This window comes from Podarcis raffonei, chromosome 13 (assembly GCF_027172205.1).
Source record: "Podarcis raffonei isolate rPodRaf1 chromosome 13, rPodRaf1.pri, whole genome shotgun sequence".
Classification (NCBI taxonomy): domain Eukaryota; kingdom Metazoa; phylum Chordata; class Lepidosauria; order Squamata; family Lacertidae; genus Podarcis; species Podarcis raffonei.
In genome coordinates, this window is record NC_070614.1 from 20,536,384 (window position 1) to 20,608,472 (window position 72,089).

The 72,089-nt window shown below is 46.2% G+C and overlaps 1 protein-coding gene across 1 annotated transcript; it reads right to left on the reverse strand.

The window, feature by feature from the left end:
* Positions 1-422: 422 nt before the first annotated feature.
* DLX4 (distal-less homeobox 4) lies at positions 423-32,879 on the reverse strand. Its single transcript, XM_053361655.1, has 3 exons — positions 32,045-32,879; positions 10,906-11,099; positions 423-2,568 (listed from the first exon to the last, which is right to left on the reverse strand). Exons 1-3 carry the CDS (start codon positions 32,433-32,435, stop codon positions 2,317-2,319), a joined length of 837 nt encoding a protein of 278 aa, XP_053217630.1. The 5' UTR covers positions 32,436-32,879; the 3' UTR covers positions 423-2,316.
* Positions 32,880-72,089: the final 39,210 nt, after the last annotated feature.

Genomic DNA, 72,089 nt, shown 5'->3' on the forward strand with positions numbered 1-72,089 from the left:
TGTTCCTGAACTACAACTCCCACTATTCCTGATAATTGGCCATACTGGAGGGGCTGATGGGAATTGTAGTCCGTCAACATACAGAAGGCACTAGACCGGCTTTGCCTGCCCTATGGGGTTCCTCATTATGCAGTTGTGGGGTGCTGCTGAGGCACAGCATGGCATTGTGTCTCTGGAGGTCCAGTTCCATACAATAACTGAGTCTGCAGGAACTGTTGTCTTCATGTATTTGCTAGATTCAAACTTTACAACAGGCATGGCCAAACTTGGCCCTCCAGCTGTTTTGCGACTACAACTCCCATCATCCCTAGCTAACAAGACCAGTGGTCAGGGATGAGGGGAATTGTAGTCCCAAAACAGCTGGAGGGCCAAGTTTGGCCATGCCTGCTTAACAAGAACTATAAAGGAGGAGCTTGACAGCGTTTGTTTGTACAAAAAAAAATATTTATAGTTTTACATTCTGTTTATAAATTGAAAACAATACAATATACCAAAAGCTGTATTTCAATAAATAAAAATGTCATTATGCTTGGCAAAGTGGGGGGGGAGGGGGAGAGAGAGAAAAGTTAAATTAGTTTTTTCTTTTTTCTTTTAATGGTTTAGTTAAATAGCCTCCAGTTATTTGCTGGAGGTGGGGGGGGGGGGAGACTTCATGTTGTAGCTGAAGCAAATATGAAAGATCCCTTTTTCTTTAAAAAAAGAAAAGGGGGAGTGGGGAGAGGATATGGAGATTACATTCCACAAACGTTTCGTTGACTGTAAACATAATCCTGGCTTTAGCACAATTTTTAATGAAAAAATATTTTAGTACAGACAGACATGGAAGCAAATTTGGCTTTGAAGAAAGCGGTTGGATATTTTAAAAAATATATATATATCCCCCCTGCTTTTAGCAAATTGCGGCTCTATGGGGATTGGCTACCTAGAACTATCACCAATTTCTTTTGAAGGTAGAAGGTGAATTGAACCAATTTTGATAGGTAAGTTCTTGCCAGTTTTAACCCCATGAGAATATCCAGCCTAACTTGTATCCTTGCCCCCCTCCCCATTATGAAATTATGCCAATATTTAGGCTCTCTTTCCTACAGTGCTTGGAGTGAATTGTTTTGATTTTATAATGTTCACTAAATTGGTTCCAAAATCTCTGAACCTGAAAGCCATTCCTATAACTAACAGGTGAACTAAAATCAAGTTTGTTTTGGGGTAGAGCTTTGAATGATTTCTAGTTCATTCTCTTTTTTTATTTTAATTTTTTTTATTTTAGACTCTTTGGGCCTTTAAGTTTGTAGAACATAATATTTGGGGGAAAAGAAATGAAACAAATCTCATTCCACTCTCTGTGTATGCATGTGCATTGACATTTTCTTAGTCTTAAGTATATTCTATACTCCAGCACCGCAGCTTGTAACATTCTGAATCGGTTTATTTTGGTGTGTTGTTGTTGTTGTTGTTGTTGAGGATTTGGACGGACTTGAATTGAACTGTCAACTGAACTAGTTTGTCTTGTAAAGGGAAGAACCCAAACTTTAATTACTTCCTTTTTAGACATACAGAACTAGAACTAGTCCCTTAAATAAAAAGAACTCTCCAAGCGCTGCTTTCTTGCCTGTTTGACCAGTTAATCATTCCTTCTCTCAGGTCCTTGCCTGGAGTAGATCTTTGTGCAGCTCAAAACCTTGCTACACTAACTAGGATTGTCCCAAAAAAAAAAGAAACATAAAGATGGCAATGCTCCTGTGCCTTGAGCCTCTGCAGGACAAGGCAGAAATACAACAGATAAAGTCCTCCCGTCACTGAACCTCCAAACCAGCAACACCACTACCTGTTTATTTGCTGTCTTCCATCAATACTGCTTAAGGCACAGAAGCCTTGCTGGATGAGAGGGGCAAGTATGGCAAAACCTGATCTTTTACTAACACAACTAGATCTGACGTAAGGTCCATGTCACCCATGAGCCTATCTTTGGAACGAAAAACACACAAGCACCTCTCTTGTAAAATCCCTGATGAAGAGACGCCGATTCAAATGGGACCCTGACCTTCCATTCGTGTTTCAGAGCTGGGGGTTCTTTCCCTAACTTTGCCTCACACAACCTGCCATTGTTGTTAAGATTTGGTCCCTGGACATGTCCGTTCGAAGTCCATCTCCTGCCAGGGATGTTCTCACCAAGAGGAAAGTGCTGGTGATTCCTTCAAAGAAGCCAACTTCTCCCTCCAAACTCCACGCCCTCCATTCGCCTGTTCCGGGGACCCTGATCAGCACTTTGGAGGAAGAGATACATCGAGGATGGGCTGATGCTACCAGCGCCCCCCTTTGTCACATCACCGGAGGCCTCCCCATGGCGTCTTGGTGCTGCGGTTGATGGTACCAAGGTCCAAAACTGTTGATGTAGCTGCTGGGAGGAAGGGGAGGGCCTTTGCAGGCCATGGGTATGTCCCAGAGTGGGGGGATGTTGGGGGAGCAAGGGGACAAGGATGAGGAACTGTGGAGGTGGTCATCTTGGATGCTGGAACCCTGCTTCATAATCTTTTTGAACTTGGAACGCTTGTTCTGGAACCAGATCTTCACCTGCGATAACAGAGAGGGGAAAGGTGTAAACAGAGCATGCAGAGAAGTAGCCTAGATTTATTTCAGTCAATAACCAGTTGAGAGAAGCGAAACAAGGCTAGGAGAAAGGGGAAAAGTCATCAAGCAAGTTCTTCCTTCTTGAACGCCCTTGCTAAAAATTTATATATTTTTCTCATCTTAAAGGTCTTCCCCCACTTTGCATTTATGAATAGTGCTAGGTTCAAGAACTGTAGTGCGGTCGAATATTGAATATGCGAGTCAACACTTGCTCTGATTGCGTTAAACTTCTCCAGCAACACTCAAGTTGAAACTCAAATGTGAAATCATTGGAAAAATTCTAAAGAGTCAAAATTTGGATGTAGAACTTCTGCCAGGTATTGAATTGTCTTGGCATTCCTTTCCCTTTCCAGTCTGTGCTGAAGTTGCCATATATGGACTCAGCCAAACACTCAGACTTGGAGTAACATTCATGCAGGAAGGAAGCCCTTTACTGGTCCTACCTGTGGCCTGACTCTACTTAAGACATCTGATCCTATGCACCTACGCAGTGTGGGGACGCCTATGTCAAACCACTTGTGTATAATGTTCTTGAACGGCACTGTCCTGGTGCTATTTCCACCAAGGGCAAAATCGTGGTGGTATTGCTGGTAAGATTCAACTAGCCCATCACATCAGGGCAAAGACTTCTACTTGTGGGCTGGGACTTTCTCTCACACATGCCCTTAACCCTCCAAAAGAGTGATTCTGTTTTAAAATGAAGGTAAAGGGACCCTGATAGTTAAGTCCAGTCATGAACGACTCTGGGGTTGCGGTGCTCATCTCGCTTTACTGGCCGAGGGAGCCGGCATTTGTCTGCAGGCAGTTTTCCTGGGTCATGTGGCCAGCATGACTAAGCCACTTCTGACGAAGTTAGAGCAGCACACGGAAACACAGTTTACCTTCCCGCTGCAGCATTACCTATTTATCTACTTGCGCTGGTGTGCTTTCGAACTGCTAGGTTGGCAGGAGCAGGGACCGAGCAATGGGAGTTCACCCCATCACGGGGATTTGAACTGCCGACCTTCCAATCGGCAAGCCCTAGGCTCAGTGGTTGAGACCACAGCGCCACCCGCGCCCCTTTAAAATAAAAAACAGTCTCAAGGCTGTATCTGAAAACAGATGAACAAGGTAAGGAGGCGATTAGCTGTTTGATTTTCTGCCAGCTGTCCACTCAGAATCCCCACCCCCCAGCCCACCCCACCCAGATGCTTTTTTCTCCCATGGAGGAAAAGATACCGGGTCCCCAAATCTTTTTCTCTCTTGGGAGAAAAACAGGGGGTCAGGGGTCCCTTTACCTATATGTTGGAAGCTGCCCAGAGTGGCTGGGGCAACCCAGCCAGATGGGCAGGGTATAAATAACAAGATTATTATTATTATGGAATAGAACATGCCTATTTTCATTGGAGAGTTGGAGGGTATGCATGGACACTCAAAGCAGCAGTACAGTAGTGTGTGGCGGGGATTGTGCCAATAAAGGAACTGCATCTAGAGAAGGATATCCTAGAATTCATTGCAGCCTGGTACCTATTGGATCATGTGGCATGGCCTCTGAGGCCAGAAATTTCCAAACGCTTTAAGTCAACCTGTGATGAGCCGGTGAGTGGATAATCCTGCCTCAAGGCAAGGGGCTGGGGTTGCCTTGCCTCTTGGTGCCTTCCAATGCCATAATCCTCTTTCCATCTGCCTTAATTTCCTAGTCTGTAAAATGGGAATAATCGTGCCCTATCTCCTAGGGCTATTGAAAGGATTAAAGATCAGGGCTTGTGAAGCATGCTGCATATTTTGGCAACCTCCAGCAGCTACTTGCCCCTACTTGCCTTTTTAATACGCTCTGTTGCTGCCTGACCCCAGCTAACTTTTTCAAGAAGTTTTCCTCCCCCACTTTTTCTTCCTTCTTCTCCCCCCCCCCAAAAAAAGCTGGTTGCACAATGGCATTTGTGGAAAGATCAGAGAGGGCAAAGTGTAAACATTGGTCTTCAGGGCATTTTGAGGAGGTGGAAAACTACTGGAGGGAGAAGCAGTAGAAAAATATGTGATTTATCCCTCCAGAGTCTTCCCTTCTTATGTGCTACATTATCCCCATCTCATCATGTTGAAAATTTAGGAGTGTAGTGTAGCAGGGGGAGCAGATGGAGTGTCATATATTACTGGGTAATAGTTTAAAATACAAAAGGAGAGAAACAATGGGGGGGGGGGAGAATCTAGTGTCAAGCACCTGTAACTTTGGGGAAAAATTTTTTGCATGCAAAAGAAGATTCACTGGAGGCTAATCTTCCTAGTAACTGGTTCCTCATAAGTGAAAAGTAGCCAGAAGGATTGGGAATGTGATTCCACTATTATTAATATGTATTTTTAATTTATTACCTGCCCTCAATGCCAAGGTCCCAGGGCAGCTTACAACAATTTAAAATGCAGTGATAATACCCTGCCAGCAACGTACACCTCCCTTTTGCCCCAGCTGGGGCCACAAGGTGGTAGAAAATATGTAGACTTATTGTACACCTTCCATGTGCTGAGCCTTTAAAAGAGGTGCCAGGGCTAAAGGCCAGGTTGAAGCTAATGGGTCATAGCTCAATGGTTGAGCATGTATGTTGCGCGCTGGAGGTCTGAAATCCAGGTCACGCTCACATCTTAAATTTAAAGCACTCTTATACCACTTTAGCAGTCATAGCTTCTCCCTGGGAACCGTAGTTTGCTAAGAGTTCTGGGAACTGTAGTTCTGTGACCAGTGGCGTAGGAAGGGGGGGTGCGGCCGGCCCGGGTGTCATCACTGAGGGGGTGACAAAATGGCAAAAAATGTGTGTTTTGGAAAAAATAACTCCCACTCCCACTGCACCCCCCTTCCTAGCCAATGCAGGAACACTCTCCCCTCGAGCAATTTCCAGAAACCAGAAGCATTGTGTCTCCAATTTTGCAGTAGGAACACAGCCTTTATGGCTAGTAGCCTTCAACAGCCCTTTCCTCCATAAACCTGCCTAATGCAGAGACGTAGCTAGGTGAGGCGGGGGGCACTGGCCATCATACCGCGGGGCCTGCAGCGTGCCAGAGCCACGCGACTCTCCGGAGACCCCAGGAGACCCCAGGCACCCGAGTGGCTAGCTACGCCGCTGTCTGTAACAAGTCTCTTAACTACTATCTGCAACCTTTGCAAATTATGGCCTCCCAAGATTCCTTAGGGACGCAGGTGGCGCTGTGGGTTAAACCACAGAGCCTAGGACTTGCCAATCAGAAGGTCGGCGGTTCGAATCCACGCAACGGGGTGAGCTCCCGTTGCTTGGTCCCTGCTCCTGCCAACCTAGCAGTTCGAAAGCACTCAAAGTGCAAGTAGATAAATAGGTACCGCTCCGGCAGGAAGGTAAACAGCGTTTCCATGCCAGAAGCGGCTTAGTCATGCTGGCCACAGGACCCGGAAGTTGTACGCCGGCTCCCTCGGCCAATAAAGCGAGATGAGCGCCACAACCGCAGAGTCGGCCATGACTGGACCTAATGGTCAGGGGTCCCTTTACCTTTAGGATTCTTTGGGAGAAGCCAGTGTGGTATAAAATATGGTATGGATGCAACCTAGATCTCAGGGATCTCCAGATCAAAGAATCTCAGGTAGCAGTGGATGTGAAAACCCCCTTTTCGCTTGAGACTCTGGAGAGCTTTTGCCAACAAAGGTAGACAATGCTGGCATAAGGAAGCTTTGTTTGCTCCAGCTGCACCATCAGCCTTTATTATTGAACATACAAACAGAGAAAACCTGGGACAGATTATTTTCTCCTGAGAAAGGGTGGCTCAGCAGAGGGATCCTTGCTCATGGTGTGAAGAACTCATCCCACTTTCATCCCCGGAAAAACAGGTCCTGCAGGTTGTTGCTTTGTCTCCAAAACCTGCCAAACCTGTTTGTCCAGAAGGGAGGTTGGGAGAAAATAAATGTGCGCCCCACAAGAAGCGAAGACTCCCTGAAACCACCTCGAGCTCTCTTTTAAAAGAAATATATATATATATTGTCCACCATGGACTTCCCCTTAGCAAGTGGATTTAGGCGACAAGGCTTAATTTTAAAAAACAACATTATATTCATACTAGGTTCTCTCTCTTTCTCTTTCTCTTAAAGTATGGGGGGGGGACTAAATTTGCCCCATTGCTGTGAAAAATATTGGAAACCATAATTTACAGAAAGTCACATACTTTAAATGCATGGTGTGTATGAAGACTGTAGCATAAATGCATCACAGTGGCTGAACCCCACAGACTTGTTCAAGGCCTAAAACTAAACCTCTTTGGTTCTGATGAAGTTTCAGAGAAGAGTATAGGCTCATATTTGGTGCACCTGGGAAGACAATTTATTTGTATAATAAGTTTATAACCCAGCATTTTTGAGAGGGGGAGGAACCCTTTCCAAAGAAGCTCACAAGAATGTAAAACAAAACTCAACTGATCATTAAAACGTTTTTAAAAAGTGGGTAAAACAGGTAATGAATAATTAATAATAATAATAATAATAATAATAATAATAATGGGAACCACACTTTACGACCAGCACATGCAACACAAAAATAAAACACTGAACAGAACAAAATGAGTTTTTAAAGCCTGCTCAGATACAAGCCGATACAGACAATATCCTAGTTAATTTTTGGCTGAACTTCACGCCACACAGTGTCTAAGTGTGCAAGCTGAGGGTGCTTGTGGTGTCCAAAGTATAGAGGAACTTTTTGCACAGCCAGAGGAGCAGAACAATCTAAGATCCTTGTTTCCACAAGTGCCTCACACTGAGGCAAGAGTCCTGACTTTTGCTGTTACTCTTTCATTCCACTGCAGAACCAGAATTTGTTGCAGAATACCAACTCCTCCCCTGCCCGAAAGCCAAAAAATTCATGGGCTAATCTATTCTAATTTTAATCAGTTTTAGCATGTTAACTTTTGTACGTTTTAAAGCGCTGTTGTAATTTCCCCCCCTTGATTTCATTGCTTTTATCTTTTCGTAAACTGCTTTGAGGTTTCTACAAGCAAGCGGTGTGTCAATTTTATGACATAATACGAGTCCTCTTAACCTCAAGATCGTGGGTTTGAGCCCCATGTTGGGCGAAAAGATTCCTGCATTGCAGGGGGCTGGACTAAATGACCCTTATGGCCCCTTCTAGCTCTTATGATTCTGTGAAATACACATATAGCACCTTTATCTGCCAAGCAGCCAATTGGGGGAGCTATTCAGTTTGGAATATTCCATGTGCTCCAGCCCATAGCTCCTCGGAAAGAGACCAAAACAAACTGCTGCCATTTTTTTCCTATTCACGTTTGGTTTACCTGCTAATTCTGATATCGCACAGAGGAAGAACCCCATTTTATAACGCTTCACAGCCCTACAACACAATTCCCTGCCCTCACCCACCCCACAAAGTTCTCAGCGTGCAGATTTGGCAGGTTCTTACTTGACTCTCTCCTTCTCTGCCTAAATAAAAATAAATCTTTTTTATGCCTCTGGCTCTGGGCTCACCCCTGACATCTGTCTGTCTCGAGCAATCTCCTTAAGCTGCTCAACCACCTGTGAGGAAGGGCTTCTGGGTGAGTGGAACAAACTTTCGACGGTGCCAGTTCCCCTAAAATCCCCCAAACCGTGGGCAAAACACAGGGGGTGAGACTCCAGCGCAAGTCACGTGGAAACAGACATCACCGGACCGTCCCTTTGGATTTGGCACACCAAAAGGGGAGTTCATAAGCTTTACCAGTTGAACATACATGGTTGCTGTCATCCTGGCAGGGATCCCGTGCTTCTTAAATACTGGGGGTGCAGCCAGAAATTCAACAGGTGAAGCATTTCTAGCCACAGGGGGACACCTTGTACTTCATTTCCACTCAACCCCATTCCCACAATCCTCCTGTATGTTCCTGAGCTTTCTCCATTAGTGTCTTGCCTAAGGAAGAGCGCAACACCTTCCGGGCAGAGAACACCTCACTCTGCTCGGCACCTGCCACAGTCACTCACACCTGCACAATAAAATGTCACCACTGGCGCAAAGTGTTGCTGCCCAGGATTCCAGCCTCTCCCTTCCCTTCCCTTCCCTTCCCTCGCTCCCTCGCTTTCCACCACCTCCCTGAAACCGTCCATCAGCATTCCACAGCCACTGAGCATGCTCAGTGCGCGCTCGGCTGCTATTGGGTCCCACGCTACGCAATGCACCCTCCCCTAAATGTATTTCTTGTACTTCCGCAAACCTCTCAAGCCTGCTGTCACCTCTTTCTTGTCCGTAGGCTGCGCAGTTGTGGCTACGAAAGGAATGACACACACAGCCATAAGCTCAGAAATGGAGGGAATAGGAAACGACGGTAACATTTCAATCCAATTTCAATTATCAGGAAAATTATTGCATTTTCTACTAGAACGTCAAAGTGCAAGTAGATAAATAGGTACCACTCTGGCGGGAAGGTAAACGACGTTTCTGTGTGCTGCTCTGGTTCGCCAGAAGCGGCTTAGTCATGCTGGCCACATGAACCGGAAGCTGTACGGCGGCTCCCTCGGCCAATAAAGCGAGATGAGCGCCGCAACCCCAGAGTCGGCCACGACTGGACCTAATGGTCAGGGGTCCCTTTACCTTTACCTTACTACTGTTACTACATAGCTACTAAAGAGAGACTGGACTATCACAACTAGTGTGATGTAGTCAATGCCAGATTTACGGATAAGCTAAATAAGCTATAGCTTAGGGCCCCACTCTCTTGAGGGGCCCAGAAAATTTAAAGGGAAGAAAACCTGGATGTACATTTCCCAAATATAAGATAAAAAACAAATCAAAAAACCTACATACAGCAACAATGTTTTGTGTTGTGTAGGCTCCTGTGATGTAAGTAGTGGGCCCCGCCTGGTAGCCTGCTCCCTAAAATATCACTGGTTTGCTCATTTCTATATACAATGGTACCTTGTTTCTCAAACTTGGGCTTCTTAATTGTATTTCCCTATTAATATATTTCTTTTTAATTGAATTTCAGTTCAACAATTACTTTGATAAAATACATATTTTGTTATGTGCCAATGGCTTTAGATACCTATTAGGTCCATAAATTACCATATAGCATATATTCTACACAAAAAACAGCGACAATTTGTTGTTGACAAAGGACAGCTGGACAAAGGGCCCCATTGCCTTCAGTAGCTTAGGGCCTCATCAAACCTAAATCTGGCCCTGGATGTAGTTGTTAAGAGCAGGAGTTGTGGGGGTATCTTACTTCTCTACGATCTCTAATTCTTGTTTTCTTTCTGTTAATTCTATCCAGTGCTATTTTTCTAGAAAAAGAGGTGCCAGAACTCACCATGAACGCCTCCCTTGTTCTCTTATAATGGCAATGGCATCCATCTGAGGGGTGCTGGAACTGAGTTCTGGTGAGTTCTGGTTGAAAAAAATGCCCTGGTTCTGTTTATATTTATGCTCTGCTTTTTGAGGTTCCCCATCTTGGATTAATGAAGATGCAGGAAGGTGATGGGCGGAAAGTGAAGGGCCCTGTGTGAGGAGCAGGGCAGAGAGGATCTTCCAGGGGAAGAGGCTAGGGAAAGTGGGAGGGGGGAAGCTCCCAAGCGAGAGCTGGGAGATTTCACTCTTCTGTGCATGGAATAAGGGTTAAGATATAATTGTGATAGAGGGCCTTGCATTCCTTTCCTTTCCTCTTTATTTTCTTACTTTTCTTTGGAAAAAGGAGGAAAGCTGTCTGTAGACAAACGCCAGCTCCCTTGGCCTGAAAGCAAGATGAGCGCCACAACCCCATAGCCGCCTTTGACTGGACTTGACCGTCCAGGGGTCTTTTACCTTTACCTTCTTTTTTTTAACACAAGTATTAAAGTCCTCTTTCTCACCAGGCCACCCTACATGTAAGGTAAAGGGACCCCTGACCATTAGGTCCAGTCGTGACCGACTCTGGGGTTGCGGCGCTCATCTCGCTTTATTGGCCGAGGGAGCCGGCGTACAGCTTCCGGGTCATGTGGCCAGCATGACTAAGCCGCTTCTGGCGAACCAGAGCAGCACACGGAAATGCCGTTTACCTTCCCGCCGGAGCGGTAACTATTTATCTACTTGCACTTTGACGTGCTTTTGAACTGCTAGGTTGGCAGGAGCAGGGACCGAGCAACGGGAGCTCACTCCGTCGCGGGGATTCGAACCGCCGACCTTCTGATCAGCAAGTCCTAGGCTCTGTGGTTTAACCCACAGCACCACCCGCGTCCCTTACCCTACATGTAGATCACACCTAAAACTCCTAGAAACCTGGGGGTGGGGGAAGTTATGTTACAGATAAATGAACCAAAGGACATTTGCAACATCTCACCTGGGTTTGGGTCAAGCCCAGCTGCGCTGCTAGTTCTGCTCGCTCGGGTAACGCCAGGTACTGGGTTTGCTGGAAGCGCTGGTTGAGGGCCTGGAGCTGGAGACTCGAGTAGATTGTGCGCGGCTTGCGGATCTTCTTGCCTTTGCCGTTGATGCGGATTTCGCCGTTCTCAATGATGGTCGATTTCTCAAGGTCTTCGAAAGCAAACAGAAAGGTGAAAGGGAAAAGGAAGTAAGTAACTGGACCCAATTCCAGCGACTGTTAACATATAACCAGACAAGGATTTATCCAGGATTTGGATAAATGCATGCAACCACCAGGATGGGGGGTGTGGTGGGATCCTGTTAAATCTGTGCTTACATCTTTATAAAAACAAAGTCCAAATATCATTACATTTGTCCATGGCAAGTCTACGTTTGTGCACAACTTGTTCATTTGTAGCAAGCTTATCCTTATTCTCCATCCAATCATTAAAGAGAGATACATTTTTATTTTTCCAGTTCATAAATACCGTATTAGATTAAGGTCTGGTTAACTACCATAACAAGCCCCTACCCCCTTTTTTTAATGTACACAACATCTTTTTTCTGCTTTGGTTTCTGCATGGGTACTATTTCTTGTTTCTTCTTCTTTTTTGTGTCTTATCTTACTCTGTGAACTTGTAATTTTGTACTTTTTAAATTTTTCAATATTTTTTTTTAAAAATGAAATCTGTGTTTGTATCATCTTCTTCAACCCTTGCTTGAAATGGCACCAGGAAAGTTTTTTTCCCTTCCCAGTGAGGATTGTACAATCATAAGATTGCAAGATGTGTATACAATGATGAAGGGCGTATTTGGAAACCAGTGCCTTGTAGTAGCTACTCCATCTGTTGTTGTTTTTGTTGTTGTTGTTGTTTTGCTCATTAGCATTTGATGCTGAAAACACTGCTATTCACACAAACTGAATTTTCAAACCAGCCAATTTGTGCATTTTTAATTGTATGTATGTATGTATGTATGTATGTATGTATGTGCTTGAAATCTGGTGAATGCATCAGCACAGGAGCTGGAATCGATTTCCAAGAGGGTGGTATAGGAATCTTAATCTACCTCAGAGCCCCTGATGCCCTCAAAGACCTTGATAATGCCATCAAGCAGGATTTTGGGGCGGACACCCAGGGCTCCAGACAGCAGAATGACCAGGAGAGCCAGTTTTGAAGTGAACAAAGATATCCCCTCTAACTTCTAAAGAGAGTCTCTGCCCCCCCATCCCATAATAGCATTGTTTGTTTGTTTTTGTTTTTGGTGGGTTTTTTGGGTTTTCAAAAGTTTACAAACATACAAATACCAGACACATAACTCACAAATAATCCAAAACAGCTATGAATTTGCCCCCTCCCCTCCTTTTGTGGTTTTTTTCTGTAGTTTTAGTTTTTTTATACTGCATTTTCCACATAACCCCATCTTAAAGTTATTCTTTTCTTTCTCTTAATCATTTTTTTATTAAACTGCTGGTTTTAGGTTAACCCTGCTGATGCCATAACTTTTCAAATATTCCACAAATTTCCCCCACTCTTTCGTAATTCTTTCCCCCTCTTGGTTTCTTATTACACCTGTTAATTTTGCCATTTCGGCATAGTCAATTAATTTGATCGGCCCCTCTTCCTTGGTTGGAATAATGTCTTCTTTCCACCTCTGGGCAAATTCCATTCTAGCTGCAGTTGTAGCATACATAAACAATTTCTTAAGATCCTTTGGAATCCCTGTATCTACTCCCTCATGGAGTCTGGCGTCTAAAATTACCTAGCTACACCACTGCAGTTAGGTGAAGAAAGCACTCTGCACATGCACAAAAGCACTGGGTTCACATGTCAACCCGCAGGTGCAAAAACAAATCTGAAAATGCCCACTGTTCCAATTAGTCACAGTTCAGTTCCTAATTCCTAAATGGAGAGGTGACACAAAAATCTCAATTTTTATGGTGGGTGGGCAGGTTGTGGTGACTGCATGTGGCTCTCTGTGTACACTCAGGAACCCTCTAGTGCTAACTCCTAGGGGCTGAGATATTAATTCACAAATCTGTAGGGTAAGTCCTGGCTCAGAGTTGAGCCTCAACCACTAGCCCAGATCCCAGATCCCAGCAGAGCATTATGAATCCAGATCCCCGGTTGTGATGTCACGTGATTGACAGGCAGATGGCCCTGCCCATCTGCCAGATTTAGCCACACCCTAGCACTTGGCCCCCACTCCTCCACTAAGGCAGGATTTACACCATGCAAACGTTTACAGACCCTCCAAGTGTCCCTATTTTCCAGGGATGCTTCTGATTTAAAGAAGACATCCTGGATTCTGATGTCCTACTTTTCTGAAGGATGTCCCTATTTTAATTGGAGAAATGTTGGCGGGTATGGTAGGATGTCTGTATTTTCCATTGGAGAAATGTTGGAGGGTATGGAGTTATCTGACTCCCAAGCTGTCTGAAGGCAATCGTGTACAGGGAAGGGTTTTTTTTGTTAATGTTTTATTATATTTTTATATATGTTGGAAGCTGCCAGTATAAAGAGCAAGATTATCATTATGGAATGGGATGTCCCTATTTTCATCGGAGAAATGTTGGAGGGTATGTGTTTGGTATGGGCTAAGGGCAGGGTCAGATTTAGGTTTGATGAGGTCCTAGGCTGCTGAAGGTAATGGAGCGCTTTATATGTCCAGCTGTTCTTTGTCAACAACAAATTGTCACTGTTTTTTTGGGGGGGGGGTTGGTTGAATATATGCTATATGGTAATTTATGGACCCTAATAGGTATCTAAAGCCATTTGCACATGCAGAATGTAGGCACCCTATATATAGAAATGAGCAAACCAGTGATATTTTAGGGAGCAGGCTAGCAGGCGGTGCCCATTACTTACATCATAGGAGCCTACACAACACAAAACATTGTTGCTGTATGTAGGTTTTATTTTATTTGATTTTTATCGTATATTTTGGAAATGCACACCCAGTTGTGTTTTTTTTCCTTTAATTTTTTTGGGGGCCCCCAAGAAAGTGGGGCCCTAAGCTATAGCTTGTTTAGCTTATACAGTAACCTCTGGTTACATACGCTTCAGGTTACATATGCTTCAGGTTACAGACTCCGCTAACCCAGAAATAGTGCTTCAGGTTAAGAACTTTGCTTCAGGATGAGAACAGAAATCATGCTCCGGTGGCGCAGCAGCAGCAGGAGGCCCCATTAGCTAAAGTGGTGCTTCAGGTTAAGAACAGTTTCAGGTTAAGAATGGACCTCCAGAACAAATTAAGTACTTAACCCGAAGTACCATTGTACGTAAATCCGACACTGCCTGAAATGTTGGATGTGGTAGAAGTGTCTCCCTGCCCGGCCCTGATGATGGGAGTTTTCCAGTGACTGTGGAGGAGCCCTGCCAGCAAGGAGGAACCCAGGCTGCCTGCCCAATGGTAGTTGGGCAGAAGCTACTGATAGGAGCCATTGCTAGCCATCAGAGCCTCCAGAACAGAGCATTTTGGAGGCTGCAGCCCCAGAGCAGGAACAGGATCCAGCCCACACCAGCACCTTCAGCTCTTCGGCTGAAACCGAGCAGAGTCCCCACAAAAGGCAATTTTCCAGGGAAGCTTTGGCCACCTGTAGGTACCTCTCCCTTGCCTGGCAATTCCGGTGTGGTTAAAAGGGTTTCGCTCAGAGCGAGGGCAGGAAAGGTTGCCATGAATTGGCTTTGTGATGTCAGCACATGGCTGGATCTGGTTGGCTACATGATAGTCCTGTGACATCCTCACGGTGGCCAAGTCTCAATCACATGACCAGGAAAAAGGAGCCCCAGTTTAGGCAACAACTAGAAGGAATGATTTGTTGAAACAGCTGCCAATCAGCCAGCGAACAACAGCAGAGGAGATGAGCGTAGGGGAGTTTGGAGGACATTTTGCATGCATATACAAAGCTCCACGAGCAAAATGTGTCCATTTGATGCAACCCTGTGCCACAAAATTATATATATTATAATAAAACCATCTCTGAAGGAAATAAAATCATTATAACACTAAAGGGCTCAGTGCCATGTTACATTAAATTCAAAGTGTTCAATGTCATCAGCGTTAAGAGTAAGGATAATACAATTTTTTTGATGAGCAATATTTTATTTTAATGATAAGCAATTTTCATTGGGTTTCTTTTAATGCATAGAGGGTGCATTAAAGGACCAGGAGGAGGAAGGGTAATTTAACCCTTCCCTCCCTAGTCACAGCCCCATGAAAATCACCCACCCTGCACAGCAATTGCACTTAGACAAAAAGCCTCCATTTATGCCAAACTTTCAACTTTAGAAATTCACATTTTCCATATCTCTCCTTTTTTTTATAGCAGTCTCATGGAGAACAGGCAATTTTTTAAAAAATCATTTACCAAGTACAAAACCTAAGGATTGTAATGTGTGGTTGATCAGCATCATTTTTCCTCCTCTGTGCTTTGGAGTTGCAAAGTCTATTCTGTTTTAACAAATCTGGTCTTTTTTCTAAATGGGGACAGAAAATCTAGCACACATTCTCAGTTCTTTCCAACCCGACATACTCTGCATAAAAATTCCAGACTTGATTGTATTATGCAAAAATAATTCCTCATTATATTCCTTGTTTTTAAAAATTTGCTCCTTCCCCCCCCCCCAGGAGGAGAGAGTAATTGAGGAGAAGAAAGCAGAGTCCAAAAAATGCAAACAATTTCAGGAAAGAGTCGCTGTCCAATCAGAGGCCTTGTTTTCCCTCATCTTGGCTTGAAACTGTGTCAGGGGAAGAGGCGAGGGGGAGAGGTCCCTGGGCAGTGCGGCTTTTAATTCTCACCGGGGTGAATTTTAATTAAGAAGCTCAATTGATGTGCAAAGCAAAAGACAAGCTGTTAGGCTTAACGAAGAACACTCCCTAGGCGCCTCAATAAACCACATCCATGTGCTACTGTCGAAGCCACAATAGAGAAGACAAACACTTGCAGAAGACAGAAGTTTTGGCAAGTCAGAGAAAGATTCAGGGCAGGGGAATCACACAAAAAACGGCCGCTCCCTTTAACTATCAAGATGTGCATATACACAGTTCTTTACCTATATGCTGCTTAGATGCCAAAGTGGCTTTACACATATACACATAAACAGTGCTTTTTTTCTTTAAAAAACAAAAAGTTTAGGGGGTACTCTCATTTTCCTACTCAAATTGAAATACTGCCCCTCACTGAGGCCAAACTTAGATTCACAAAATGTTTAGGGGTATGCGCACAAAGACACACATTCTCTCTGTGTGTTCTTGCACATACACCATACATTTAAAGCACATTGCCCTGTCCCAAAGAATTCTGAGAATTGTAGTTCAAGCCTCACCAAACTACAGTTCCCAGCACCCTTAACAAATTCTACAGTTCCCAGAATTCTTTGGTGGCCGTGCTTTAAATGTATGGTGTGCAGATGGTTTTTGAAACAATAAAGCCACATGTCTTTATTGTGTTTTTCAACTAGCAAACAAACAAAATGATGAAATAACACCCTGTAAGAAAGTAGCTGCTGCTTTGGGGGGGGGGGAGTTGACTCTCTGCTTTAAAATTTTTTGCAAGTGCATTGCACAGAGGGGGTTGAGATGTCTTGTTGCCTAAGAACGGCTGTCATGGCACAAAGATGTTTGTGTTGCGCCAGAGGCTCAATCCTGCCTCGATCACAAGCCTGGGGTGCATTGTCAGAAACAAGGGGGATAGCCTAGGAGAGAGAAGTGGAATGGGACAAAATTCTGGAGAATTCATGTTTACCATCGTTTGCTGAAGAGCATCTACCTGCTATATTGCAAGGGATCTTGGGACCCATTGCTATTGTCTCTCCAACTGCCGACTTCAGTGTGGATCCCATAGGATCCCATTTGGGGCACATAATTCCCCTGTTTGTTTGTTTGTTTGTTTGTTTGTTTAATTTAAAATCATAATACAGTGGTACCTCAGGTTAAGAACCTAATTCGCTCTGGACGTCTGTTCTTAACCTGAGGTACCACTTTAGCTAATGGGGCCTCCCGCTGCCGCCGTGCCACCGCTGCACGATTTATGTTCTCATCCTGAAGCAAAGTTCTTAACCCGAGGTACTATTTCTGGGTTAGCGGAGTCTGTAACCTGAAGCGTCTGTAACCCGAGGTACCACTGTAGTGTCTTCTCACCTCCACACACACACACAAACTTCCCCCCATCTCTTTTCAATTTTATTCTGTCTATTTAGGCTTCTCCCCCCCTTCCACCCCAGCCACATTTAATGCTTTAAAAATCAAATGTTGGAGGTTTAACTTCTCATCACAATGCTCCCCACTTCATTCTCCCGAAACATCTTTGTGAGACACCAAGTTAGAAGTTAAGCCCTGCTGTCTTCCCTCCCACGTTAAGAGTGCATTGCACTGCAGTGACACAGACCTCTGCTCAGAAACAAGTCTCATTGAGTTCCATGGGGCTTCCTCCCTAGTTAGCGGGTACAAAAAACGATAGCCTAAGTCTGTGATCCTAAATCCAAAACGCAGACAGGAGTTAAGTCCTACTGAAATCCCCATACTCATGCCTAAGGAAATGTACAAAGAATTGGGCTGGAAAACTGCCGTGGTTGCTAGTTAGACCATAAGATTTGGCACCTGTTATTGTTAGAAGCCACCAAGACACATAAATGTTGATGGTAAGGTAAAGGTAAAGGTACCCCTGCCCGTACGGGCCAGTCATGACCGACTCTAGGCTTGCGCGCTCATCTCACTCAAGAGGCCGGGAGCGGGCGCCATCTGAAGACACTTCCGGGTCACGTGGCCAGCATGACAAAGCTGCAACTGGTGAGCCAGCACCAGCACAGCGCACAGAAACACCGTTTACCTTCCCGCTGGAGCGGTACCTATTTATCTACTTGCACTTAGGGGTGCTTTTGAACTGCTAGGTGGGCAGGAGCAGGGACCGAACGACGGGAGCTCACCCCGCCGCGGGGATTCGAACCGCCGACCTTATGATCAGCAAGCCCTAGGCACTGAGGTTTTACCCACAGCGCCACCCGCGTCCCTTAATGTTGGTGGTAAAAGCATATAAATAATACTGTTGGCAAATAATAATAATAATAATAATAATAATAATAATAATAATAATACTGTTGGCTTCTTATGTTATGCAAAACATAGCCAAATGTTTGCCAATAAATCTTTCCTATCTTGGTAAGAGATCCATGTTAGTTGATCTTAAGAGGACATGATCCATTTTATTAGCATGAATGATGCAGAGATAGAGTCAGCAGAAACAATATTAAAATCCACCAGGCAAAGAATTTAGTTTCATAAGATAAAACTCAAATCCACACCCAAATGCATATTATTTCTGGTTCCTATCTTGCTTTCACCACCATCATCCCAATAGCGTATCCAAATAAATGTGCCTAGGGTTACAATCTTACATACATCTACTTGGAAGTAAGTCCCCTCAAGTTCAATGGAGCTTACTCTCAGGTAAGTGGGTGCCTGAGAGTAGCAACTATTCCCTGCCACCTCCCCTGTTTGCTCTAATAATATTGCCCTTCCCTGTAGGGCCACTGCAAGGATTACTAGGTCTGTAATTACTCTTAACACTAAGCAATATTATGTACACGCATTATGATTTTATTTGCAGCCTGATTACCATCTGAATTTCTGTATGACAAACTATACAGATGAGGATCATACCAACACTACTTAATAATACCCAGTAATAACTTTTAAGAAATCTTCCACTGGATCACATTTCACAGCATATCCTTGCCAATTAACAGAACCACTCCACTAGAGTAACATAGCTAGAGCTCATCCTTTCTCATAATCTTGGTTTCCTAGAACATAAATTCATAACAAGAGCTTGGACATTTTAATCCTTTGGGATTTCTATCTTTATGAGTTCATCTTGGTCACCTTAGACTCCGCATTCTTCCGGGGTGTGTTACTTTCCTTTATTTTTTTTACAAAGCAAGAGCTCTCTGTCAGAGCAACACGGTAAGGCAGAAATGCAAGTGGTGTAGCTTCAGCCCATCACCGCAGCTTCCGGCTCAGAGAAGCTTCACCTGTTGAATTGGCCAAATAAATAAGTCCCTGTGGTTGTGTTATATTTTCATATCTTGGCAGACCAAGAGGGGGACTGGACAGGATATTTGATCCAAGACAGGTGTGAGAATCTTCTAAAATGAGGAAGGGGAAGCATTCCCTGCCCCTGCCCCCCGGAAACAGTGTGGGATCCGATCCTATGCATCCTTACCTGACTTTATGAAAGGGGCGGTCTCTGTCGCTTTTGCAGTAATCAAACTTGGAATGAATTCACCTGATCCACATTCCTCTCTAAAAGGATTTAAAGAAACCTGAAGCAGCAACTATCATTTGCATCAGATGCCTTCAAAAAACACAGGTTTCCGTTTCTCCTGGGCCATAAAATTGAATCCCATTTTTATTTTTCAAAATCCCCCAAATTCTGATTTTATATGACTTTATACTACAGTTTTTTATGTTGTATCGGTTATTTTTTTAAAAAAACAACAACACAATAATAGTGTTCAATTTTTAATGCTGTACAGCACTTAGAGCTTCTTTTTAAAATATTAGTATTAAAACATATATATGCATTAAACAAATAAATAAATGACTCAAGCACTGCACTGACTTGGAAAAAACAGCAAAAATGGCAACTGGGGGCGGTGGGATTCAGGTAACTTACAGAAAGTAGGAAGAAGCAGACCTGCCTTACAAGTCTAAGGCTGCAAATTTATGCACACTTACTCAGCAGCAACTTCCACTGAACTCAATGGGGCTTGTTCCTGAATATTCATGTACAGGCTTGCATTATAAAGCTGCAAAATCCTATGCATGCTTGTCTGGGCTAATTTCTGACTAAAGGCAGAGCCACACTGCACAGCTGCCATTACTTGGGAGTCAGGCCCATTGACTTCCAAAGAAATAAGCTTAAAATGGAAAAGCTGGGATCCTAGCAGAATTCCAAGGTAGGAATTATTTAGAAAGGATAAGAGCCCCCCCGAACTAGAAGCATGGGAAGTCCCCCCCCAAAAAATTATAATTTGGCAGAATATTTGGACTATATGATTTGTATAATTTGGACTATTTAATGTGATTTGATTGGATTGTTAAAATGGAAAATTTAATAATAAATTATTTAATAATAAAAAAGGAATTATTTAGAAAGGGTCTGAAAATTAAACTGCCAGTTACATCATCATGCCCTTGTACAAAGCTAAGGTGAGACCCCATTTGGTAGGGCATGGACGGTTCTGGCTGCCTCATCTCAGGAAGGATATTGCACAGCTGGAAATGATTCAAAAAAACACAACCAAAAATATCTAGGGGATAGAGAAAACTCCACTATGAGAAGCAGCAACAAAACCGCTAGCACAAGTGCAAAGCTAAGCATTAGATGACCAAGGGGTTCCTTCCAATTCTACAGCTGGAATTAAAGGTAAAGGTAAAGGGACCCCTGACCATTAGGTCCAGTTGTGACCGACTCTGGGGTTGCGGCGCTCATCTCGCTTTATTGGCCGAGGGAGCCGGCGTACAGCTTCTGGGTCATGTGGCCAGCATGACTAAGCAGCTTCTGGCAAACCAGAGCAGTGCACGGAAACGGCGTTTACCTTCTCGCCGGAGCAGTACCTATTTATCTACTTGCACTTTGACGTGCTTTCGAACTGCTAGGTTGGCAGGAGCAGGGACTGAGCAACGGGAGCTCACCCCGTTGTGGGGATTCAAACCGCCGACCTTCTGATCGGCAAGTCCTAGGCTCTGTGGTTTAACCCACAGCGCCACCCACGTCCCTTACTGCTGGAATTGGGCAGGGTATAAACAATAAAATTATTGTTGTTATTATTAATACAATTCTAAGATTCTAGGTTTTTTTGCTTTCTTTTTTAGTTTTTTTGGGGGGAACCCTAGAGTAAAGGGGTACATGATGGAAGTGCATAACATTTTGTGCATGGAAATGGGGGAAGTAGATAATAAGGAGCAGTTTTCCCTCCTCTTGTAAGATTAGAACCCAAGGCCACCCCAGTCAGCAAAGGGGAATAAATTTAACAGCATGTGGTTTAAAGCGCAAAATCCGCTCCTGTAAGATGGTGCAGTGATGTTCACCAGCTTAGATGGCTTTCAAAAGGAGAGGATTAGACAAATTAACGGAAGTTAAGTCTTTCCATGGCTACTAGACATTATGGCTATGTTCTATGTCTGCTATCAGAGGCAGTATGCTGGGGACTAGAGAGGGCAGTGGTGCAGGTTGTTCTGTTTGTGTGGGCATCCCATAAGCACATGGTTGGCCACTCTGAGACCAGGAAGCTAGATTAGAAGGGGGTTTCGGCCTGAGCTTGTTTCATAGAATCATAGAGTTGGAAGGGACCCAATGGTCATCTAGTCCAGCCCCCAGCAATGCAGGAATCTTCACTAAAGCATCCATGACAGACAGCCACCCAAGCTCTGCTTGAAAATCTCCAAGGAAGGTTTTCCTCAAGAGCAAGCTGCTCTGGACTTCTTGAACCGGATAGGGATTGCGACAAAAGGCTTACAACCCGATCCACACTTAAAGGTAAATGTACCCCAGACCATTAGGTCGAGTCGCGGATGACTCTGGGGTTGCGGCGCTCATCTCACTTTACTGGCCGAGGGAGCCGGTCATGTGGCCAGTATGACTAAGCTGCTTCTGGCGAACCAGAGCAGCGCATGGAAATGCCATTTACCTTCCCACCGCAGTGGTACCTATTTATCTACTTGCACTGGTGTGCTTTCGAACTGCTAGGTTGGCAGGAGCTGGGACAGAGCACCGGGAGCTCACCCGTCATGGGGATTCGAACCTCCGACCTTCTGATCGGCAAGCCCTAGGCTCTGTGGTTTAGACCACAGCACCACTGCGTCCACACTTACGCAGGAGTAAATCCCGTCGTAGGCGGTCAGATTTACTCCTGAGTAAAGGATGCAGTGATTTCTCAGGACTGTCAATCCCGGGAGACCTTCGTTCCCGGTAAACAAGCGTCGGTTCTGGCTGTCAATCCCGGAGTCGCAACAGATCTCAAAGTAAACAAGCCGCAGTCACTTCGGGAGCGGGAGCTTCGCAGGTGAAGAAAGTTATTTGTTCCAGGGCCAATAATTGCATGGAGTGCAGGGTGTTCGGTTACCTGGGCCCGCCCACGTGGTCCTCCCCACCCCTCTTCTTCCCCTAAGGAAATTTATAATAATTTTTTTTAGGGCTGTACTTTGTTGATCTCAGTTAAAACACACGCACACAGTTTCACCAAAAAGATCCTCTGTTCAGTTTTTTTTCCCTTTTCTGTTGATACCAACACAACCGGTTAATGTTATCAAATAAACGCGATCGGCCTTGCTTGGTTAAACCAAAATACCTGGATTCAAATGGATTAATAATAATAATATCAACACAATTTGCGGAGGTGGGGACTCCGAATTTCACTAATTTAACTGCAGGCTGCAGTTTAACTGGCGAATATTGGGCACGAGCCTTTATTAAATATAATTCGCTTATCTCTTTTTTTTTTTTGCCAGCTTATTCTGCAACCGACCACGTGCTTACGTGGGAGCAAATCCCCTTGAACTCAATGGGGCGTACTTCTGAGTAGACTACTCCTGTCCGCTCCGTTACTACCGGAAACGGTCTCCAGAAGGAAATGACAAAGCGATCTAGTCCGAAATCGCAGGGCTTGTCTACTGAGAATGAAGCCCCATTTGTTTTCTATGGGATTTACTCCCGAGTAAAAGCGCGCGGGGCGCGCAAACTGCGCTCTCACTCCCGTTGGACTCAATGGGAATTATTTGCGCGTAAACACGCGTAGGAGCGCGCTTCTTATCTGCTTGAAATCGAGCAGTGCAAAACAGCGGGGGAGTTCTCCTGCGCAAACCCCGCCAAAGTGAAAAGTAAGCTCTCTTCCCCTCCTTAAAAAAAATAATAATACACAATTCTTGTGGTTTTATAAACCGGTTGAAGACGCCGCTTGTCTTTGATAGACGAGGAGAGACCTAAATAATGACCGCCTACACGCAATCCACGAAGTACGAGATGTCAGCTAGTCAGAAAGATTAAAGTGCCGAGCCCTTAAGGAATAATTTAAGTTGAAAAGAAAAATCAAGGCGCCTGACCCTGTGTCTACGTTTTTTAAAAAAACCAGTTTAATAAATATAAACACGAAGAAAAAGAAAATGGAACAGCTCCCCTCCAGTCAGTCTAAGAAAAGCCTTAATATTTCTGCATCAATTAGAGCACGCGTAAAACTGGATTCAGACCAAGGCTGCAATGCTGTATTTAAGCACACATTTACCTGGGAGTAAGTCCCATGGAGTCAAATGGGGCTTGCTTCAGAGTATACAATGGCTAGGGTTTGAGGAGTTGCCATCGAAATCAGTTGGAACTAAGCCGTGACTTGAGCGATTTAAATTGTTAAGACTGTAATTCAAGGGGACCAGTTCGGTCTGGATCCAACCGACGATTTTATTTTAGTTTATCGATTGCCAGATTTTGCTTGGATGGCTGTGTTCTGTTATGCTGAAGGATCTGCTGGGTGGGGGACGTGGATTGGCTGCGTGTGTAAGGAGTAGATGCACGAGGATCGAGGCCCTCAGAAACTTAAACGGGGGAAGGGGGAGATCCGAATGTGTGCGTGAATATATAATCTATATAATTTCTAATGTATAATTATTATATTTTATTGTTATTGCTGTTATTATTATTGTGCTATATAATGGAAATTTTACCTAAAATCCTGACGTTTCCCACAACGTTTATGACCAGAAGTGTCTCTGATCGCGAATGGTAAAAGCCAGTTATGGACTCCTTTGAGTAGAAAAATCACAAGCGATCGACGTAAACACCGACCTTGCACGCGCACAATTGATTTTAAGAGACCGCCAAGGTGACGTCTCGGGGCACAAATCCGCCGGTGGTTCTCCTGCAAATCAACCTCGCGCTCTTGCTCAGGAGAACTTCCCGCTGGAGCCTACAACGCAGGCGAAGTTGACCGTTTCCCGCTGTCTCTACCATTGGGGCTGCTAAATTGGAGGGGGGCGGGAATCACGCCCGACTAGCCGCTTCTTAAACTCTTGGTGCTATAAAACAAGAAATCTCGTCTGCCAGTATTGAAACACAGATGCCGAAATCTTGATTTTAAAGACTTTGGAGACCGCCTTTCACTGCACAAAAAACAAGGCGGTTGACAAAATAAAACCAATACCGTAATAAAACCAGATATCTGAAGTTTAGCAGAGCCAGGGCGATGAATTATTCCCTGAGAGAACATTTAAGTTTTTTTGGGGGGGGGTTGTTTGTTTGTTTCGCTAGTTGGGACTAACACACCTGCAACCACAAGTGGCCGTCGTGTTAATACATTATTATTGTATATTATTATTAATATACAACAACTCTAAAGAGAGATGACTGAGTGGGACCATTGGCTCAGTATTAAATATAATGGCTGGCAGGGTGATTTCAGCATGGAGATTCTCTCGGTCCTGCGTAGAGATGATTATTATTATTATTATTATTATTATTATTATTATTAAATTAATTAATTAAGCATTTATTCTAAGAGATTGTCGTACACTTGGATTCTGTCAAGCCGTCTTGAAATTGAAGGGGGCTTCCGATGCGTTTGGAAGAAAGATCTCAGGGCCTTATTCATTCATTTTCTAATTTAAAAAAGGGAAGGGGGCGAGGAGAAAGTCTGGAAACGAAAGCGCCCTTCAAGAAACTTAACACATCCAGAGCGGTCGCTTGGATGATTCATGGGAATAACGATCCGTCGAAAGCGCAAACCTGCAGCAACGATTTGACTGCATGAAATCATCTTCATTTCACCATGTCAGGTTTTAAATCGAGATTTTAATTAGCCAGGTTTGAGGACGCTCAGGAATTGGAGCGCGGATTAAATGGAACCCTTAAAATTAACCACATAAGAACACTTTCCTCCTTAAGGAAGAACTTGCTTTGCCAGCCGGGAGGAACCACAAGACGAGCCCAAGAAACCGAGCAGAAACGAAGCAGCGAAATTAACCTGATATTTAACACCGCCTAAACTGCAGGCCTTCAGGGGGAGGGAATGCGCAGCGGGTGGAAACGGCGGGGGTTTCGGGTTCACGCCAAAACGCGCGCGCACAAAGCCAGATCGTTGGTTTTAAAAACGACAGGTGAGCGATTTCTTCTTTCTTAAAAGCGCTCTTTGGCTCGGATCGCCGCTGGTCCACTAAAATGATCTGCAGGGCAATCCCGCGCGCGCTTCCTCGGAAGGAAACGCCTGTGCACGCGCAACGAAGGTTTTGTTTTTAAGCCTTCTGCTCCTCACGGCTCCTTTCCGAAGGAAAAATAAAACGGAGAGGTTATTAAATGGTTTAAATAAATTACTTGGGACGCACAGGCCGAAATTATTCCATGCGGTGTCCCTATTCTCCGCAAACGTTTCTGGGGTTGCTGTGATGAAGCCAAGCGGACTCCTGGCCTCGCCTTTTACTTATTCCAGGGACCGGTGTGTTTTCTGCCAAGCTGTTCCGCAGTAGGCGTAAGATCATGCTTTTATAATAATAATAATTTTAAAAACCCGATTCAATTCGGGTTGTCTTGCCTTTCAATGCCCCAAAACTCATTGCACTGGCGGATTCGATTTTAATGCTGATTTTAAACGCCCTCACCTGCTGAAGCTTAAATATAAAAACATCAGAAGGGCCGCTATGTTGCTTATTTTCTTCTTCAAAGCCAGAAAACCAGGACTTGCCAGGGTTCCGCGCTAACGTTGTGTGTGGGTTTTTGGTGGTGTTGTTTTTTACATTTCCGACACACCGCAATTTATGGCACTACTTTCAATTAATTTTATTATTATATAATTGAAAGTCTTAATACCACATTTATTATTGTATTTGTTTTGAAAGGGATTTTGCAGCCGCCTCTTCCCCCATACCACAAGCCTGTAATAAAAGAATCAGCCTCCCTTGGGGGGGGGGGAATATTGGCGTCAACGTTTATTGGTTTTAAGGGCTCTTGGTGAGTGGCGTTTTAACGCATTTGTTTGTAGGCCGCCTTGGGAAGCTTCGGGCTGAAAGGCGAATCATTAAAATAACAACGACAACGGAATTACCGTACTTCTAGGATTTCTTTTTGAAGCCAGGGTTCCCCGGCTCATACCACATGCTACACGGAAGCAAGTCCCACTGCATTCAATCCAACTAAATGCACACAGGATTGCAGCTTTAAAACAATCCTATGTACAGGTCACTTGGATTCTCCCAAGCGTTGCGCTACTGGTCTGCAACCCTATTCCTGCGCAATCCGCTGAACTCAGTGGATTTACTTCCGAGTGGACGCGCATAGGGTTGCACAGTTCCTCTTCTACAAGCGCGCACCCGTTTAAACGGAAGCGATTTGTGGAAAATTGCGCGCTCCGACGCAATGCTTCCAAACCATTTTTAAACATTGTTTTTATTAATGATTTCCTTGGGTTACAAAAGTACGTACATTGTCTCTGTTTTCAGATCATAAAGTCCTTTCTACAGATCAGTTGTATTCTATGTGAGATATTAATAATTCTCAGTATCCCAACAGAATTGATTTGACAGCCTTAACGCTGCCGTGCAACACACTTTACCTAGGAGTAACCCTGTTAAAGTCCATGGGGTTTACTCCTGAGAAGAACAAGAAGGTCCGACCTGCTATTCAATCAGATTCGCAGGGCAAGGCGCATTGTATACGTGCTCGCCCATTGTAGTCCGCCTTGCTCTGCAAACATGATTACACTCGGTGTAAAAACAATTCTAATAAATCGATCATGTTGTTTCGCTAGACTGACGAGCCACCGTAATCCCATTTACCTAGGAGTAAACGGCACGACAAAGGAACCACTTCTCCTCCAATTTGAGAACTAATTTCCCTCTTGCCTAACGAAGAGCTGTGTCATTCGAAAGCCGCCACAACCTCCTGTTTCTAACCAACAGCAACTGGTGCCATCAAAAGCCAGGACCGTTTGACACCTCTTAGCTGACCGCGCTTCGTCAAGAAATCTGTTCCTGGGATTTCAGCGGGGCTTTCTCGCCAGGAAGCACGTTTAGGATCGCGCGCAATCAGGACGCAACCAGGCGGCCTAAGTCTTACTGATCTCAATGGGCGTGGGGAAGCTCGCGACCTACCCAACATAGTGCTTTGGGGCCAAGTCCCACTGGACTCAAGAGGCGCTTACTTCCGAGTAAACGGGCCCAGCAGCGAGCTGGGAAGCGCCGACGGATAAGGCGACCCTTTCTGTCTTGAGGCAGCGTTCTGGGTAACTCTGGGGTGGCTGCAACAAAAAGAAAACCGAGGCCACCTGTTTTGTGTGTTTGCGCGTGGGGTGGGACGGAATCTTATGAACGGTCTTTCTCCGCTAGCCGCGCCAGCTAGGAAGATCCCTCTTAATTTTGGGGTCTTGGATTGCATGATTAAGCGATATGGAAGCGGGTTGCCCCTGTGGTAAGTAGTAATCATCGCCTCCTCGAATTGTAGCGCCACGGCGCGTTCCAAAGCTCATTAAGCCGTCGGTGCGTGCGATCTACGCCGGCCTAATAAATCGAAATTGCTCTTCAGCCAAACAGAGAGGGCAGCGCTTGCAAATGGATTTCCGTGGTGCTGCAATTCTGCCTCAAATTACCATAAAGACATCTTCTATCTCCCTTGCTGATCTTGACAGGTGCCAATTAAAAAGAGTGTTGGGGGGGGGTGAGGGCTGGGGATTCAAATATATAAACAAGACACGCTGCGAGGAAACGAATTATTGGCTATAATTCAGGGCTTCTTTTGAAGAAGCGGCGCGCGGGGGGGGGGGGTTGAGAGCTGCCTGGACTCCTCGTTTCAAGAGGGCAGCCTATTTTTCTTCGGGGATGATGGAGAAGCACTCTGTGCATGCTCAGACGCACTGTTATTGCCTGGGCAGTCAAGGGGGTAGTAACTCAACTCCTCCCCATCTCCAGCTATTAAGATGAGAAGCATTGCTTTGTCTGTAAATTTAATAGCATACATATTCCTTGAATATAAACAATGCATATTCCTTGCTTGGGCAGCGGAAAACGCAGACCGAGAGATCCAAGCGCGGGAGCCCATCCGTTTCACAGCCGTGTTTTCTACCACTCGGGTCCTAGAGCTGTATTGGAAATGGCAATATATTACAAACATTCTGCTAGGGCGACTGGAGATGTAAGAATTGGTGCAATCGAAAAATCCCAAGTTCACACACACACTTAATAATCAAGAAACGAGTCAAGTCTAACTTGGATTTTCCCCCAAGTTTAGCATTATGGACCCAGTTTCACAAAAAAGTTGAACAGAAACACCCATGGAAGGGGGCTAATTTTATGGGTTAATTTTAGTCCAGACTATCTAGCTGAAAATGACTCAGCATATCCTGTTTCTAAAGCATCCTTTTTTCAAATAAAATAAAAATAAATCAGTCCTGTAGCTGATTCAAGAATATTCTTATGCATCTTATGCATAAGACATCATTTTACCACTGCACTCTGAAGCACCCACCCCATTCCAATTCATTAACATAGGAAATGGGGGAGGAGGACTGGGTTTGGAATGTCCTCTGTCTAAATCACATTTAAATAAAAAATTAAAAGTATAAAAGTTAGCATTTCCATTTCAGATTTAGAACAAAAAATCTAAACAACAGACAATGTTTTCAGTTACAGCGTTCATATGTTTCCCATTTATGAACCACCGGGTGACTTTTAAATGGCTTTTTAGAAAAAGAAAAAAGAAAGATCAATTGCTTCTTTTAAATCCAATAATAATTTTTTCAAAATGCAGCAGGCCCTAAAACAAACAAAACATCTACAAATCATCCTTTGCAGTTCAGTGTCTCAGGAATGAATCCATCTAACATTCTTTTTTCTTAGGTTTGGGAGCTCAGTTTAAAGCCAAGTTGGTTGGGGACGGCATGCAACAGAGAAGCCCCTTTGCAATGCAAAACATGCCAGAGAAATATTAATATATTTGCATGCCCTCTTTGGAAGAAACCAAGTCAAGCAGTTTCCTATTAAAGGATTCTGCAGAGTTTGCCTCGTCGTCTGAGAAAGCATCTGGGTTTTGTCAAAATTATTTAAAATGCTACCCAGAACGGATAGGGACTCATTCCAATGATATCCCTTGATAGTATGTCAGAAGGAGGGGGGAGGAATGAGAAAGAAAATTGCCCATCAAATGTGTCAAGAAGGAGCTGTGAATGGAAGAGATATAGGTAAAGGGACCCCTGACCATTAGGTCCAGCTGTGGCCGACTCTGGGTTTGCGGCGCTCATCTTGCTTTATTGGCCAAGAGAGCCGGCGTTTGTCCGCAGACAGCTTCCGGGTCATGTGGCCACCATGACTAAGCTGCTTCTGGCGAACCAGAGCAGCACACGGAAATGCCGTTTACCTTCCCGCCGGAGCGGTAACTATTTATCTACTTGCACTTTGACGTGCTTTTGAACTGCTAGGTTGGCAGGAGCAGGGACCGAGCAACGGGAGCTCACTCCGTCGCGGGGATTCGAACCGCCGACCTTCCTGCTGGAGTGGTACCTATTTATCTACTTGCACTTTGTGCTTTTGAACTGCTAGGTTGGCAGGAGCAGGGACCGAACAACGGGAACTCACCCGCGTCCCTGGAAGAGATATACCCCCCCAAAAAAAAATACAAAAGAAAAGTTTTCCTAAAGTACTGGGGATGGAATATATCTCTCCCTGCACGGTGGGGCCACAGACTGTACCCCATTTCTGACATAAAGTAAGTGTGTGTGTAGCATCATGTCTTGGAGCTGAGGAAGTGTCTTGGATCAAAAGGCACTCTGCCCATGTGCAAAGGGTGGAACAAACTGAAAACAGCCAGGGCTCAGCCCCAGAACATCAGTCTAAGGGCTGCCATGAGGCTTGCTGGGTGGCTGAACCTCCCTCATCATCCTGTGGCAAGTTATTTACACAGCACCATCCAGGTACATGGCAGTTTTACAGAGCAATACAATCAAGAGGCAACAAGGCCTTGCCTGCAGGCACTTTCGATCTGAACAGAGCAGGAAACAGGAGAGGACTGAAGAGAAGAGGGTTAACAAAGGGTGATTGTGAACAACTGCAGTTAGGAGAGCTCCAGCCTCAGGACGAGGACTAAAGGGGTTGCCAAAAGCCTGCACACCACACATCTAAACCCCTCCTCTCCTCTTTTGCCTATGTACCTTTTCTGCGGCACTTGTGACCCTTCTGACCATTTCCCAGACAGGGAGACTGAGGCAGAAAGACCAGGGCTTACCCACACCAAGCTATGGGTTAAAGGAGAGCTGCAACAGCATCTTGGGCCTGAAAGGACACTGGGGGTAGGGGAATCAATCTCTCCAAAATTTCCCTCCCCACCTCCAACAGTCCTGAGACATAGATGTTGCTGCACAAATACTCAAGTGTATAAGAATAATAGAATTGTAGAGTTGGAAGGGAGCCAACGGGGTCCTCTCCCCAAACCTCCTGCAATTAGGCAGCTTCAAATACATTTGAAGACGACCGTAATGATTTTAAAAACCAAGAAACAACAACCAAGAAACCAAATACTGTACTATCCTATTTATAAAGGGTGTCAGAAGCAGAGGAACTTATCTCCAGTGACTCCAAGACCCCTGTTATGTTCAGATAACTGCGAAGTTTGTTGCCCCAAGAGGAACGTCCATAGAGATTTAGTCATGTCAACCTACTCCTGGTGATGTTTTTGGTGCCTGTCAGGTGGGTTGCCCCGCGGGGCAAATGCTCTAGTAGCCCCTCCCATGAGCCTCTCTGCAGCTGGTGGCCAGGGGCAGAGGTTTATTCCAAGTAAAGTGTCTGTATGCAGTCTTGGTGGACAGGAAAGAGACCTGCAAACTGCAAAGGATGTGCAAGGAGCTGTACACCACAGTCCTTGTACAGTCCCCGCAGCCAGCGGGCTTCTGATTTGCATTTTGGTCTGCACCTAAGAACACAACTGAATTTGTGAAGCTGCCAACTGCTTCTCTACCGCTGTAGGCCGGTGGGTTGCATCTAACCAAGTCCATTGAAATTAGTGGCTCTCAGTTACCTATGCCCAACAGATCTACTCTGAATACAGCTGACATTGGATGGAAACCAGGTGGTTTTCCTAGAGGGTATACAAAAGGTAGGGTCCTCTGCAACACCCCCAATCATCAGTGGGTGTTTTCCACAAGCGATCGATGCTAGTTTGAGATCCCCACACTTGCGAATGTTGACTGATACAGGGCAGAAATCAAGAGTGAGAGAGACCAGGTGCTAAGCCATTGGTACATTGGACTCAGTGCAGGCTTGACGCTGAATGAATCCTAAATCCGATTTAAAGTTCACATCAGGTTCTCACTAGGTACCCCTCCCCATCCTCGCTGATGATACCGTGGCACGGGGGTGCCAACTTGAATAAAATATTGGGGAGGGGGGAGGCAGGTAAATCCCGTCCCACATAATCGATTACAAGACAGTGCACGCACAGTATTTGAATGGCAATGCCAATCAAGGGGGGGAGGACCTTTAAATAATTTATTGGGGGGACCGAAGGGACCTCGGCCCCTAGCAGTTGGTTCCTATGCCGGGGCAATATTTTATTTATATGCGTGTATATATTAAATGCGTGTTAAATGGGGGTTTGATGGAAAGTGGAAACGAATTGACCAACACTGCCAAATTTGGCATTAGAAGCCACGGGAGACATAGGGTCTTTCCCCCCAAGTTCTGCCTCCCCAGTCAAAAGATCAGCTCCCCCAACTCATCGCTCTCCCTCGCCTCGAAGTCACGTCAAGGCATCCACATTCGCGACCCCTTTACTACGTGTCCTTTTCAGACTTTTTGTGCTTGCCCACGGAAAACGGGGGCCTTGTAACCCCTAGCCGTGACCGGCGCTCCGTACACTAGGCAAGCAAGCCCCTTCCAGCAGTCTTCTCGTCACTGCGCCGCAACCCAGCCCTTGATCCGGATCGCCGACAAACCGGAGCGGCGACCGTGTGAACGGCCTAGCCGGCTACTCCGGATCAAGTCGGAGAAAGGTTCTGCGCCGGGGGTGCTTTCGCTGCCCCAGAGGGATGCTTCTCTCCCCTTTCCCACCCTTTCAAGACCCCCTCCCGTCTCCAAATCAGCCAGCCTCGCCTTACCCGTCTCCTCCAGCCTCGTCCCGTGTCCCAGGGCGCTGGAGGTCTGCTGGTAAGGCGAGTACGAGGCGCCGTGGTGGTGATGGTGGTGGTGGTAGAAAGCGTGGTGGGGGCTGCTGCCGGCTGCCCCGGGGTAGGGGGCGTAAGCCAGGGGTCTGCCGTACGAGGCTGCGCCGGGGGGGAAGGTGCCGCCCCCACCACCGTCGTGCGGCGGCGGCTGCAGCGCTTGCAGAGAGTAAGGGGGCGCCAAGCCGGGTTGCTGCTGCTGCTGCTGTTGCTGGTGATGGAGAGGCGGAGAGGGAGGTGGGGGGCCGAGCCCGAAGTCCAGGAAGGACGCCTTGGACGGGTCCGGAGGGCCCAGCAAGCTCTCGGCCAGAGAGTTCATCGTCATCATCCAAAGCTCGGCGGGGCTGGCGGCAGCCGGACGGAGCGGGCAGCGCCCAGGCGCAGCCGCATCCAGAGGAAGCCCCCAAGAGCTGGGGCGGAGCGGGGTGGGGTGGAGGGGACTACCGGGTTCCAGCAGAGGATCGGCGGCTTCTGGGGGCGGCAGCGGCGGCGTGGGGCCCGGGCAACCTCATGCCTGGGGCAGCGACTCCTTCCTCCTTGCCTAGATCAAGCCAAGTCCACCGCCACTGCTAGTATTATTATTATTATTATTATGACTGTTATCGGTACTGATATTGATAGCTCCGCCGCCGATCGCTCACGTCCAAGCAGCGAGCTCCACTCCTCGCCTCTTCCCAAAACAATCAAGTCCCCCGCACCAGCGCCCTCTCGCCCAGCCAGCTTCCCGCGAAAGAGACGGCGAGGGCGAAGAACTGCCTAAGGGGGCGGGGTAGCTCCCTTTCCGCCCTCGCGCCTCCATTCCGCCGCCTTTCATCTCCCCGCCGAGCCCCGCCCACCGCCTCTCCCGGTTGGCTCGGGAGGCTCAGTGACGTCACGGAGCCCCCTAGGGACACCCCTCATTAAGCGCCGGCTTGAAAGGCAGCTGTTGTTGGAATCAAGCCCCGCCTACCTCCTGCCTTCTCTCTCTCCCCCCCCCCCCGCGCACCCTCGACACACACGCACAACGCACAGGGAGCCTAAGTTAGGGATGCAGCAGCGACAGGTTGGGGCTTGTCCTATTTTCCTCGCCCATCTTGGAAAGAGAGGAAAGGGAAGTCCAGGGCTGAAATGTTTGTCAACCCTGCGAGTGGGCGGGGCTGGCTGGCAGGGAAGGAGGGAGGGAGGGAGGCAGCAGGGGAGCTGGCTTGGGGAGTATCTGAAATTTCAGAGAAAAACGACACAGTAAATAATTAGGTCCGGCGGGGGAGGATGGGGGCCGGGGCTGAGATGGCGAAAAACGCCGTGTGGACAGGTTTGGACAAGTCCCCTTCGCCCTTCCAAGTCCCTCTGGGGAAATGAAGAGGAATCTAGATAGAAAAGTTTGTCAACACACTTAGGAAGGTGCGGGGAGAGAATTCCCTTAAGATTTAATGGTTAAAAGAGCTGTAGAAAGCATAATACAATTGAAAGACGCCTTGCCCTATTGATGGGTATGGTTTCTCTATCCTTTTAATATAGTATGTTGAGTCAAGTATGGAACTGCTTGAAAGGTTTTCTTTAAAAAAATACTATCTCATTGTTTTCTGTTTGTGACTAGGACTAAGCCAGGCTTCCTCAAACTCAGCCCTCCTGATGTTTTTGGCCTACAACTCCCATGATCCCTAGCTAGCAGGACCAGTGGTCAGGGATTATGGGAATTGTAGTCTCAAAACATCTGGAGGGCCGAGTCTGAGGAAGCCTGGGCTAAGTGGTATCTGGTTTTCAACAGCGTGCCATGTCACCAGCTAAACATCACTGTTTATTTACAGATATTTCATGGTGTCTGAAATAAGGATGGAGGCACTGGATGCCTTCACGGTTTCCCCCCACATTGTAATTTTTGTATTAGCACCCATCCATCCACCCACCCTCATTCACGATATATTGCAAGGTCAAAAATTATGAAACTGATATCACAAAATGGACTTCAGATTGGTTTTGGACGTTATATTGCCCAGCCCTAAGACACTTCATGATTCAGGATATATCACCAGGTCAAACATTGTTATTGTTTAGTCGTTTAGTCGTGTCCAACTCTTCGTTACCCCATGGACCAGAGCACGCCAGGCACTTCTGTCCTCCACTGCCTCCTGCAGTTTGGTCAAACTCATGCTGGTAGCTCCAAGAACACTATCCAACCATCTCAAAGCAGAAGACATCAAGAAGAGGTGGCAAGAATACACAGAGGAACTATACCAGAAAGAAATGGATGCCTCATATACCCCAGGCAGTGTGGTTGCTGACCTTGAGCCAGACATCCTAGAGAGTGAAGTCAAATGGGCCTTAGAAAGCACTGCTAATAACAAGGCCAATGGAAGTGATGATATTCCAGCTGAACTATTTAAAATTTTAAAAGATGATGCTGTCAAGGTGCTACACTCAATATGCCAGCAAGTTTGGAAAACTCAGCAGTGGCCAGAGGATTGGAGAAGACCAGTCTACATCCCAATCCCAAAGAGGGGAAGTGCCAAAGAATGCTCCAACTACCGCACAATTGCGCTCATTTCACATGCTAGCAAGGTTATGCTTAAAATTCTACAAGGCAGGCTTAAGCAGTATGTGGACCGAGAACTCCCAGAAGTGTAAGCTGGATTTCGAAGGGGCAGAGGAACCAGAGACCAAATTGCAAACATGCGCTGGATTATGGAGAAAGCTAGAGAGTTCCAGAAAAACATCTACTTCTGTTTCATTGACTATGCAAAAGCATTTGACTGTGTTGACCACCGCAAACTATGGCAAGTTCTTAAAGAAATGGGAGTGCCTGATCACCTCATCTGTCTCCTGAGAAATGTCTATGTGGGACATGAAGCTACAGTTAGAACTGGATAGGGAACAACTGATTGGTTCAAAATTGGGAAAGGAGTACGACAAGGTTGTATATTGTCTCCCTGTTTATTTAATTTATATGCAGAATACATCACATGAAAGGCTGGACTGGATGAATCCCAAACCGGAATTAAGATTGCCAGAAGAAATATAAACAACCTCAAATATGCAGATGACACAACCTTGATGGCAGAAGGTGAGGAGGCATTAAATAACCTTTTAATTAAGGTGAAAGAGGAGAGCGCAAAATATGGTCTGAAGCTCAACATCAAAAAAACTAAGATCATGGCTACTGGTCCCATCACCTCCTGGCAAATAGAAGGGGAAGAAATGGAGGCAGTGAGAGATTTTACTTTCTTGGGTTCCATGATCACTGCAGATGATGACAGCAGTCACGAAATTAAAAGACACCTGCTTCTTGGGAGAAAAGTGATGACAAACCTAGACAGCATCTTAAAAAGCAGAGACATCACCTTGCCGACAAAGGTCCGTATAGTTAAAGCTATGGTTTTCCCAGTAATGATGTATGGAATGAAAGCTGGACCATAAAGAAGCTGATTGATGCTCGCCGAAGAATTGATGCTTTTGAATTCTGGTGCTGGAGGAGACTCTTGAAAGTTCCATGGACTGCAAGAAGATCAAACCTATCCATTCTGAAGGAAATCAGCCCTGAGTGCTCCCTGGAAGGACAGATCTTGAAGCTGAGGCTCCAATACTTTGGCCACCTCATGAGAAGAGAAGACTCCCTGGAAAAGACCCTGATGTTGGGAAAGATGGAGGGCACAAGGAGAAGGGGACGACAGAGGATGAGATGGTTGGACAGTGTTCTCGTGAGTTTGACCAAACTGTGGGAGGCAGTGGAAGACAGGAGTGCCTGGCGTGCTCTGGTCCATGGGGTCACGAAGAGTCGGACACGACTAAACGACTGAACAACAACAACAACCAAGAGTACCGGTAATTAAGGGACAAGCATGTATAGAATGACCCTTCCAAAAATGAGAAGATTCTGGGGGAAAAATACTCTCTTATCCCATTCTATTTTTAATTTCCAAAGACCACACTAATTCTAAAATCCTCGGCTGGCTGAACATTATTCAGTTTATGTCTTGTTTCAGTATAATAACAAATATATTCTGTTCTGTTTGTCTCTGGGTGACCTAGGCAGATTAAAATTTTATACCAGTTTTGGTTTCTTCTAAAGCATCTTGGGATTGTAGTTGGTTTAGCATTCTTCTAACAGGGACACCCTCTGCAGCACTACAGTTCCTCTGAGAGCGACTGTTAAACCAGTTGAACTCTACGATGTGGCTATAAAACACAGGTCCCAGTTCGTTTTGCCAATCCTGCTCCTTGGTCTCAAATAGCAGCCTGCCATATAGAAGCCTGCAGGGCAATCCTGACCATGTTTTTCTCACAACTAAGTCCCTTCAAACAAGCTAGGTTAGCTTTTTGGTGATGGGCGGTTCTGAATGTATTTGGAGGGTTGCTGGGGATGAAATTTGCAGCTGCAGCAAAAATAATAACATGCAAAGTCACTGATGTAATAAATCATTAGAATGACTACGATTCTTTTTCATGCTCCTGATTTAACTGCAATTGTGATGTTACTGCAAATGAATGTGCAAATGATATGTACTCTTTGATCGTTTTCTATAACAACTAAGGCTAATTTTGTGTGTCATAAAAGATGGGGCTGTCTATGCGGCACACTTTGTGTTATTTGTCCTGGCTACAAGGTACCTAAGTTTTGGCCCTGTTAAAAATATTCCATATGAGAATTAGGATTCCCAACTTAAAAAAAAAAAAAAAGGATTCCATTCATGGGTGTGGCAAAGGGGGGGGCTGCCTTCCCTAAATCAAATAAATGACCCACTTAATTTTTATGATTGTAAGTTGTTTAATATATATTTTTAAAATTGTGTTTCAATGCTAAAACCCCAGGACCTTAGGGTAAAGGGCGGGTAATAAATTAATAATAACAAATTAATTTTATTTGCTGTAAAGAATGGATATATGCCTGTTATTAACTTTAATCATGTTTTTGACACCCCCTTGAATTAGGTTCCCATGGCAAAGCCCACCCGCCCCCACTCCCTTTGGTCCAAGCGACAAACAGCTCAGGCCGTGCGGCAGGTTTAATATTACAGAGTATGGAAGTGACTTGGCTCTTGCCCCTAGAGGAGAAATGGGTGGAATGGAATGCTGTGCTCTTTGGAAATCCGAAGTCCTTCCCCACTTCAATATCTGAACACAGGAAGAAGGACTTTGTTGTTCCCGACGTAAGGAGTAGAGCAGGCTTCCTCAACCTTAGCCCTCCAGATGTTTTTGACCTACAACTCCCATGTTCCCTAGCTAGCAGGACCAGTGGTCAGGGGTGATGGGGATTGTAGTTTCAAAACATCTGGAGGGCCGAGGTTGAGGAAGTCTGGAGTAGAGTAAATGGGTGGGGATGGCAAGGAAGCAAATAGATCAGGTGGGAAGAACCTTTGGCCCTTTCTGAACTACATCTCCCATCAGCCCCAGTAAGCATGGCCAAGGGTCAGGGATGATGGAAGTTGTAGTTCAGCAACACCTGGGGGCCAAAGATTCCTCTGTGGAGGAAAGGGTTAGAAGGAATAGGTGGAAATGGCAAGGAAGCAGATGGAGAAACGTCCCAACAATGAGAACTGTTTGACGGTAGAGGAGGAGGAGGAGTTTGGATTTGATACCCCGCTTTATCACTACCTGAAGGAGTCTCAAAGCGGCTAACATTCTCCTTTCGCTTCCTCCCCCACAACAAACACTCTGTGAGGTGAGTGGGGCTGAGAGACTTCAGAGAAGTGTGACTGGCCCAAGGTCACCCAGCAGCTGCATGTGGAGGAGCGGAGACGCGAACCCGGTTCACCAGATTACAAATCTACTGCTCTTAACAGCTACACCACACTGGCTCTCCAAACTGTAGAACAAACTGTCTCTGGAAGTGGTTGTCTGTCCTTCACTGGAGGTGTTTAACTAGTGGTGGACTGCCACTTGTTAGGGATGTTGTATTTGTGTGTCCCACACTGTAGATTCTGCATTGAGCAGGGGGTAGACTGAATGACCTCCCGGGATGATGATGATGATTTATTAGGTTTATATACCACCCTTCATCATAAGATCTCAGGGCGGTTCACAGATCCTTCATCCACTTCACTTGGTCCCCAAAATTCAGACCCTCCAAGTGTCCCTATTTTCAAGGGACATCCCTGATTTAGTGAAGCTGTCCCGGTTTCTGATTTGATCCCAGAATGTCCCACTTTTCCTTAGGATCTCCCTATTTTTATTGGAGAAATGTTGGAGGGTATGGAGTTCTCCGACCCCTGAGCCATCTGAAGGCAATCCTGTATAAGGAAGTTTTTTTAAAAAAATGTTTTATTGTGTTTTTATATACAGTGGTACCTTGGTTCTCAAACAATCCGTTCCGAAAGTCCATTTGACTTCTGAAATGTTCAGAAAAAACCAAGGCATGGCTTTTGATTGGTGCAGGCGCCCAGGAAACAATAGCCGACAGCCGCATCAAATGTTCAGCTTCCAAAAAAACGTTCAAAAACTGGAACACTTCCGGGTTTTCGGTGTTTGGGAACCAAGGCGTTTGAGTACCAAGGCATTTGAGAACCAAGGTACCACTGTATGTTGGAAGCTGCCTAGAGCGGCTGGGGCAACCCAGTAAGATATGTGGGGTATAAATAGTAAAGTTATCATTATGGAATGGGGTGTCCCTATTTTCACCAGAGAAAGGTTGGAGGGTAGCAAAATTCGTTTCAGCAAGAAGCATCATCCTGCTATAAGAAGCAGCCAAAGCAGCAGATACATTTCTCTGCCACTCTGCAAAGCCGTGCTGTCAATCACACAGTCTCCAATGAAGTTTTCATCATTCCTGTCCAAAAAGAGGCGGCTGTCTGCATTTTCAGAAACTGGTTGCTTGAGACGTAGAGTGCTGAATTCAGCATTGTGCAAGACAGACAGCATGAAGATCTTGCGAAGACAACGGCACAAAGCATACCTGTTATCACTCACATTGTTGACTCGGGGCCAAAATCAACCGTGGGACAAGAAAAGACAGTAATTGTCTTGGTTGTTTAAGTGAACTCGAAAAGATCATTTACTGCTGTTTGTTTAATCCTAATGAGCGTCAGCCTCCTATGATTGCGCTTAAGTCTCTGCGGCGGCATTGCTTCTGGTTCATCCATACGTTGAAGACTCTCTAATTCTTGGAAGCCTAAATCATATAATGAAGAGGTGTCTTTGTTCAAGACTGCTTAGAACTCTTTACCCTGAATCTCAGTTGTGTAGGGATTGATTGCGGCCCTAATCAGAGATGTGCACTCCGTGTTTCTCTTTTACCGTTGCTTCACATCTCATAGAGTCATAGAGTTGGGAGGGACCATGAGGGTCATCTGAAGTCCAACCCCCCAACAATGCAGGAATCTTGTGCCCAAAGCAGGGCTCAATCTTGAGATTGAGAGTCATGTGCTATTGACCTATCTCAACAGTTCCCTACTTTTTAAAGGAAGTTCTTGCGTTCAGTATTGTTTCAAAGGAAACTTTGATTCTGTGGGATGTGAAACACATAGCAGTCAAGTACAACATCCCTAGAGTGGACATAAAAAGAGGATGTCTGACCAGCCAGTCGAACTTCCTGTTTCCTCCTAGGCTGGGACAGACTTCCTCTGCATATGACCAGAGGTGGGCGTGACCTCACTTATGCAGGTAACAAAATAACTCAGCGGAGGCCGCCATCTCTCTCTTTCTGACTACATTCGTCGAAGAAGCAACATCTGCTTATCCTAAGATGCTCTCTTGGCTTCCATCCAAGAGAGGACAAAGGGACTATCTCTTTATGGGATAGATTCCAGGTACAGTCATACCTCGGGTTGAATGTGCTTTGGGATGAGTGCGTTCGAGTTGCGCTCCGGCACAGAAGTGCCAAAACGTGACCCGTGCATGCGCAGATGCGCAGACACGGGTTACGTTTGCTTCTAGATGCGAACGGGGCTCCAGAATGCATCCCGTTCGCATCTAGAGGTACCACTGTACATTACTTTTGTAACTTAAGTCTGCCTTCTGGGATCCATCTGTGAACAGAATGAGTGAGTAAACTCTTTTTTCTACTTTTATAGAAGACTGTGTCGTGTCTATCTTTTTATGAGGGACTAAAGGGGAAATTACCAAGGAAACTTATTTTAGAGGCTTTAGTGAGCCTGAATAAATGCATCCGCTGTGCAAGTTTAAAAGGGGAATGTTACTCTGCTAAATTGTAGAACTTGTTAACACAAGTTGGAAAGGATATAATCAAACAATATATCCTCTCCTGCATCCCTGAACATTCTGACAGATTCCACCCATCAGGACCTCTGGTGATAGGTGAACATCCCTTGGCTCAATTTGGAATTGGTTCAGAGTGATCTATAAGCTTTTTCACATAATTTTTTGGGGAAGCCTCGCCTGTTTTCCAACACTTTGCTTCTGACTTACGATGTTAACATCCCATGTGGATGCTGCTACACATTATGATATTATTGTTCCCTGAAAATGGCAGAATTGGAAAGGGGTTTTGTAAGTCAACTAGTCCAATTTTCCACTATATAATGTTATGGGGTTGCTCGTGCGTAAGTTGCCGCCACTCCTGGCTAGGTGGCCTGGTTAAACCCTTCCTGGCTGGACAGCCCCTCACTTCGTGGCTGTTCAGTCGCTGGCAGAATCCGTCAGTGGGCGTTTCTTCAACCTTTTCCAACATAAAAGTTGTTTGACGCCCAGTCTCCTCCTACTCTCCCTGCGCGGAAGTCTTCTGCGCAGGGTGGGCGTGGGTAGCGGAAGACCTGTGCTCTCTCCACTGGTGTCCAGTGAAGAGTCTCTGAGCCTGCTCTCCGCTTCCCCCATTGGCCCCCCTCCATCCCCGGTGTCGCGCTGATTTTCTTCCCCAACAGGAGACCTGCCTCTCTCCCTACTTGGCCCCTCTCCAGCATCGTCCTGGAGCCCCTCCTCCTCCTCTCGTTCCGATGGCAGTTCCCTGACACACTAAAAGCAAAAGGTTTAGAGCTATGGCATCCACAAGAGGTGGCCATCCATCTTCTGCTGGAGGGCATCCTGTGACGGTAACCCAATAACTCCCAGATAAGGATGGGGGAGAGATGTGATTCAGTTTGCATTTACAGGCAAACATACCAATTCCACACTTTCTGGAACAATACACAAACCAAAATTTGTCCTTCTCTGAATTTTTGCTGTGTTTTTCTCCAGCCGAGTCATATGTAAAAATACACATGGACTGTGGTTAAGTGTGCATTATATTAAGGAAAGCAGCTTTGCAGGGGGGGGGATGTGTATATTAGGCACAATTGCATAGAAAAATGTGTATCTCAGGAGGAATTCATACTAAAACAAATCTACACGAGGACCTAAAAATAATAATCGCAAACTGATTTGGAAATGTGGGGGGCTGAATTTAAGATTGGGGAAAATGAGATAGACATATTCTTTCATCTCTACTCCCAGGTAAATTGGTTCCCTTGTCAAACTGCTCTTACCCTTAAGATTTTTATCCTTACGTTCAACAAAAATCTACCCTCCTGTTAAATACCAACCAACTAGGTGTAGTTCAGCCCTTGAGGGCAGCAAGAGAAGATGTATCTGCCCTCTTCTGTGTGACAGCACTTCTGGTATTTGAAGACTGTGATAGCTCAGCTAGATTGCAGAGTCTCGGGACAGCTGGATAGCTCAGTTGGTTAGAGCACGCCAAGGTTTCAGGTTCGATCCCCTGCATATTCCTGCATTACAGGGGTTGGACTAGATGATCCTCAGCTTCCCTCTCAACCCTATGATTCTATAAGATAAATAAGCTTGTCCTGAGCTGTACAGGGGCTGAATATGTTAGTACCAACACTTCAACTTGGCCTTTTAGCAGGTGGGCAGCCCGCGAAATCTTGGAAAGGGGGGGTTTTAAGGATTCTTAAGGACATACATAGTGGGACACAAGTGCTGCTGTCATCTAAATGACTGAGCCTCTTGGGCTTGCCGATCAAAAGGTCGGCGGTTCGAATCCCCGTGATGGGGTGAGCTCTCGGTGCTCGGTCCCAGCTCCTGCCAACCTAGCAGTTCAAAAGCACACCAGTGCAAGTAGATAAAGAGGTACCGCTCAGGCGGGAAGGTAAATGGCATTTCCGTGCGCTGCTCTGGTGTCGGTGTTCCATTGCGCCAGAAGCAGCTTAGTCATGCTGGCTACATGAGCTGGAAAAACTGTCCGCGGAGCAAACAAATGCCAGCTCTCTTGGCCTGTAAAGCGAGATGAGCGCCACAACCCCAGAGTCGTTCACGACTGGACTTAACTGTCAGGGGTCCCTTTACCTTTAAGGACATACTTAAAGACAAAGGACAGCTGCTCTTCCTTTAGTTACAGTAGCAAATACTCAGAGTTGAACCTACCTATAGCAGAGCAGAAGCAGATTGTGGCACAGACATGCACAGTGGTAGGTCTGATCCTTGCGATAGGTTATCAGCCCTGCCTTTGAGAAGAAGCCTGACAGCTTGAGGTGTGTAGCAATGCAAATGAGACCTGCTTTCCACGAAAAGGAAAGAACAGCCAAGCTTCAGCCCTAGTCTGCCGCTGGCAGAGCAATTAAATCTTGTCGGGTGTTGAGTTTCTTCAGGGGCCACTTTCAACAAGGGAAGGCAGGGCGAAGGCTCCGAGGTTTGACGCGATAATTGCCCAGCCTGGCAATGGAAATCCAAACTCTGGCCTCTTTTGCCAGGAAAAGAACCAGCCACCACCTGTCCTTATTACAACCTGTCGACGGGGAGACCTTTTCGGTAGCCAAGCAATTAATCTGTGGGGCTTTGGTGTGTGTTTGAAAATTAGGACTCTTCCTGCATGGGAAGCAGAGGGAAAGGAAGTCTGAAAACGCACACGTTCGCCTTGGTTGATACTACACTTAATCCAGAATGCGGCAGCTAGACTGGTGACTGGGAGCAGCGGCCAATATCATATAACACCGTTCCTGAAAGACCTACACTGGCTCCCAGTACGTTTCCAAGCACAATTCAAATTGTTGGTGCTGACCTTTAAAGCCCTAAACAGCCTCGGTCCAGTATACCTGAAGGAGCGTCTCCACCCCCATCATTCAGCCCAGACACTGAGGTCCAGCTCCGAGGGCCTTCTGGTGGTTCTCTCACTGCGAGAAGCGAAGTTACAGGGAACCAGGCAGAGGGCCTTCTTGGTGGTGGTGCCCGCCCTGTGCAACACCCTCCCATCAGATGTCAAGGGAGATGAAGAACTACACAACCTTTAGAAGACATCTGAAGGCAGTCTTGTATTGGGAAGTTTTCTAAAAAATGTTTGATGTTTTATTATGTTTCTGTATATGCTGGAAACCACCCAGAGTGGCTGGGGCAACCCAGTCGGATGGGCAGGGGAACAAACAATAAAATGATGATGGTGATGATGTACGCTGCCTACAGAAGCTGTGGAGGATGTGAGCATTGCATGGGACCAGGGCCGTCTTAAGCATATCCAGCGCTGTGGTGCAAAGATCCCTCCGGTGCCCCCCTGGCAACTCCAAAACAAGGGAGGGGCAGTGGAAAATGTCCTCTGCCTCTCCCACTGCCCCGATCCCCGGCGTGGCGGCGGCGATCAAGCAGGAAAACGTGCTGCACGTCACCTTTCACCAGGAAGCAGGAGGAGGACAACGACTGGGAGCATGGACATCTTTAGCAGGTGCAGAGGTTTGGGAGGGAAGCTGTGTGCCCGCCAGCCATATAGTTGGCGGGGTGCAGCTGGCGGGCATGCAGGGAAAGGGGAGGCTGCTGGCAAAGCCTCGCAGCTCCCCCACTCACTAGGTTGCCCCTGAGAGGCTGGCGCCCTGGCGCAACGAACCACTAAGACCATTGGGAAAGGCGGCTCTTCATGGGACAGTGTCCATGTCAGCTTCCTGCTCTTTGCTCACAAAACTCAGCAGTTCTTTCCATAGAAGTCAAGTGTAACGTGAGCATCACTCGCTGCTCTACAAGTCATGCATAGACTGCATGGGAACTAGAGCCACTTCCTGCATCAAAAATCATAGAAGTGGGACCCACAACTCAATGTTGTTGCCATTCATTTTATTAAATTTATATACAGTGGTACCTCTGGATGCGAACGGGATCTCTTCCGGAGCCCCGTTCGCATCCAGAAGCGAACGCAACCTGCGTCCTTGCATCTGCGCATGCGCGGGTCACGATTCGGCACTTCCGCGCATGCGCGTGACATCATTTTGAGTGCCTGCGCATGCGCGAGTGGTGAAACCCAGAAGTAATGCGCTCCGTTATTTCCAGGTCGTTGCGTTGCGCAACCCGAAAATATTCATCCCAAAGCTACTGCAACCCGAGGTATGACTGTACCACCTTTTCCTCCAAGGAGATCCAGGTGATGAACATGGTTCTCCGCTCCAGATTTTATCCTAACAACAACCCTGTGAGGCTGAGAGACAGTGACAGGCCCAAGGTCACCCAGTAAGCTTCATGGCTGAGTGGAGATTCGAACCCTGCACTCGCAAGTCCTAGTCCAACATGCTAACAGTTAAACCACATTGGTTCTTGAGTTTTCAGCCCTCCTGCAAATCCAACCAGCCAGCCAGCTATGTCTCCTTTGCAAATCTTGTGGTTCTGCTTAGCATACTAGTATCATCTACGTCTTATTTCTAACTTGGTGACCCTGTTTGGCTGCAATCCAATCGGCTCTCACCAGCTGAGCTTTCTCTTGGAGGGAGTGTTTTTCACGCAAAAGCATACCATCATTCTTTGCAACTATGCAAGGGAAAATGTGGGTTAGTAGTCCTCACCTTTCAAATATATATGGCAAAGTAACAGTAGCAGGAACTTTGAGCAGGTGTTGAAATCTTTGTTGTCACCACATTTAACTCCTGCATATCTTGAGACAAGGGGCGTTTTAAGTGTTACTTTAAATTTAGGTCTCAGTCCCAGGGCCTGTCCTCAGCAATAAAGTTTTTAATTTCGTTTATTCATTCTAAGGATCGCAACCTCTTTTCCTCTACCAAATGGAGCTGCCTGGAGCAAGTAACAAAAGCAATCCATCATAAATTATAAAAACCACATCAAAACAGAGAACAAGAGCAGCAGTATAACCAGAAAAGAATTAATGACTTAGCATGGAGCCAAACTGCAATAAGAAGAGTTTATAATACAGACAGAAGGGGTGGGTGTGTAGAGAAAAAGATTCCTGGTATTCCATCTTTGCTTGAAAACCTTGCTTTTCCAGCAAGGGAAGAGGCAGAATATTCTCCATGGCAGGAAGCTTCACGTAATGGGGGCCACCACCGAGAAGACCCTCTCGCATCTCACCCCCCAGTGACATCAGTGCCAATAAAGCCTAGTGGCACGCAGAAAAGGACCTCATAAGAAGACTTCAGCTTAGTGCAGGACCTGAATACAAGATGATTGCCTTCCACCGTCCACCCTGTCTGCCAAGGATGGGGAACCTTAGGCCGACCCCATGTTGTTGACCTGCAACGGCCATTAGTCCAAGCTATTGTGGCTGATAGTCAGGGATGATGGGAGAGGTAGTTGAGAATCTTCTGGAGGGCTGTAATGGACTGGCGGGTGGCACTGTGGTCTAAACCACAGAGCCTAGGGCTTGCTGATCAGGAGGTTGGTGGTTCGAATCCCCGTGATGGGGTGAGCTCCCATTGCTCGGTCCCTGCACCTGCCAACCTAGCAGTTCGAAAGCACATCAAAGTGCAAGTAGATAAATAGGTACCGCTCCAGTGGGAAGGTAAACGGTGTTTCCGTGCACTGCTCTGGTTCGCCAGAAGCGGCTTAGTCATGTTGGCCACATGACCCGGAAGCTGTACGCTGGCTCCCTTGGCCAGTAAAGCGAGTTGAGCGCCGCAACCCCAGAGTTGTCCGCAATTGGACCTAACGGTCAGGGGTCCCTTTCCCTTTAATGGACTGGCGAAATCCTAGAATCCTAGAATCCCAGAACTGTAGATTTGGAAGGGAACCCCAAGGGAAATCTAGTCCAACCTCCTGCAATGCAGGAATCTCAGCTAAAGCATCCATGACAGATGGCCATCCAACCATCTGGGGAATGGCAGGAGGACCAGCTGGGGAACCCCCAAGAGAAGAGACCCTAGGCCAGTGGTCTCATACTTTTTCTCTGAGCCACACATTCAGAATAAAAACTTGCTCATGCCATGCTGATTTTTTTTATTGATAATAAATACATTGGGAAACAAAAAGAAACAACACCTAGCAGGGCTTGATTTATAGCACAGAACATGACTACTTTATATGTTCATGGGACATCCAGAAAGTATATAACAATGCAGCTGCATAAGAGCATGAATCACTCCCAAAATATAATTATAAACGAGCCTCGTACATGTGTACCTTATATATGCATACAAACCCAATTAGAGGTGTGAGTTTGCTTTTGGCGGGTAATCTCATTTATACGAGGTCTAATTGGAGACAAACTCTCATCTCCTCATCTACACGAAGAAGACTTTCTCTTTCCCCATCTTTCATATGTGTCAGAATTGAAAATCCCTGTTAGCAACAATACATTGCGGAGAACTGCAAAAGAATAGCCAATGCTCTTACAGAGAGGCGTGGGCACTGTTTCCGGTTATATATTTAATATATATATTGGATATACACAATATATTAATATTGATATCATACTATACTGAAATGTTTCTTTGATTGTCCTCATAGGAGCCAGCTCCTTGGGGCCGAGGTCCCTTAGCCCCTAAAATATATGAGCCCTAAAAGCCCTAAACGGCCTTGACCCAGTATACCCGAAGGAGCGTCTCCACCCCATTGTTCAGCCCGGACACTGAGGTCCAGCTCTGAGGGCCTTTTGGTGGTTCCCTCCCTGCGAGAAGTGAGGTTACAGGGAACCAGACAGAGGGCCTTCTTGGTAGTGGCACCTGCCCTGTGGAACACCCTCCCATCAGATGTCAAGGAAATAAGAAACTACCCTACTTTTAAAAGACATCTGAAGGCAGCCCTGTTTAGGAAATTTTTACTGTTTAATGATGTATTGTGCTTTTAATATTCAATTGGGAGCCGCCCAGAGTGGCTGGGGAAACCCAGCCAGATGGGCAGGGTATAAATAAATTGTTGTTGTTGTTAATTATTATTTATTATTATAGGGGGCCAGGTCCCCCAAAGTTGATGGGCACTGCCATTCAAATGGGGGGGTGTGCGTGCCATGTTTTGTCATCGATCTTGTGGGGCCGGGGCTTACCTGCCCCCTCCATATTTATCCAAGTGGGCACCCTTGCTTGTCCTTGAATCTTCTTGCCACACTGGCCACCCTCTCCTGCCACACCCTTTGGGCACCACTGCCCTAGGCAAAGTGCCCTCTGGGGAGGGTGGTGGGTCTCCTCATGTCTGTAGACCCTGGCATACTTAGGTGGTGGTGATGGAGACAGCAGCAGCGATCTGAGAAGCATCCAATGCCTCGATCTGGATGCCATTTTAATTACCCACAAGGCCCCAGAGGAGCACAATTCCTACCAGGCCACTTTAGACAGTCGCCGCTTCCCCCAAAGCATTCTGGGAACTGTCATTTGCTAAGGATTCTGGGAGCTGTTGGGAGATTCCCTACTCCCCTCAGGGAGACACAATTCCCTGAGTTCCTTCTCTCTGAGAATGGCAGCTCTGCAAGGGGAATGTGGAATCTCTCAGCACCTTTAACAAATCACAGCTCCCATAATCCTTTGGTGGAAGCCATGACAGTTTAAATCATAGTGCTTTATATGTCTTGTATGAATGTGGCCTATTTCAGGGGACTGTGGGGAATTGAAACCCGAATCCAGATCCACTAGTCTGGTGACTTTTGGAGTGCTGGGCTAGAAAAATAATTTAATTCTTTAAAGGGGGGCCCAGGAGCAGTGGAGGAGCTACCTGCTCTGGGACTGGGAGCAGTGTATATCCAGGGGCATGGCTGGCATGCGTCCCAGGGGTGTGCGGCGAGCCCCACCTTTGTCTGTGAGTGCCCAGGAGGGCAGGCCTGAACAGTGGACAATGGTGGGGTGTCAACAGCTGGCCAGGAATCTCAGGTCCTCCAAGTGCTGACACCAGCCCTGTTTGAGTTATTGTTATTTATTAAATTTGTAAATTCGATTTTCACAGAGGTTGACGGCAGTTTCTGAGCAATGGGAAATAGGCACTCTTCACATGCTCTGAAATGCTCCTTTCGTCTTACCTTTTCATATACAGTGGTACCTCAGGTTACAGACTCTTCAGGTTACAGACGCTTCAGGTTACAGACTCCGCTAACCCATTAATAGTACCTCAGGTTAAGAACTTTGCTTCAGGGTGAGAACAGAAAGCACGCCGCGGCGGCGCAGCAGCAGCAGCGGGAGGCCTCATTAGCTGAAGTGGTGCTTCAGGTTAAGTACAGTTTCAGGTTAAGAACGGACCTCCGGAACGAATTAAGTACTTAACCCGAGGTACAACTGTACTCCAGGGACTAAGGTCAGTGTAACGCTGGAGAAGGGCAAGAGTCTGCCTAGCTCAGGCTGTGGACTGAGCAGCCCAAAATTCAGCGCACCCCATTCCAGCCCCTGCAGTTCTGTTTGCTTATGAGGAGGAGACGCTGTCATCGCGAGTGGGACATTTTGCAGAAGAAGTCTGGAAGGATGTGACGCCTCCAGAATGAGGCCATCTCCCGACCATGTTTCCAGTCAACGTCATTTGGAAGCAATGCTGTCACACGTACAAATGTGGAACCAGGCATTCCTCTCTCCACCTACTCCCTAATCATTTCCACCCTGATACAAACAATATTTGGTCAGAGTCGTTTCGCCCTCTCATGTCTAACCCAGATCAGTTCTCCTTGCTGGTCCCACTTTTGCTAAAGCTCTGTTTTCTCCCCCATTTCTTGGGCGTCCTCCGTCAGCCCTTGACAAGTTACCCAAAAAAGGTTTCCAAGATGCCGGGCTTAAGATTAACATCCTTGGCTGCAATTTCTCCCCTTGCATTCATACAGCTTCCCAAAAGAAACATTACGGCTCAGTGCAAACATTGTATTTCACTCAGCAAGGCTGACACCTCTGAGCCTCCTTCACTGGCCCTTTTTGATCGCGCTAGACCAGGAGGCAGAGAACATACCCTCTTGGTTTTATGGGGTGGTGGCCATAAGGCTGAGCTCATCTATGAAATATAGGCATGTAGCATTGCAGAAGAAACCTTAGCCAAGAACTGAGCTGCAGAACTTGTGCTGAATATCAGGGTCCCAGGTGATATTATTATTACAGTGGTACCTCTGGATGCGAACGGGAACCGTTCTGGAGCCCCGTTCGCATCCAGAAGCGAATGCAACCCACGTCTGCGCGTGCGCAGGTCGCAATTCGCCACTTCTGCACATGCGCATGACGTCATTTTGACTGTCTGCACATGCTCGAGCGGCGAAACCTGGAAGTAACACGCTCCGTTACTTCCGGATCGCCACAGCACACAACCCAAAAATACTTGAGGTATGACTGTATTACCGTATTGGCCTGAATATCAGCTACGCCTTTAAAATGGGCGGGGGGGGGGAGGGAGAGAGAGAAAAATACCTGAATATAAGCCACTCCCATAAAATTCTGCAGGCACTCACACCCGTTCCATTTTACCATATGTCTGTTTCAGCAGCGACATCGTAAAAGCCAATAATTGTAAGGTTGAGAATTTAAGCCGCACTTTAACTTTTCACGGTCGGAATTTGGGGGGAAAGTGTGGCTTATATTTGGGCCAGTATGGTATTATTATTTAAATAGGAGCACACAAAATAGTAAAAAAGACAGAAAAGCTTCTGAGCATGTACAGAGTGCATTTCTCTTAATACTGAGTGATGATGGTGTAGTGGGTGGGTGGCCACAGGGGCAGTTGCTCTGGGTGCAAAACGGTTAGGGGTGAAAAATGTCCACACCCAGTGCTGCCTCAATACTGCTGTGCACTTCTGCTGCTGAGCTCTTTTGAAAGCGGCTTCTCCATGTGTACCAGGAAGTGACCTCTCCAAACAACGGAAAGACTCTTCTTTCCTTATCTCTGCAGCTGTGATCACCTGGGTGGCATACACGCCATTAGGCAATTGAGTGTGCCTGCTTCCTCCCTCTGTTTCCCTCACTCTTACTCCTGCCCCGGGCACTGGCAACCCCTGCTACACCACCGGAGATGACAGCCAGTATCACAAAGCTGGGACTGCAGAGCAAGGCACACAAATTAGAGGGACACAAGCCCAGGCGGCTTGATGAGATTATGGCATAGCACAGAGCTTTCCAAACTTTTCATGTTGGTGACACACTTTTTTAGACACGTGTCATTTTGCGACACAGTAATTCAGTTTTACTAGCAAATCAGAAGTTGAACTAACCCCTTTCCAGCCCCGGGAGAAGCCCGGGGAGCGTTTGCACGACACACCTATGCATTGCAGCTGACAGAAAAAGTGTTGCGACACACAGTTTGGAAAGCTCTGGCGTAGCAGCTGGAGGGTTGGCCCAAGCCCTGGTTTGAATCCCCACTTGGCTATGAAGCTCACTGGGCGGCCTTGGGCCAGTCTCTGTCTCAGTGTTCTTGCAAGGATAAAATGCAAAGCGGGAGAACCACGTGTGTTTCCTTGGACTCTTTGGAGGACAGGTGAGATGGAAATGTAAAAATAAAGGGAATATTTAGAGGTCACTGCGTTGTAGGTGAAGCTGATGGTGCCTTTGCTCGGATGGCCATGTGTCCTACCACACAGAGGACAATCCTCTGTTTGAAGGGCTCTCAGAGGATAGTTGCCTGTTTGAAGGTGTCCTCTCTTTGAAGGACTGTCTGGCCTAAGTCCATCTGAAAGATGAAGAGCTCTATGATTCTTACAGAAGGAAGAGTAGGCAGGGCCTTGAAGTGGCCCATCTGCACCTAGCACATGGTGGTCCAGCCCATGGCCCACAGGCCACATGAGGGCTTTTGTTTGGGCAGCCCTTGCTAAGTGCCAAAGCAGTGTTGCAAGTGGCAATGGGCATTCTCTTCCACTTTATCTCTATGTTCCTTCTAACAATTCCACATGAAAACAGTAATGTGGAGGTGATGCCACGGTCTAACAACCAATGGGCTGTGTTTATTTACTGGCTTCACAAGAGACTTAAATTGTTTTGACTACAAGCCTTATATAAATTATTATTATTATTATTATTATTATTATTATTATTATTATTATTACCATTACTACCCTGCCTTTTTATCCCGACAGTAACTCGATGTCTGTGTTGTTAGTGAAAGTATATACATCTGTTTGTGTATTAATTTTTGTGCTTGTGTATTAAATTAAATGGCGTTAGAATGGTGATGGAAGCTGCATAGTTATTGATTCTTTCCCTCTGCTTTTTCTCTTTTCTTTGTCTTTCCCCCCTTTATTATTTTGTATTGGATTTGTTTCATTTTTATTTTATTATATATTGCAAACCTTTAGTAAGTTTGTTTCAAAAATGAAACAAAAATGGTTTAATAAATAAACAAACAAACATAAAAATGGTGCATTTTAAATAATACTGCACTATGGAAATTTAATTCAGCACAGCCCCACTTTGCTCTGGTGGGAGTGGGGTGATTCAGGTGGTGCACCCCTTCCCCCACCAGGTGAGAGTGCACCTGCCCCGGGCACCTGCAACTGACGCTATGCCACTGGTGGCACTTAAATCCATCTGACCTTTTTTCCAATCTATAATGCATAGCCTACGTTTCTTCCCACTTCCCACTCCACTGCAGGAATATGCTGTGGTTAGACCTCATCTGGTCCTGGTCATTCAATCTCCACTCACCCCAGATCAGTTTTATGTGTCTCATTGTATGTGTCTGAGGGAAGAAAGCAGGAAACCAATTTTTAAGAAGGTCATGTAAAAGAAAAATGCAGAAGAAGAAGAAGAGGAGGAGGAGTTTGGACTTGATATCCCGCCTTTCACCCACTTAAGGAGTCTCAAAGTGGCTAACAATTTCCTTTCCCTTCCTCCCCCACAACAAACACTCTGTGAGGTGAGTGAGGCTGAGAGACTTCAGAGAAGTGTGACTAGCCCAAGGTCACCCAGCAGCTGCATGTGGAGGAGTGGAGACGCGAACCCGGTTCACCAGACTACGAGTCTACTGCTCTTAACCACCACACCACTGCTGGCTCCCAGAAGATGTAAAAGATGAGAGAGGAAATTATAGGTGAATGGAAGTGTGAGGGACAGTGCCTATCTGCAGAATGCAAGCATAAAATAAAAATAAGGAAGGAAAATTCTGCACTGCCCTTCAGTCCCATGGCTGGTTTACACAAAAGAAAAATACAGATGAGTAGAAAAGTGTAAAAGAAGTAGAAGAAGAAAGGAAATGACATCATAGAGTTGGAAGGGATTCCAAGAGTTGTCCAGCCCAACCCCCTGCAATACAACAATCTCAGCATGTGGTTTCCCATCCAATCTGAAATCATACCAGACCCTGCTTAGCTTTGCAACTGTGCTAGCATCTTTGCTGCTGCACCACTAAGGATGAAGGAAAGGTAGGGAAGACAAAGGGTATTCCTGTTCTGTTGCTGTTTTGGGGTGGATTTGAGGCCCATACCAGCAAATTCAGGTGGTCGGGACGGTTTGGGAAACAAACCATTTCCCCCAAAAGATCAGGGCTTCTTGCGTTATGGAAAGTGATTGAGAAATGTACTGCAAAGCGTGGGGCAACACCTGTGGAGATGGCACATTATCTAATCTCTCTGCAAACCGATTGGAACAAATGCCCGTTAAAATGCCTACATTGTCTAATCTCCCTGCAAGCAAATCAGGACGAATGCTCAATAAACAGGTCATCTGGATGTAAAGATGAGCCAGGCAGGCAGGCAGGCAAATAAATATTTTTGTTCATAAAAACCCCTCTTAACTACCTTCTTGTCTAGCGCTCCAAGCCATGTACAAAGATTACAATGCTTAATGTTCCAGCAGCTGCAGGACATTAGATCATATTTTCCCAACATTTTTTTTTCAGTTTGGACTCTCCTCCTGCCAGGGAGGAGAGGGGGGAAAATCCAGGATGCAAAGGAGAAGGAAGAGCAGGTTCAAGGCCATAAACTCGCACAAACCTTCGAAGATAATGGCAGTCCAGACAGCTGTAATTATGCACTCGTGATGGAACCGGGAAAACAGAAAGGATGGAGGAAAGACAGCAAGGAAGAAGGAACGGAGAAGAAAAGAGCGAACGAAAAGCCACAATAACAACGGCAAAGGCCTGGAGCCAAGCACAGAAGCTGCGCTTTAATGGAAGCCCAAGGAGAAGTTAATAACAAGACAAGAGGAGTCTTTACAGACAGCCTGGCGTCTGGCCTCCCACACACGGCTGAAGCCTTGTTCAGCGAGTGGCAGCAGCGCAACCATGAATAATAAATCCGCCAAGGAGGAAAACCTAGGGGGCAAGAGGAGGAGGAGGAGGGTGTGTTTGCAAACAGGGAACTTTCTGCCGCCCCTGTTGATTTAACCTTCCCCACTTTGCTGGACCATAAAGAAGGCTGATCGCCGAAGAATTGATGCTTTTGAATTATGGTGCTGGAGGAGACTCTTGAGAGTCCCATGGACTGCAAGAAGCTCAAACCTCTCCATTCTCAAGGAAATCAGCCCTGAGTGGTCACTGGAAGGATAGATCCTGAAGCTGAGGCTCTAATACGTTGGCCACCTCATGAGAAGAGAAGATTCCCTGGAAAAGACCCTGATGCTGGGAAAGATGGAGGGCACAAGGAGAAGGGGACAACAGAGGACGAGATGGTTGGCCAGTGTTCTTGAAGCTACCAGCATGAATTTGACCTAGCTGTGGGAGGCAGTGGAAGACAGGAGTGCCTGGCGTGCTCTGGTTCATGGGGTCACAAAGAGTCAGACACGACTAAACGACTAAACAACAACAACAACTTTGCAGAGGTATCAAAGCAGAGGGCTGCCCAAGTGGTATCTTGGTTTCTCTTTGAGCCAGATCTTCTATGGAGCTCTCGCAGTGTAGCGGTTAAAGTGTTGGGCAAAGACCCAGGAGTTCTGGTACCCACTCAGCAGGGCCGGCTCAAGAAATCGTGCTGCCCGAGGCGTCCTCTCCTTGCATGTGCTAAATGGGTTGGTGACCGAATCTTCCTTCAGCCCTGGTGACAGGATAATGTTCCTGAGGTGCGCTCAAAGGCAGCAAGTTAATTTAGGAAATGCACAAAAGGTCTGTGGTACACTAAGTTTTGGTCTCCCACAGAGGGGAGTGGCTATGAGTGGGGGATCTCAGTAGCGGGGTAGAAGAGCTGAAAAGAATGCCACTATATTTCACATCTGGTAATAATAATAATAATAATAATAATAATAATAATAATAATAATAATAATAATAATAAATTATTTATACTCAGCCCATCTGGCTGGTTTCCCCAGCCATTCTGGGCAGCTCCCAACAGAACATTAAAAACACGATGAAAGATCAAACATTAAAAGCTTCCTCAAAACAGGGCTGCCTTCAGATGTCTTCTAAAAGTCAGATAGTTGTTTATTTCCTTGACATTTGATGGGAGGGCGTTCCACAGGGTGGGCACCACCACCAAGAAGGCCCTCTGCCTGGTTCTCTGTAACCTCGCTTCTCACAGTGAGGGAACCGCCAGAAGGCCTTTGGAGCTGGACCTCAGTGTCCGGGCCAGTGGCGTAGCGTGGGTTGTCAGCACCCGGGGCAAGGCAAGTAATTTGCGCCCCCTAACCCGTGGATTTTAGTACTCGAGTGCGAGCGCGCCCCCCCAAGATGTTGCGGCCGGTGCCGCCGGCCCCCCCTGCACCCCCCACGCTACGCCACTGGGGCTGGGGGCGAGCGAAGGAGCCAAGGACCCCCCCCAAAGGCTCAGCAGGAATTTATTAAATTTATTATTTGCGGAGCCCCCGCGGGCCGAGGCAGCCGAAGCCCCCTCCCCTCGGGTGCCTCCCCGCCCCCTCCTCTCCTTGGGCTGTAGGTGGAGTCCGCGCTCCGAGGCGCTCCAGATCCGGGCTTGGCGAGCGCCTCTCCTCCTCCTGGCCGGGTCCGGGGGCTTCCAGCCGAGCTCCGTCCTCGCCCCCCCCCGCCCCGCGGCTGAGACTTGCGCTGAGAGCCGGAGCCAGCGGCGCCCCCTTCAGCCGGGAGACGCTCGCCCGCCCGCCGGCTTCCTCTCGGAGGGTTTTGGGGAGCGCAGGGCGCGTCGAGGCCCCTCGGAGCTCTCCTCCCTCCCAGTCGGCAGAAGCAGCCGCCGCCTGTGGCTGGGCTGAGGGGATGGCGTCGGCGTCGGGGTGCGGAGGCTGCCGGTGCCTGGCCAGGCGTCGGTGGCGGCGTCGGCGCTGCTGCAGCGGCTGCTCCTCCTGCGAGCAGTGAGTGGAGCGCAGCCTCAGCGGCGGCGGCGGGGGTGGGCGCGCGCGCTAGGGCGCAAGGCTGGCGGTGGCGGCGGGGAGCCCGGCGGAGGAAGGAACTTGTCCCTTCCCTCTGGACTCGCGCCCCCCCAGATGTTGCGCCCGGTGCGGCCGGCACCCCTGGCACCCCCCACGCTACGCCACTGGTCCGGGCTGAACGATGGGGGTGGAGACGCTCCTTCAAGGATACTGGGCTGAGGCCATTTGGGGCTTTAAAGGTCAGCATGAACTCTTTGAATTGTGCTCGGAAACCCTTGGGTTTCAGACAGTGCATGGGCAGATGAGGCTAAAAAGCCCAGGACACAAATTTTCACGGCCCTCTTAGTGGCTATGGTGGCTCATTTACCAGAAGTAATTTAGCGTTAACTCTGGGAATGTATGCTCGATTCTGCCCCAACTAAGCCTCCTGGTGTTTATTGTGCTCTAGGAGGCCTAGTTCGGTCAGAATCAAGTATACATTTCCAGAGTGGGTCACGTGACTTACCTGGAAGCGCATCCCGGAAGACACACACTCCAGTTTTGCACCGGGACTTGTTGGAGGGTATGGCTTAGCATGTAGAAGATCCCATGTTCAATCTCTGGCCTTTCCAGGTAAGGTTAGGAAAGTGTCTGGTAAGCGCCTACCTGGCAGTCGGTGTAGACCAGGAGTGTGGACCCTGTGGCCTTCCAGATGTTCTTGAACTCCAGCTCCCATTGTCTTTTCTTACATTTGTCCACTGCCTCCTCCAGGGTGCCCTCCAGATATTTTGGACTACAGCCGTTGCCCCTGAGCACCGGCCTTGCTGGCTGAGGCTGATGGGATTTGTAGTCCAAAACATTGAAAGAGCACCACCATTGGCCACCACAGGCCTACAGTGGAGCCTCTGGGAGACTTATACAGGACGTAATTAAAAGCACATAAATACGATTGACGTAAGACTGTCGGGGGGGGGTGGCGTTTGGGAATCCAAAGGGGGCATAATTATAATTTGTTTTTATTTTATTTTGTTTTGTTATCTGTATGAGAATTGGGGAAATCGTGGAAGGGAATTTAGGTCGACTTTAGAAAAAAGGCTTTAAGTATGAGAACAGATGTGCAAGTACTGATGTTTATAAGTTATAAGTTATAAATTTATAAGTTAAAAGTTTAAAAGTTAAAATTGGTTTTTCTAAAAGGACTGAAATGTAAAAAGGTTAAAAATTGGGGATAAGAACTTGCTGAGCCAACAATTTAAACTGGAATACAAGAGGGGGAGGTGGGGGGAAGTCAGGAAAATATGTTATTGAAAGTGAGGACTTTGAATTTTATGTGTTTTTAAATCTTTTTTTTTGTTTTGTTTTCTTATTTGTGTTTTTGTGTTTTTCTTTGATTTTTTTTTGGATAATGGAAAAATCTTAATAAATATCATTAAAAAAAAAAAGAATGTCAGTAACCCACCCCTCCAATATATAAAACTGCACATTAGCAGGCCATGCTGGTCTAGACTGGAGAGTCCCCAGTTCTCCACCTCTGGTGTAGCCAGTATTGATCTAGGTGGTTTCATGGCATCATTTGGTATGACAGCTTCCTATATTCCTGGAGTCTGTGTGGTGTAGTGGTTAAGAGCGATAGCCTCGTAATCTGGTGAACCGGGTTCGCGTCTCCACTCTTCCACATGCAGCTGCTGGGTGACCTTGGGCTACTTAAGTGTCTCTGAAGTCTCTCAGCCTCACTCACCTCACAGGGTGTTTGTTGTGGGGGAGGAAGGGAAAAGAAAATGTTAGCCGCTTTGAGACTCCTTCGGGTAGTGATAAAGCGGGATATCAAATCCAAACGCTTCTTCTTCTACTACTATTTAAACGTTGCATGATTCCTCTTCTGGCTTTGTATTTTTTTCTTTCTTTCCTCGTCCCTCTCGTCAGTGTTCCTTCCAGAGTGCCTGGCAGTAATTGGGAAGCACAATTTTCCACCAGATGAACCCCCCTCCCCCGCAGACCCCCTTGTTATTCTCCCCTCGGCCTGACGTGTTAAGCTGATTTGGGTGGGTGGGTGGAGATGTAATTGCAGCCTGCATCTGGAACCCTTTTGAGAAGGTGTGGATGTGTCAACAAGAAATGTGCCATATTTGATCAATTATTCCACTAATTAACTCCAGCCTTTGTGTCTGTTCCATGGCTGAAGAGCGGCTCACATGGCCTCTTTTAACTACTATTTGGCCACGGTGACCATTAATTGGAGGGGGTCAAGGAAGAAAGGAGAGGGACCAATGTTAGCATGGACTGCATTGTGTTGGAGGAACTTTGCACCCAGCTACTTCAGAGGTGAGGAACCCTCCAGATGTTGTCAGATGGAGAAACTGTTCCTGGACTACAACTACCATCATCCCTGGCCAGGTCAGAATGGATGGGAGTTGTAGTCCAGGAACACTTTTCCCATCCCAATGCTACAGATTCCAGATCCACCATCAGTCAGCACCAGCAGAGAAGCACTGGCAAATTCAGGTTCCTATTTGAATTTAATCGCAGATGTAATATAGCTTAACATCTGCACGGTGCTTTTGAGCATTCCAAGTGCTTCTCACACATTGTCTAATTACAACAATCCACTTAGAGGAGTCGGTCTTGCTCTCACCCCCATTTTGCAGATGGCAGGATGGAGAGAGAGAGTGGCTTTACGGCCACTGTGCGAGTTCGTGTAGGGGTGGGATTCGAACTCAGGACTTGATTTGCAGCTCAGCTGCTATTCTGCACCGGCTTCCACAGATCTTCCTCTTGACTCTCTCTCTCTCTCTCTCCTCCCCAGCTTATATTGAAAGGCTTTTGTGTTTCTTACTCATTTGCTGAATTCAATTTTGCAACTTTTCCCCAGGAAACCCGAGTCTACATTGGCCAGACACTGGAGTTTCCATGACGAGATAGAAATTATTCTATTTGCACCAAATTAAGGAGTAGAACAAACTGTCGCCAAAATGTGCCTCCAGAGTCCAGGCTCCCTGTTGCATTTGCTACAGTAGTCTAATATGGCTACCTCCCCTGTGGAATTTGCTACTGCTTAAACAGCCACCATGAAGAACTTTAAGTGGAGAGTGTTGTTGAAATGTTGAGCGGGGAGGTATATGGCGGTAACATGGTGACATCAGTCAACTTGCAGGCTTGAGGCACGCTTTTGGATACAAAACGTTGATGCTGTCTCAGCCCAAGCACAATTTTCTGGTTCTAATTTGCGGGTATAAACAGGAGGCACCTGAAGCAGCAGCACAATTTTCTGGCAGGCTTTGAAACAGCCGCTTCCAAGATTGGAAGGAGCTTAGAGGCAAGATCCCCAATCGTGCCCCAACGAAAGATGCAACATGCCATTTTGGAGGCAGTGAGATGGAGAGTCGTCTCTAACAGGGATACCCGAAGAAAACATGAACCTTGGCTAGGGATGGACAAATCTCTCCCAATTCCCTTTCTCTCCATTAATTTTTATTTTATCCACTCCAAAGTTCAGTTCTCCCCATTTCCACATCAATTTGTGATTATTATTTTTTTAAAAGTGTGAAAATTTCCCAACATTTTAGTATGAATTTCTCCTAAAATACACAGTTTTGCCCAACATACCCATTTTTGCAAAGCGATTTCCCCATATGTAATGCATATTGTCACAAAGATATGTATTTTGACGGACACTTCTCTGCCCTAGTATATGCATTTTGGTACACATCACTTGGCTGGAGAACTGTATTACAAAATGCTGAGAAGTGAGAATTTTTGAAGGATGGCCATGCATTATTATTATTAGTAGTAGTAGTAGTAGTACCACTACTATTACTACTAGTAGTAGTATACCGCCCTCCCCCCCAGAGGTGAAGGAAGGGCGGACGCTAGCCACTGTCACCCCTGGGTGTATTCTAAGTAAGAAGGCAGGGAGGACGGGGTGGCTGGGGGCAGACTGAAGTTGGTGGGGCAGTGCCTCAATTGCCCAATTGCCCCCTTGGAGACAAGGGAGGAGGGGAGCAGAAGGAGTAACTGGCCCTGTGAATCTGGTGCAGCCTTAGCCCCCACCTCTTCTTCAGCTGCCTGTCCTGAGTCTGCAGTGCTTTCTGCCTCTCCCTCCTCTCTCTCACTCACTCACTCAAGCCTGTTGCTTGTTCAGCATCCAACCATTGTGTCCCCCCATTCTCTGACCTGTTCTGAGACTTCCAAAGGGGGTTCTCCAGTAAAAGCCCCCCCAACTCCTCATCATCCCTGACAACATGAGACTCTTAATCTCATGGTTGTGGGTTCAACCCCCACATTGGCCAAAATATTCCCACATTGTAGATGACCCTCGTGGTCCCTTGCAAGTCTACAATTATATGACTTTGCCATCTATGACTTTGCATCTGCTGCCCTCCTGCCCTTCTCATCACACAATTCTTGCCTCGTATAAAGTTGGCGTGGAGAACTTCCGACCTGCGGGCTGAATAAGGCAAGCAATTCTTCCTCATAGAATACATTTTGGTACGGCATAGCTCAGTGAGAAGAGCCCGAGACTCTTCATCTCAGGGTTGTGGATTCGAAAGGTCCACGTTGAGCCAAAGATTTCTGCATTGCAGGGGGTTGGACTAGATGACCCTCGTGGTCCTCCCAGCTCTACAATTATAGGATTCTACTTTCACTAATATCTTCATTTTTAGACACATTTCCCACTAATATGTGGATTATTTGTAAACAGTGGTTGGTTGGAGAACCGTATCGCAAAATTCGGATACGTGTGAATTTTGGAGGTGTGTTGCGTTTTGGTTCTCATACCATTTTTGGAAGGTGACAATTTCATAAATTTGGCTTTAAAGGGGACATGAATCCAGTTTCTCCCTCTGTCCCTCCATGCTCCTAATTGGGCCAAGCATTACCAACTCTTGAAAACAAACCCCACAATATGAGGCTGTTATTATCTGCTCCTTGCAAGCTCAATTGCACGATGCTATGATGGAGGAACGCGGGTGGCGCTGTGGGTTAAACCACAGAGTCTAGGGCTTGCCGATTAGAAGGTCAGCAGTTTGAATCCCCGCCACAGGGTGAGCTCCCATTGCTTGGTCCCTGCTCCTGCCCACCTAGCAGTTCGAAAGCACGTCAAAGTGCAAGTAGATAAATAGGTACCACTCTGGCGGGAAGGTAAACGGTGTTCCCGTGCGCTGCTCTGGTTCGCCAGAAGCAGCTTAGTCATGCTGGCCACATGACCCGGAAGCTGTACGCCGGCTCCCTCGGCCAATAAAGCGAGATGGGCACCGCAACCCCAGAGTCGACTGGACCTAATGGTCAGGGGGCCCTTTACCTTTATGATGACCTGGACCCTAGTCCACAGGAGCTCTGAATGCCATCATGGAGCCTGGACACATTGAGCCTAATTCAAGAGTGCCTCTGTACATGTACTGGGTGGTTCCCCCCCTTCTTTTGCTCTGAGCGCAGCCTCACCCATTTGGGATTTTGGAAGCCTTCCAGACTAAGAAGACCTGATTCCCTAGCCAGACTTGCTCAGGGCCCCCATTGCTGTCTCCTTCTGCATATGTCAAAGCAGACTGTTTGAGGGGAAGAATCTGTCAGTGCTTTCAAAGAGTTGACAGGAAAAGGTGAACCCACATCTGACAATGTTCTCAGTCCCCACTTGTGACGGCTTTTCTTTGCTAATGACAGAAAATTGCTTTGTTGCCCAGGTTCTGGGGGAGGGCAAGTGATTGACAAGGGAAATAGCAGAGAGTCGTTCCCCCCACCCCACCCCACCCCCACTTTGCTAAGAGGCAAAGTGGAGTCCCTGGCAAGAGAAAGATCGGGGGGAGGTAGCAGAAGCAGACAAATCACGTTTTACCCCCGTTGTGCTGAAAATAGAAACGGTACTTAGATGGTTCCAGCTCCCTCCCTCCTTGTGCTCCATCAGAGACAGATAGCGCCCTTAGATCTGGGCTATGTAAAGGTATGTTTCAAGTATCTGCAGGGATGGAAGATGTTCCCTGGGGCAGAATGTGACACCTCAAGAATCCCAGCTTGCCTTGACCCACCATGAACACTAAGCAATTTTCTAGAATGCATACTGCCTGGTTATGGTGCAACTCTCCCTCCCCCCAGTTATTTTTTAATAAGTTTCAGCATTTTTTTACAGTCAAAACCCAATTTGGCTATTCCTCTTATTTTGTCATCTTCCCACCCCTTTTCCCAAGGAGTAATTGTTTCTCCCCTTTTGCTGAACAATGTTATAATCTAATAATTTTAGTCGTTCATAGCGCAATTCCTGCTTGTGAGTTCATCGTATGATAATATTTATTTCAATAGTCCCCAAAAAGGCATCCATTCTTCCATAAAACACTCGTCATTATATCCTCTTGATTTTGCCAGTTCTGCATAGTCCGTTGTCTTACAGTGGTACCTCAGGTTAAGAACTTAATTTGTTCTGAAGGTCCGTTCTTTACCTGAAAGTGTTCTTAACCTGAGGTACCACTTTAGCTAAAGGGGCCTCCTACTGCCGCCGCGCTGCCGCCGTGTGATTTCTGTTCTCATCCTGAAGCAAAGTTCTTAGCCCGAGGTACTATTTCTGGGTTAGTGGAGTCTGTAACCTGAAGCGTCTGTAACCCGAGGTACCACTGTATTTATCCATGGTTCTTTTGTTGGAACTTCTTCCTCCTTCCATATCTGCTAGTCAGAGGATGGGAAAGATGTGTTGGGCAGGATAAATGGCTCTGTATTTTGTGCAAGGGTGTGTGTGTGTGTGTGTGTGTGTGTGTGAGAGAGAGAGAGAGAGAGAGAGAGAGAGAGAGAGAGAGAGAGAGCGTGACACTAGTTGACCTTTCTGGTTCTTTTCAGGTGTTTTGGATACTATGATAGAAAAAGGAGACATCTTTATTTAAAGAATTAAATAAAACAGAGCATGGAATCCTGTATGTCATGTTTGTAGTCCTTATGGCTGAAGGATAAAAAAAAGAGAGAGAAGATACTAGCTTGTTCTGGAATCTAGAATAGGACTTGACATATGCTACATGCACAGCATACCTTTAGAGAACAGTTAAAGCACATTTCTTCCCCTCCCATGCACAAAAAATGAATCCTGGGAGTTACAGTTCAGTAAAGGTGCTACATGAAGTTTGGTACGCTTATGTCTGGGAATTAATTTTGATGGAAAAGTTAACACAAAGGGTACGTGAAAGAAAACAACGTGAAAAACACATAGGGGCATATGGAATGGTATTTTTTAAACCAGCAACTGTAGAAATATTTTTTTATTTGATTATATTACTTATGTAATTACCTGGATGTAGTTGGGGCTGTTTTTTTTGGGGGGTAGGGAAAAACTGTATTTGATTGCTTGTATTTGATTATATGTTGTTCTTATATTCAAGTAATGAAATATTTTTTTAAAAAAGGTGGTGGGAAGTTTAGCTCTGTGAGGGGTAAATGACAGTTCCTCCCCCCCCCATTTTTAAAAAATTGATTTTCGTACAATTTAACAAATTCAATTCAGTTTCAATACAATACAGTCGTACCTTGGAAGTCGAATGGAATCCATTTGCCTTCCAAAACGTTAAAAAACCAAAGCGTGGCTTCTGATTGGCTGCAGGAAGTGCCTGTAGCCAATCAGAAGCCGTGGAAGCCCTGTCGGACATTCAGCTTCCAAAAATAGTTCACAAACCGGAACACCCACTTCCGGGTTTGCAGAGTTCGGGTGCCAAAACGTTCGAGAACTAAGCTGTTCGAAAAGCAAGGTACGGTTGTATTCGCTTAATGTTTTGATTTCCTATCCTTACTTCCATAATGTTTCTGTTCAAATCCTTTATCTACTGTCTTTAATGTACCGTACCAGCCAGACTATAAGCGACACCCGCAAATAAGCCGCACCTTTAAAATACAAGGCATATTTGTGGGTGCAGCCTGCCTCCTGACACTACTGCCCTGAATGGAGAACGGAGCTGCCGGCGTCCGTGCTCAGCACCCCACTCCCCAGGCTGGTGCTGGCACTCGGCTCCAAATATAAGCCACATTTTAACATTCAGAATCTGGAAAAAAAGCATGGCTTATATTCGGGCCAATACGGTAATACTTATTGCTCTAATATACATCCTACATTTCATTCCTTTATCATTTTCGTCGCTTTGCTTATATTTCTAGTCTTGCCTTTGATTTCACTTGACTGTACTATTCCCTCAGATAGTTTAGGGAAGCTTTTAATGTTTGACTGCATTTTAATATTTTGTTGGAAGCCACCAGTGTGGTGTAGTGGTAAATAGCGGTGGACTCGTAATCTGGTGAACCGGGTTCGCTTCCCCGCTCCTCCACATGCAGCTGCTAGGTGACCTTGGGCTAATCATACTTCTCTGAAGTCTCTCAGCCCCACTCACCTCACAGAGTGTTTGTTGTGGGGGAGGAAGGGTAAAGGAGAATGTTAGCCGCTTTGAGGCTCCTTCGGGTAGTGATAAAGCGGGATATCAAATCCAAACTCTTCTTCTTCAGAGTGGCTGGGGAAACCCAGCCAGATGGGCAGGCTATAAATAATAAATTATTATTATTATTATTATTATTATTATTATTGACAGTGAATGACGCAGGTGGTGCTGGGGGGTAACCACAGAGCCTAGGGCTTGCCGATCAGAAGGTTGGCGGTTCGAATCCCCGCGATGGGGTGAGCTCCCGTTGCTTGGTCCCTGCTCCTGCCAACCTAGCAGTTCGAAAGCAAGTCAAAGTGCAAGTAGATAAATAGGTACCACTCTGGCGGGAAAGTAAACGGCGTTTCCATGTGCTGCTCTGGTTCGCCAGAAGCGGCTTAGTCATGCTGGCCACATGACCCAAAAGCTGTACACCGGCTTTCTCAGCGAGATGAGCACCGCAACCCCAGAGTCGTTCATGACTGGACCTAATGGTCAGGGGTCCCTTTATCTTTACTAAATGACAGTTTCAAGGATTTGGGCACGATGCATCCCTTTCACCACTTGAGGTGAAACATGCCTGCTGCCACTGTTTGCCCATCTACTCTGCTGCCTCCGCTGCTGGCAGAGAAGGGACACTGGCATCGGTGCCAATTTTGGCCCACATCTTGCAGAAACCGTGTGAGATCTCGCGCATTCCGCAAGAACCCACGTGGTTTCGGACACAATTTCAGCTGAGATGGGTGCTGCTTCCACGCTGGCTGGGCTGCTGCCTTGCAGGCTCCTGCTGCCTGAAGCAGCCGCATCAGTCTGTCTAATGGCTGAGCCAGCTCTGCAGGGATTCTTGGGGGAGGGTGCTTCAACTGTGCTTCAGATGTGTGGTGTGCCAGTTGTTTAGCATGGTCAAAGAGTGGGGCTTCCACGCTCTTTCCCATGCACTGCGTCCGCAATGTTTATCGGGCTGAAGGACTTTCTCTGGAACCTGTGGCTCAGGGCAGTAATTTACTCATCACCAAAAAAAGAGGAAATGCATAATTAAAAAACACAGAGGACAAAAGAGGACATAGATTTCCTTATTGTATGTATAGATGCACATTTAGAAATAATTCAGACCCTCCAAGTGTCTCTGCTTTCCAGGGATAGTCCCGGATTTGCAGAAGCTGCCCCGGTTTCTGATTTGATCTGATTTGATCCCAGAATGTCCCGCTTTTCCTAAGACGTCCCTATTTTCTTTTTTTATATATATATACATTTTTATTGATTTTTTAATATATCATTTCCAGCAGTCATTTAACATAACTTCTTATCTTATACAACATTTTAGACTTCCGTCAACAACCTCTGATGATTTTCCATTCTTTATCACTTATTCTGCATTTCTTAATTTCTCTATTACTCTTAATTATCATTAATTAACAATTCTCCTCATAGTCTTTCTTGAAATATTTCAAATAATCCTCCTTACAGAACTTCTTGCAGTCCTACTAGCATAATCTGTTCATTACAGTTGCTTTTCAAATAGTTCATATATTTACTCCAGTCTTCTAAGAATCTCTGGTCCTGCATGTTTTGAATCCTTCCTGTTAATTTATCTAATTCTGCATAGTCCATTAATTTCGTCCGCCATTCTTCTTTCGTAAGATGTCCCTATTTTCATTTCAGAAATGTTGGAGGGTATGGAGTTATGTGACTCCCCTGAGCCAAGGAGATAAGTAACTATACAACCTTTAGAAGACATCTGAAGGCAGCCCTTGTTGTTTAATGTTTAATGTTTTGTTTTTATATATGTTGGAAGTCACGGCTGAGGCAACTGTCAGATGGGTAAGGTGTTGTTGTTGTTGTTGTCATTGAATTGGACATCTGTATCTTAATTGGAGAAATGTTGGAGGGTATGATAATTGCTATGTTAATTATAAACAAAACCCATCTCATCCTAGTGGGGAAGACTGTGAGCAGGTGATCAGTGAGCCTGCTAAGTCTACTACAGTCACAGCTCGGCTCCCAAACACCTCCGTTTTGGAACGTTTCGCCTCCCACTGAGAGCCAGTATGGTGTAGTGGTTAAGAGAGGTGGACTCGTAATCTGGTGAACCGGGTTCGCGTCTCCGCTCCTCCACATGCAGCTGCTGGGTGACCTTGGGCTAGTCACACTTCTTTGAAGTCCCACTCACCTCACAGAGTGTTTGTTGTGGGGAAGGAAGGGAAAGGAGAATGTTAGCAGCTTTGAGACTCCTTAGGATAATGATAAAGCAGGATATCAAATCCAAACTCCTCCTCCTCCTCCTCCTCCTCCTCCTCTTCTTCTTCTTCTTCCCAATCTCCGAAAAGCCGGAAGTAAATGCTCCAGTTTTTGAACGTTTTTCGGAAGCCGAATCTGAGGTTGCGCCTTGGTTGTCAAACATTTTGGAAGCCGAATGGGCTTCCAGAACAGATTGCCCAGGTTTGACTGTTTTTGGATACCAGTGGTAGATGGCTAACTTTTGGGCCCCTCCTGCTCTCCTTGCGTAGGGCTCTTTATCCTTAAAGCACACTGGGAATGGACCGTTCTTCAAATAAAGGACTCTCCTCCTCTGTAACGTGGAACAATAGCACAGAGTGCCTTTGAGCATGTGCAGAATACCGTACCCTCATGCAAGCATGGACACTGAACACACCTCTGGAACAAAGATTTTTTAGGACTTGGAGGAGAGTGGCGTGACCTTCAGGCTAATCTGGGCTCTTCTCACTTTCCCTTCAGCTCTGATGATAACTGGATGCTTTTCATGCTGTAGAACCTATCCTGAGTTTTAGGGTTTGGATCAGCGGCATCCTATAAAAGCCCAGCCCTGGGGCAAATCAGCCTGCCACCATTCCCTGGTCCGGAGGAGATGCTCTCGAATGAAACAGGGAATGCAAAACAAAGGAAAACAAACGGCCCGCTATTCCCGCCTCTGTAATGAGTAATTGCCAATTGCAGTCACCCAAATCGCTATGAACTGTACAGACGGCGGGTCTCCCCCAATGAGCCGAAGCCCCGCCTTCTGAGTTGCCTGCGATGCCCAAGAAAGAATGCGCTCAATTGCCCTGTATATCTCTTTCTGTCTGGGACAGGGTCCTCTAAATTGTATTCCCCCACCCAGGGCTTCATCCTATCTCCGCCTGGCTGCCTGCAGAGTGTTCTCTAAGTTGTAATTAAGCAGCGCTGTGCTCTGTGTGGTATATTTACATATCTAGGGAACCCTAAGCTTTTTAAAAAGAAAAGGGGGGAGAAAAAAAAAAGAATAAAACGAATAAGTGATGGTAGATGTATAATTAAAGGGCTATTAAGAGGCGCCTCACAGTCTCTTTGCTAGCAAGACAGACGTGCTGCGGGCGGATTTCAGTTCTGCTTGCTTTACCACCCGCCCTTCTGTAGAGCCACAAGGTGGTCCTGGAAGGGAAGGCTGTGACCGGGTGCAGATCCAAGACCAGGTGCAGCCTTGGTGGAAGGTCCAGGTATTGCTTGGCATGGACAACTGCTGGACCTCTGGAAGTCCAAAAGCCACCTTTCTTCCTATCACCTCATCTTGAGTTAGTCGCATAGCTGTCAACCATCCCTTATTTGGCGGGAAAGTCCCTTATCCCAGCACCGTGTCCTGCTGCTGTCCCTTATTGATGATGTCCCTTAAATTTCCTGGGTTTCAAAGGAAGCAGCTCCTCTCCCTCCCTCCCTGCCGGCCAGCTATGGTTAGTCTAGATGTTGCATTCTCCAGGGCATCCCTGACACAAGCCTTCATTCATTATCCCATCCATTCATTCATTCATAATTAGAACTCACAATGGTCTACCCATGTCCTGAGTTGACCAGCACCCATTGATGACTGTTGTTGGGGAAATTGCTACAGCAGTGGTGGGGAGCCTGTGGCAATGGCGGGAGGAGGGTCACAGGTTTCTCAGCCCTACGCTACCTGGTGGCCTCAATTCATGTCAATCCCCATGGCAAATGTCATATCTAGGCCAGCTCTTTGTCCTGAATGCCTAAAATGGTGGTTCAACACAGGTAAAAGAATGGGGTGGGATCACACACACACACACACACACCTGCTGGCCCTGCCCTTCCCCTGATGCATTCGTCAGGACTTCTGAGCAGACAATAGCTTTCTCCAACCTGGTGGCCTCTGGAAGCTGTTAGACTCCAACTCCCATCCTCCCTGATCACTGGCCATGATGGACTGGACTGATGGGAGTCCAATGATATCAAGAGGGTGCCACATCTGGGAAGGCTGGAACAGAGTCCACCAGCATCTAAATCAGGGCTGTGGAATCTATTTTTCCAAAGACCTTAAAGATCTTTCCCTTCTGATCTGCTTTTCATTAAAGATGGTTTAAAACCATTGCTCTTTCTCTGTTTAAAATTGTGTCAAAATGTTTAATTTGTACTATCTGGACCACAGGGGGTGGACTAAGCATTTTGCTGCTGCTGTGTTTGTTTTAAATGTGTTTTCATAGACTTTTTGCTTGAAAGAGAAAATGAAAGAATGACATATGGATTTGGGGATTGAAGATAATGTTGGTTTATGGAAATTTGTTTTGATGTGTGTTATATTGAAGTGGATGAAGTGACTATCATTTCTATATAGCGGACCAATGAAGAATTTGAAATTCTTTAATTTCTGTATTTTATCCTTTCTATTCTCTCTTTAAAGTTCTTTTCTATCTCTTTCCCCTTAACAAATTCTCTCATTTGTTCTCATTTTTTCTCCTTTTCTTTTCCTTTTCCTCTTTTCCTCTATGTTTTTATTTTATTTTGATTAATGTTGGATAAAAAGATATTTTGCATTAAGTTTTGTATCTCTCTTTATAAACTCTAATAAAATATATTCAAAAGACAAGTTTGAAATGTGTTTCTGTGAGGGGGTTATTGGCTGCTTTTGCTTTGCTTTGTTTTACTATGCATTTTGTGTTATCATTTTGTATTTTTATCTTGTGAACTGCCCTGTGATCTTCGGATGAAGGCTGGTGTACAATTTAATAATTAAAAAAAATAAAAAATTATATGGTTATTATATTCCACCCCCTTTTTATGATGGTGGTTGTGAGTTGTCTTTAGAGGGCCTTTGCGCTGAAAGGCACCGTCAACAGACTGAAACAAACCAATGAGACTAGAGCTGTCAAGCTCTGAAATTCATCCAGTACCAGGTAGTTTTTCAGACATTCAGCGCCATCAGGCAATTCATCACTGCCCATCTGCTTTTTTCTAACTTCCATGCCTCCCATTAAGGGCCATGTGTGTTTTGCAGTTGCCCCAGTCCAAGAACAGTAATGAAGCACACAGGTGTGTCATTGCTGGATGGAGCCACTGATATGCAAGAGTTTTGCACTCTACACACACACACACACACACACACACACACACGGCCAAAGCAACAAGATTGGACAAGCAACAGCAGTAGCTTGTGTTTGATCAGATCCCGACATCTCTGACAGATGGTCAGTGAATTGACTTTGTCAGCACCAGTCTACTCTTTGGGTGATGGAGGGACTGAATTCTTTCTGTTTCTTCTCTCTCTGACACACACACACACACACACACACACACACACACACCCATCCAAGGAAACAAGGCTTACAGTGCAATTTTATACATGCTAGTTCCATTGGGTTCTATAGCAGTGGCATAGCATGGGTTCCTGGGGCCCGAGGCAGGAACGCCCCCTGCTTACTCATGCAGAGGGGAGCCTGGCCGGCCACCATGGCCCTTGGTGGGTGAATCCCCTGACACCCGTGGAGAGGAGCACCAGGCTAGGCCACACTGGGGTCATGCCTTGCCCACCTCCCTCTGTCCGTGCCAGCTCACCATGGGCCTGGGCAGCTATGCCACCTTTGCCAGGGAGGGGATCCACATGGAAGTCAGGGCCTGCCTGGTTGTGCCCCCTCAGAATTTTGCACCGGGGCCATGGCCCCTTCCCCTCCCCCCACTACTATAGGGTTTCTTCCCAAGAAACCAGGTATACCATTGCAGCCTGCTTTGGGGTGTCTGATCCATTGAATTCACTGGGGCCTACTTTTGGATAAACATGAATATATTACTAGGGTGTGAGGCTCTTGCAGCTGAGTTGATTGGCACATAGATGTGAATCCCACTGCTAGGCAGAACAGTTCTGTAGAGCACAGAATCACAGAATCATAGAACTGTAGAGTTGGAAAGAACCCTGAGGACCATTAAGTCCGACTGCAATACAGGAATCAAACCTGCAACCTTGGCATTACCAGCGCCATGCTCTAACTAACTGAGCTATCACAGGGTCTGTGAACAATAACAACATCAGGCAGGGCAGGAAGGGAAAGCAGATCAGCATTTTTTGCTGCACTTTTTTGAAGTGCCATTTTACAAAGCATTTTCAGTTTCAGAATCAATCTATCAATGCAGAAAAATCCAACCCTTAAAAAAACCAAAAAAACCTCGCTGGCTTTTGTTGATGTTGTCTTGGGTCTAACGAATGACATTCAGATACCACAAAGTTTAATGGGATGTAAGCACATTTATACCCTCTTCTTTCAACATTTCGAAACCTAAATAACCCTCCTGTTCATCCTGTGGTTTCCTCTACTGCTGGTCCCTGGAATTCATTTCCTAGGTATTAGCTTTCGCAAATAGGTTTGTCATTCAGTTCTGCGGCAAAAAGAACAGTGCGCTTGAAATACACAAAGACACACAAGGTTTGCACAAGAACAAAAAAATATAGGGAGGGGGAATCCCTAACTGTGAGAGTGGGTACCCCATAATAGATTAACGAGGACAGAATTCCTTTCGGGGGAAAGGAAGAGAAACCTGGAAGACAGGGGAGATGAGATAGGCCCTAGCTTATGGTTGCCCAGTGCACATGACATCATGACATTACATTGCAGCATGATGTCATGATGTCATGGTGTCGTGATGTCATGCTCATGCCTCCGGCCTCAGAACCTTGGAGCCTTTCAGGGGCCTCCCCTGAGCTTCCAAATTAGACCCAAGCCCCTCGGCAGAGTGTTTTTACATTCATCAACTGCAGAAAACCTGCTTCTTCAGCATTCATCCTGTCCGGCCTTTATTGAGAATTCATTGTGATTTGTTTATGGGTCGTTTACACGCCTTCCCATGGTCCATTCCACATTTTTCAGTGCCTTTCCCCATCATCTGAAGGCAACCCTGTATTAGGAAAATTTTAATGTCTAATGTTTTATAGTTATTTATGTGCTGTGAGCCACCCAGAGTGGCTGGGAAAACCCAGCCAGATGAGCGGGGTATAACAATAAAATTGTTGTTGTTGTTGTTGTTGTTGTTGTTGTTGTTGTTGTTGTTGTTCTTATTATTATCAAACTGTGAAAAGTTCAGGATTGTATTATTATTATTATTATTATTATTATTATTATTATTATGGATTTGTTGCCCTAGGGTGACAGAGTGCTTAAATGCACTGCACTGCACAAACAGAAAACTCCAATTCACATGTGAATCACTCCTTCAAGATCTTCTTTCTTCTTCTTCTTTGGTGATCACTCGTAGCTGAGAAAGATTGTCATCCATAAACACGGTTTTAACAATGAGTCTGTAAGTGACTGTGGAGGCCAGTTCTGGATCCACGCGTCCTTCTACAGTGGGGACATTGGTTTCTGGGTGGGAGCTGATCACGGTGAGGGTTTGCGAAGTGTGCCTTTCTCTTAGCGCATTTCTCCCTTTCTTCCTGGGTTCGAGCGTCTTCAAAGCCCATGAAACCTTTGGTAAAGACTGTTCTGCAACTGGATCACTCCCAGCCCAGTGTTCCCCAACTGTTGGTGTTTATACCCATTGCTTGGTCCCTGCTCCTGCCAACCTAGCAGTTCGAAAGCACGTCAAAGTGCAAATAGATAAATAGGTACCGCTCCGGCGGGAAGGTAAACGGTGTTTCCGTGTGCTGCTCTGGTTCTCCAGAAGCGGCTTAGTCATGCTGGCCACATGACCCGGAAGCTGTACGCTGGCTCCCTCGGCCAATAAAGAGAGATGAGCGCTGCAACCCCAGAGTCGGTCACGACTGGACCTAATGGTCAGGGGTCCCTTTACCTTTACCTTTTTATACTACTTTTTTAGATTTGCCTATTTAAACCTCTCTTGTTGACCACCAACATTACGCTTTCCATTTTTAAGTTTGGAATAGAGTACAGTAGTACCTCGTGTTAATAACTTAATTCGTTCTGGAGGTCCGTTCTTAACCTGAAACTGTTCTTAACCTGAGGTACCACTTTAGGTAATGGGGCCTCCCGCTGCTGCCGCGCGATTTCTGTTCTCATCCTGAAGCAAAGTTCTTAACCCCAGGTACTATTTCTGGGTTAGTGGAGTCTGTAACCTGAAGTGTCTGTAACCTGAAGCATCTGTAACCCGAGGTACCACTATAGTTGCTTTGGAAGACGATAATAAGGCACAACACGACCAGTCCACTGAATTT

What these genes read in the sequence shown, in the direction of transcription:
- DLX4 (XM_053361655.1), bottom strand. Translation starts at nt 32,435, where the DNA reads ATGATGACGATGAACTCTCTGGCCGAGAGCTTGCTGGGCCCTCCGGAC. An exon ending in GACGAGGCTGGAGGAGACGG is followed by an intron (nt 11,100 to 32,044) that starts GTAAGGCGAGGC and finishes TTGCTTTCGAAG; the next exon opens with ACCTTGAGAAATCGACCATC. An exon ending in TGGGCTTGACCCAAACCCAG is followed by an intron (nt 2,569 to 10,905) that starts GTGAGATGTTGC and finishes CTGTTATCGCAG; the next exon opens with GTGAAGATCTGGTTCCAGAA.